This window comes from Scylla paramamosain, chromosome 22 (genome assembly GCF_035594125.1).
Source record: "Scylla paramamosain isolate STU-SP2022 chromosome 22, ASM3559412v1, whole genome shotgun sequence".
NCBI lineage: Eukaryota > Metazoa > Arthropoda > Malacostraca > Decapoda > Portunidae > Scylla > Scylla paramamosain.
In genome coordinates, this window is record NC_087172.1 from 5,003,365 (window position 1) to 5,075,000 (window position 71,636).

Consider the following 71,636-nt stretch of genomic DNA (forward strand, 5'->3'; position numbering starts at 1 on the left):
TCCCAAAGCCTGGTAGACCTGCATCAACCAGAAAACCAGAGTCCTCCACCTTCTTTCTCCAGGCAGCAGCACAACTCACCAAGTGTAAGAGGTTATGCATTTGCACCAAAAGGAAAAAGAAGCATGTCTAACTTCTTGAGAGCATATACAAGGCAGAAGTCCCTTCATGATATTCATCAAATTGATGAGAAGGCTGAGGAAAATTTCAGCATTCAGGGAGCAGATGATGACTACATTCAGCAGAGGTTCCTAGATCAGAGAAAGGAGCCTGCATCACTGCCTACAACTCTCAGGAAAGCCAAGAGTGAGAAGACCCTTACAAGTATTGGTAATGATTCAAAGAATCCACTGGATTTAAACACTATTGCAAGTAGTAAGAAATCACAATCCCCAAAGAGAATGTATGAGCCAACAACAGTGAATGGCTCCACGAAGAAAGAAATCATGCACAAAAACACCAGCACAACCTCAGCACCTAAAGACTCTGTCCAGGCCAGTGTTGCATTAGTGACAACACCCAGCCAGGAGGCAAAAGCCAGTGTTGCAGTAGTGACAACGCCCAGCCAGGAGACAAAACCCAGTGTTGCAGTAGTGACAACACCTAGCCAGGAGACAAAAGCCAGTGTTGCAGTAGCAACAACACCCAACCAGGAGACAAAAGCCAGTGTTACAGTAGTGACAACACCCAGCCAGGAGATGAAAGCCAGTGTTGCAATAGTGACAATGCCCAGCCAGGAGACAAACAGTGTTGAAGAAAAGATTGCAGACATGGAAAAAAGTGTGCCAAAAGTGACTGGTCATTCCTCTGAAGGAAACAAGTCTCCTTTAGAATCTCGTGAGGATGACGAACATGTTGCTGCTACAATTGTCTATTGCTCTGGAGAGGATCCTTCTGAAATAATCTTAAATGAGGCTCATGTTTCTGCATTCCAGGAGCATCTCAAGAAGGAGGTTCAGCATTTCTCAGAGGAATCTTCCTCTAGTGATGGTGGGCAGGCTTCAAGTAGAGGTAACACAATGCGTCGACACAAGAGTGTAGAAGATTTACTGAAAGACTATTCTAATATAAAATCTCTTGACAGGAAGAAACATTCTGCACCCATTGTTTCACCAAAGAAAGAACCTAATGCTGAGAGTACAGAGCCTTACAAGACAGTTATTGCAGTTGAACACAATTCTACACAAGCTCCCTCAAAGATTCCTCACACCTCCCTAACTAAAACTTCTAGCCTCACCAGACCAAAGCCTAAACCTGAACCAATGCCCATGAAGAAGAGTTTGAGTCACTCCTACTTCAAGAATGTAAATGAAGAGACAAAGAACTCTCAGACAGGTATTAGTGTGTCAGGGAAAAAATTATCTGATGATAGCAGTGATGGCGATGTGTTCCATGCGAGCACCATCTATATTGGAGGTGGCAAAAGTGAATCTAATCCAGATTATTCTACTAAAATTACTGTCAGTGGCAGAGCCTCACCACCATTCAAAGGGGAGATTACTGTGAATGACAAACATGTCATTGCACCAGCAGAACCACAGCCTCTCTCTTCTGTTGGGCAACATGGTTCTATGGTACTTAAGGATGCTAAGAAAGGAGAAAGGAATAAAGATACCAGTGACATGCCTGATTCAGTGATAACAACAGTTGAGGTGAATGATACTTTCATCAAAAAGGAAAGGAAAGGAAAGGAAGCAAGTGACAGCTCCCATGTCAAAGTGGTAAATGTCACAAAGAAAGTGAATCATATAGATTACACAGCTGAGGATATTGAACAAGAAGATCCCAGGATCCTCAAGGAGTTGATCATGATGGAGTCTCGTACGGGTAAAAGTGGCATTAGTGCAAAGATTATAGCAAGAAAAGAAAAAATGAAGGATGCATCTGTTCCTCTCAATTCCCCATTTTCTCCTCTAAGATCTCAGTCCAGGAAAAAGTCTTCCTCCTCTTTGTCTCCCAGTGAGGAGATTCCACCCAAGCTGACCAACCAGGATTCCCAGGATGAAGGCGTGGACTTTCCCAGTGACACTGCTCCTTCAGCCAGTAGTCAGGACCCAGCAGGGCCTGAGGGGGACCAGCCCAGGGTATAGTGCTACAGATCCTCGTGCATGGTGCCCAGGATGAGGTACTGCACCTGAAGGTCACACAGAGCCTATCTTTCTGACAGATTCTCTCAGGAAATTCATCCATTGTTTAATTAATTTTTTATCCATTTATTTCTCTTAAAAAAAAAAAAAAGTTTTGAGAGAAACTGTCATTGAAACTGGCTGGTGTTTCAAGCTCTCGTGGATTCCTGAAGCTGATTCTTCCACTGATGATTCTTTTAGTAAATCCTAAGCCATCCATGGAAGCTACTCTTGTTTGGGTGTGACTGCAAAGGTGTCCAGGAAATGTTTTGTTTCCTTGTCTTGTGTGGTGTGACTATGACCTATACATTGGGTGCTGCCTTGACTGTTTTGGACTGTTACTCGTCTTCTTGTCTCTCACCTGTGTGGACTACTGCTAAGTTGCATCCAACTTTATTTGCCTTTTGGGAACAAACACTGGACTGACTTGTCAAATGAAAATTTTTGTACCAATGTGTTTCTTATCTGTTGTTAGAGTAATACATCAGTATATTTATGTTTTGAAGATTTTATTTTTTTCATTTGCTTCTTGTGCAGCTCATGCACTTGTAAGTATAAATGAATTTCATAATGTGTTTTCACATTTCTAGAAGTGTTCACTCTTCTTTATAGCAAAGCTTTTCTTGTTTGCTCACAGATATAAGGGATAACTTTTATTGCACCATTTCCATGGGAATTTATTTATTTATTTTTAAAGAATTCTGTTTGACTTCTGACACAAAATTAGCATGACCTTTTATTCTCTTATTCTTCTCATCAACCATGCCTTCAAAATGACTGCAGTGACTGGTCAAGACAAACATATGCAAAATGCATTGATCATAGACTAAATCTACAGATAATAGATTTATGCAGACCGCATACTTGCAGTTACAGATCATTTAATGAACCAATTCACCGATTAGGGCAAAAGACATGTAGTCCAAAACTATTTCCAGAGATAATACAAGTATACTCCACACCCACCAGCCCATCAAGGCTGCTTGGCTGTCATTCTGCTGCCTTGTTTGTGTCAATGATTTTTTTTCTTTTTTACATGCAGCTTCTATTTTTAAATAATGGACAGTGGTGTAGAAAGAAGTTTACACTGGAACTGTAAATATTGTAAGTTTTGTGTTTTTGTGATTCACTTTTCAGTGGTACTGATTTTTTCATTACAAGATCCTTTTTGCAAATAATGACCAAGATATTTAGCAGTTTTTAAAATGTATTTTAGCACTTGGGTAATGTAAATGATGATAATAGATCTAGTTATTGTCTCACTTTGCTTAGTAGTTTGCTGTAGAGCTACAATTATTACTTAGAAAATCCTTTTGCTTAATGTTTGTCTGTGTATGTGTGTGTGTGTGTATGTCAAGCAGGACAGCTTTGATTGCATTTTTTGCCCCCAGTCATTGCCCCTAAAAATATAATGATCCCCATTACTAAGCATGCCCTTGTGTGGCATCCTTAGCCCATCAAACTATTGTTCAAGTAAATTATTTAAGGTCCAGTGCTTCAAAAATCAGTGAGGATATCCCGGTGAATACATTGTTGTGCATCATTTGAGAGAGTCTAACAACCTTCCTCATCCTACAGGTGCACAGCCTCACTGCCCGCAGCATGCCACTCCGTATTAGGGAGGGTCTGCGTGCTGGCCCTGCTTGTGTCACTCTCCAGGGTCAGTCTTCTCCCAGCAGAGATGCCCCTTCTCCTGAGCACCTTGGCATTCCCTGGGGACCAGCAGCCATTCCTGCACGCCCCACCCAGATACCTGGAGACACCAGCGATGACTCTTCTGCCCCATCAGGCTCGCCTCGCCGGGTGCCACGTAGGAGGAGTGGGGGCCGGCGGGAACACCCAGGCTGGTGTGCACGCCCGGAGTGTGGTTCCCTTACTGATCCTGCTTTGCAGGTAGCCACAGACAGCTATTGCTGAATAAGTCTGTCTCATATTTGTAAGAACTAACTTGCTAAGCACTGGGGAGTCTTCAGGAGGAACAGATGTGTGGAAAAACAGTTGGTTGTGTGGGTTTAAAGAACTGCTGTGATAATGTGATGAAGACAGGCCTTTGATGCTTTACCTGCTGACACTTCAGCAGCCAGTGTGGTGTTGTCTTGAGGTAAATGTTTGCATCAAAATAGATAAGATAGTGAAATGAAAACTGCCTTATTGTAGCTCTACAGTAGGCCCTATAAGTGTGGTGATACTGATGCCTTAGAGAGCTTTTGTGAGGTTGATATTGGCAAGCTCCTGAGTACTTTTAAGTGTGTGAAAGTTTCCCTTGAATTTGGGATTATTACTGGATTAGGCATTCCACTGAAACTTCATGGTGCAGAATTAGTTGAAAACAAAGGTGCATATGTGGGTAATAATAATTAATGGAAAAGTGATGGGGCATAAACATACTCTTCCGCAGCTGGATGCTAATGACTTGAAATATTTCAGCATTGTTCCTTATCACTGGCCAGTCATTATGACATGTTCCATAACCTGGTACTGAGTAAGATCCATTGAAACATTGATTGGAGACCCTCAACTCTTACCTAAAAGTTACTGATGCAGTGATTAGTACAACAGTGATGAAAATATATGCTTTCACAAATGTGGGTGTCTGCCAGAATTCTGAATATAGTGTAATACTAGAATTCAAAAGAAGTGCCAGGCATCAGATTAAGTGTGCATAACAATATAGGAATTGTTTCATGCAGGCAAAAATGTATATCCAAAGAGAGAAATGTTCCAACCTGGAGAGATCATACATACCAAACCAATGCAGGCTTATAGACTACAGGTGTGAATTTTGGCAGTGATGGTCATGTTTCAAAGGATGCTTCAGTCACATAGTGACTGCAATCATTGGTGGTAGAGGTTACTTGAAATGTCATGAATCAGCAATATATTTGACTTTTTGATAATGAATTGTACATGTAGGTATATTGACTTTAAAAGATCAAAATTTTCTATAAACAAATTATTACTGCCACCCAAGTGACTGGCAGTGCAGTGGCATAGAAAGTGAGGTTGTCACATAACCCATTAGCATGCAAGTACTGTTATCATCACTGAAAGCAAGAGATGACATCTTAAAAAAGAGCTCTACTGGAGTAAATTTTAACAGTTAAGTTTATCAAAGAAAATGTGCACTATACCAATCAGAGGATTGTTACCCAGCATACCAGGTGTGTACATGGCTGGCTGTCTGATATTCAGACCACATTTAATTTCAGTCTCCTTGCTTGCTTCTTTCACAGACACTTATTTTCTTTCAGTATATTAATTTTTTGTCTCATCACTGAAGCACTCTTGGCCAAGACCCAGTCCTATATGGCATTTTGCCACTCCTGCATACTCACCTAAAGCAGGCTAGCCCCTATCCTGCATACACACTTAAGCAGGCCAGCCCCTAACATGCCAACAAGCACTCTTGGCACCACAAACAATTGTCAGTTTTTGGAATACACATGGCTTAATAATCTCTATAACTGTAGATTTTTTTTTACTCCAAGCAAATTTTTGACATAAAGGGTCTGGTTTGCAGGGGGAAAGGCAGTACATGAGTTAGCCTATATTACCGAGATATACCTGTATATTGAACATATCAAAGAACAAAACCCCTACTATTTTGTGCACAAACACAATAATGTTAGCATAAGCTTCTCTATTCCTGGAGTACCAGAAAATACTTTCAAGTTCAGTAATCTGTTTATAAGCAGACTTTAGGCTTGCACATGCTGAATCATTTAAGACCATGATCAGTATATATATACATATATAGAGTTACTTATTGTCATGCTATTTTCCTCCCAGGATCCAGCTAGGATTTGTAGTTTTTTTTTTTTTTTTTTTTTTTTGTAAATTATGCATTTTACTATCACTATGCTTTAAACAGACTACTGTTTGTGAATGTTATTTAAGGAGATATTGGTTATGTTTATTTAAGGAGATATTGGTTATGTTGCTTGTGTCTTAAGATACTCTGTAGCACACAGAAGTAAGGCAACTGTCAGATTACATTTGAGTTAATACTGCTGAGGCATCAGGCAGTCTGCAGGTCTGCATGTACAGGTGCCTTTCATGAGTTATATGTAAACAAACTGCCTTAAGTATAGATGAATCTTGATATTCATAGCTGTGTGTAAAATGTATATTATATTGGAAGTGAAGTACTGTAGAAAGGAGTTAGCAGTAGAGTTCTAAGGTTTTTGGAGTGGAATAGGAATGGCTTAATCTCCCATACTTGAATTGTAGGTGTGGGGTTAGGAAATGTGTGGTAACAGAATATGGGAATATCAGGAGATAAGTATAGTCATGCACTCCTGCTACTGAAAATTGCATGCTGAACTATGTGCTGCAAATGGAAGAGTCCTGCTCCCAAAGTGTGTCAGTACCTCCTATGTGCTGTAGTCCTGTTAGTGGATTAAGATGTTCCCTGTTACTGGCTTGTAGCTGTTTTTACATTTTGTATATTTGTACATACCAGAATGTTTAGTATAATCATAAAACAGCTCAGTTTTAGGCTCACACTTCAGTGCTGCCAAGTGGAAAAATTTAGTGTTGTGGGACCTATATGTGAGTATAGTATTCCTTCAAATGTAATTATTACTTGTACATGTGTAGATATGTTTTGAAATGATGGTCTATTGGTGTGGATTGCCAAAACATTATATGCAACTTCCTACATAATAAAACTGTTAGTGTCGAAATAGGATTGAAAACATCTTGTTTCTTACTTTTCAAGTAAATTTTCTCATTTCATTTATACAAAAGATGACGATGCCAACACACCCCACACATTACAAGGGGCATGTTGGTAAATAACCCTCATTGACCAAGTATCCTATTAGAGATAATTTAGATCAAAGCATCTGTGATTCTTATCCTCGAGAAATTCTCTACCCATCCATGAGGATTTTATAGTTCATTCAATCATAGCTTGCAACTGGAGCCTAAATCACTTTTGTAGTAACCTTGTTGCTGATTGTGTGGCTTTGTCAGCCTGTCTCCCACTTACAGTAAACACCAGCTTCTCCACAGTGCAAGTTCTACTTCTCTTCCCTCATCTCCCTCACTTTGAACAAGACGATTTTTTACCAAAAATAATTCATATAATGCAAGTCAAGGATAGAGTTAAAATATTTATACCACTTTGTTCAATTGCCTTTTTTTCATGGATGTAATTATCATAATGTTGTAAATAAACACAAGTGGTATGTGGAGCAAAGTTTGCATAAACATTATATTATTATTGGATTTTAGGTAAGGCAGAAAAAAAAAGTGGCAAGTAGCTTTATCTTCAGTTGCTGACTCAAGATAACAGCTGTGTGCACATGTTTGTCCTCATGATGCCAAGCCACTTTTGTCTTGCATCTACAGCTAGGGATAAAAAGTTGCTTACCATCCTTCTTTTCTGCCTTTTGTCTTGCATCTACAGCTAGGGATAAAAAGTTGCTTACCATCCTTCTTTTCTGCCTTATCTGAAATCTAATGCTACTAACAGCAGCATTAGATTGAGAACTTTATCACACACACAGTACCTCTATTTTTTTAAATTTTGGTATGGTAATTTAAAAAAGCAGCTTTCAAGTTCATTTTTAACGTACATGATTATTTTTTCCCTGTATCTTTTAACATTAAATGAGTGTTTATGCTAAGCAGAGCACTGACTAACTGAGCTACAGATCAATGAGCAACAAGGTTAAAAAAGCAGCTCAGGGTCCAGCTGTGTGCTACAAGGAAATGGACTACAGTAGTCCTACATTTTGCCCTGAAGTACAAGGTCTGTCACAAAGTATCTGACCTTACATTAATGAACTAACAGTAACTTGTATTTTGTAGGTTATACCTATGATTTTCTTTAGCGTGCCCTTAGTGGCTCCATTGCTGGGAGCATTTCTGTAAAATTCTGTATCAGGAGCATAGTTACATTCTGTTTGATAGCTCCTTAGCTCTGAATTAGAATATTTTTAGTACCATTGCTTATGGAACAGCTAGATATCACAGGGAGTCATATCTAGAAAGTAAGGAATCTGATGAACTAAGCCTGGATCAGATGTAAAGGAGGCAATTGGCAGCTGCCTCATGACAATGCTCTGGCCCATTCTTTGTACCTGATCTAGGTTTTCTTGGCCAAGCACTGAACTTGCCAGGGTTCCTACTCTTCAAACATGGCTTCCTGGTTGTTCCATAAGCTGAAGATGTCATTGAAAGGGTCCCAATTTGAGATCTGAGAAATGTCTGCAGAGCACAACACCTGGTAGCCATTATGTAAAAGGGGTTTCAGAAACATTTCCAACAATGGACAAGTGTGGAGACCAAAAGCCACTTCAAGAACATAATGTAGTTTGAACCTATAAAGTATACACCAAGGCGTGATACTTTTTGCCAGACCATCAATTACTGATGAGTGAAATGCCATATGGTTTCCTACTTTTATAATCTATTGTATACTTCCCTTGATTAACTTTAAATGTAATTTTAACAAATCATATTGTTTGCAAAGTACTTGTGAAAAGTAATCCTACTGACATAATTACAACCACAGAAATGATCAAGTTTTTTCTTGCCATGTGCAGTACATCCCTTCTCCCACTTCAGCACTGAGTGAAGGGTAAAGCTTAATGCTCCACCAGTGGATTCAAAATAATAGATGCCTCCTCTTATTTCTCATTATTAAGGAAGATAATGTTCATGGCTACCATTTCCTAATATTTAATAAGAGTATAGGAAGCAAATGAACAACTTTCATTTGCTTCAGTACCTGTGGATGGCTTGGCAAGCTTGCCGAGGGATGCGGTGGCTTTAGACCTGTTAAAATGTGTGGGAATTCCTGCCTCCACATAATGATTCTTTCCTCTTATTCCTTTATTCTGGTGTTGAGTGCCATAACTTGTCATTCTGGTTGTTTTCTTTCATTAACCTTAGTCTAATTCTGACATCCTGTAAGAACATGAAGCTTCATTAATCAACAATAAATATACTATACATATATACAGCTTTGTTGTGGTATTTTTTTTATCCTTTCAGCCTCAGAGATGCTTAGGGTTAGTAATATGAATCATTAAACCAAGATTTGAGCTGAACACTACTTGAATAATATGGTTGAATCTGGAATTGGTTCACAGAATAAATGTATCATCTAAAAATAACTACACTCCACCATGCAAAGTCTGCCATTGTACTTTCACCACTTAAGACATGAAAACATGGTATCACTGCTGCAATGTTCTCACACACTGACTGGCAGAGTACCCACTTCAAATGTGCAACAAACTGCTTTGGTCCTCTACAAATATCCTTGGTTATTTGCAAGACACTTACACATGTATAATCAAATACATTTTAAGTAAATTAAGATTATGGCAAAAAACACGGTTTGTTGCATATTCTGAAACAGACCACAATATGTTACCCACCCATCAGCCAACCAGAGAGTGCAAGCATCACCCAGTGACCATGTTACCACATGCATGTTTTTAGGAGGCAAAATTGTCAAAGCAGACTTGGTGTAATACAGTAAAGCAACCAATGGAAACAGAGTATGGAATGAATAATATGCAAATTATTTTAGACCTGACATGATACAATAGGATGAAAACAAAGCAGTGTGTCCTGCATAACAACCCTAAAGTACTACTCTTGTCTGCACAGGGACTTCCAGAGTTTTCTCTATCAGTACAGCAAACCAATCTCGCACCCTTTTATGGGGAGCAGGTGGCTCTCCAGTAAGGCATTGGACTTGCTGCTGAAAACCTGCAAGGTCAATCTGCACATATGGCTCTTGATTTGACCAGAAAAGTCTCACCATCGCAACCCCAGGCCATCACTGTCACAATGCTGTATGCTTTACCTTAGTGCTGGTCTAGCACATAATAACACTCCTCAATGACTTGATTTTTATACTTATTTATGCCATATTTTCCTCTTGAATTCCCTGAAAATTTATATATAAATGTACATTGATTGACAAAGAGCCTTCGATCAAACAATGGAATACAATAACAATGAAATTGAAGATCTTATCGACAACTAAATGGATCACAAGTCATACCAATTCTCTGAGACTGAAGCAGTAATTACAGACAACAGATGGAGTGGAGGAATCAATGCAAGACAGTAGTACTATAGGTAGTAACAGTACCAGATCAGACATTGCTGAAGCCTGGGCGCTCAGCTTGCTCCAGGGCAGTCTTGAGGTGCTCATCAAACAGCTCACATCTGATGGGCATCTCAAGGGAGTAGAAAGGATTCTTCAAGGCAAAGTCGGCATACAGCTCATACACTCGGTGAAGCAGTGCGTCAACACCACTTTGTTTGGGGTCCGAGATCACCATAAACTTTACTCCTGAAAAATTAAAGCATTTAGAATATAGACACTACTTATAACAATAGGGTTAATTAAGAGTGAGAATGATGTGTGGTGCTTTGTCTGGGTCAGTAAATAACATATATCTAACAGATCTGAAAATTCATCTTTCTAGGCAGAGTAACAAAAAAAAAAATGGATTCATGAATGTACACAACAGATTCTATCCTTTCTTGATGCAGCAGACCAATATTCACTGTGGCTTCCTAGACACTCAGTGTTTAATGTGCTTTAAGTAATATGCATACAGAAGGCTGCTTTTCAATATTCCTAACCTTTCTCCCATCCCATAGGTAGTAAGATATTGCTAATAAATGGCAATAAGTTAAGAAGAGGTAGGAAGAAAATAAGACCACACAATAAGAGAGAGAGAGAGAGAGAGAGAGAGAGAGAGAGAGAGAGAGAGAGAGAGAGAGAGAGAGAGAGAGAGAGAGAGATATTAACAAGTATACATATATAGAGAAGAGAAAGGAGTGTACAATAAGAGACTATGGCCACAGAGATAGATGCAAAAAAAATCTGAAAAGAATATATACATACAAAGACACGTAGTGACATACTGACAGCACCACAACATAGAAATATGATATGCACAATGAGGAAATTAAACAAGTGATCACCTGTGAGGGTCTGGAAGCAATTCATCCTGAAGTTGTCAGCCTCAAGCACCTCAATGCCAGAACTCCTTGGCTCTGGACTCAACTGACAGGCCAAGGCATACAGCGGGTAGAACATGGATGCCTGCCATGGGGTACAAAGTGTTGTAAGGTAATTTTTTTTTATGTAAGGTAGTAATGAGGAATGATGATTAGTTTGAAAGGACAGGAAGGGGCCACCAAACTACTGATAGCATACTGTAGTGTAAAACTGTACTGATCTGATGACATGAAAATGAAGAGTAATGATTGACAAAGAAAAGTAAATGGGGTATCAGTCATATCAATAACCCAAAGTTACAAAATTTGCTATGAATGAAAGCAGGCAATTAAATAACAAATATACAACATGATATGATATGAACCTGAATGTTCTCCAGGGTTTGGTTGTGAACAGGTTAGCTCCACACCTGGAAAATCTTCTCATTGGTGGTGAGTCTGGGCCGGGCAAACTTGAGGTTGATAGGGTAGTTGGCCTCATCCTGCAGTACCTGTAGGGCATCCCGGCCATCATCCAGCTGCTGGCCTGTCACCTTCATTCCATTGATGGCCACCAACATGTGACCAACTGCAGAGAGAAAAAGGGACAATACAATGACACTGGCTTGCAAATAGGTAGTCACTTGGCTTACTACAAAAGCTGTTCACATGTAACACAGGTAGTATTTTTGACACAAACTGAAGAAGGGACAACATAACGACACTGGCATTCAAATAATGGTGCTGACAACACAGACTGGTATATAGTGGTTAGCAATCTTTACTTTAAAAAAAAAGGTCAACCCGTGATAAGGTCTGTCTTTAGCTGCTGCATTGTTACCTTTGATGCCATCCCGCTGGCCGAAAGAGACCATGACATTCCTGTTCTGCACGTCAAGTTTGAGCTCCAGGGGGAAGCTGAAGGTCTTCTCATTCTCAATGGTAGGCAAGTTGTGGTCATGTTGGTAGATGAGGCCACCTGACTTACTAAGGATGTACAGGCTGAAGATGGTCATGGTGGCTGCTGTGGATGATACAATGACAAAGAATTAACACTAGATCTTTATTACATCCTATATCATATGCTTCATACACTGCAGACACTTATATGATGAACCTATTGTTGCTTGAAATTCATTCCTTGTCTAACAAATTAACTTATGCAAACTTTTTACAAGAGGTCAGTGAAGCAGAGCTTCACTGGCTTCAGTTAAATTTAAAAAATTAACTAAAGATGCAGTTATTGATTACGGCAGGCAACGATAGCTTACAAAATACTCTGAATAATGAAATCTTAAACATGGGGACATCCATAACTACTGTGTGTGCCTTCTTGTACAACAATAGCGATGTTCAATTTCATCTGACCACTTATGTCATGCCATACATTTTTCCAGTAATACATGCCTTTTGTCATGATGATGGCCCACAGTTCATGATGCCATTGCTTCAATTAACAATCATTCACTACAAATTCAAGTATTTTCAAGGCCTTGCATTTGTTTTTGACACCATACTATCAGTTTTTCAGTGGCTGCCACTGAATAAAGCTATTCCTCACATTTAGTTTGCATGATTTGGGGCATATAACATTTGGTTTAATTTAGTTTTGACAGCTGTGATGCTAGACACACATTTTTCACAATAAGAATTAAGACTGCAGTCATCTCCCACAATGTTGCCTCTTTGGATTCTTCCAAAAATGGCCTGTGTAACTTCTTAGGTGAAGTTTTGCAAATTTTTGCAACAGATTATTATGTCAAGAAGCTGCACACTGTTGTAGTTATTGGTTCCTGAATGTTTGGATTTGTTATTGTTTATGGGCATATAACACACTTTCTAGCCCTTGGGCTGGTGTGCTAGCCATTGTAAGGTTCCCTACTTGGGAGCCCAACTAGGTAATAAACAGGCAATAACAAGGAACCAAACCTGTCAAAACATTCACCTCATATTCACAGTTGGGTTTTATGGGAATAACCTTTGCAAACTGATTTTGAGACCTTGACTGTGTATTTATTTCTAGGGGGATTTTTTTTATAAGGATCTACACAATGAAGGGATTAGCAATGAAATTAATGAACTATATTAATTTAAACCTACCCTAGCACTCAGATGGAAATACTAATATTTCAATAATACCCACAGATCCAAAGAACCACATCCACCAAGGCAATATTCATCTCACATCAAAAGGCAAAATATGAATATGAAAAATGAGTGTCAAATGATTCAAAGGAAAATTTCAAACATTTCTGGTCATATATTTACTCAAAAGGCATCTAACAAGGAATCAGTTTACAGACTAATGAATATCAATAGGAACGTCACAAAGGGTGACACAAATGGCACAACTAATGAACCAGGCTTTTAACAGGGTATTTGTGAGGAAGGACACATCACACCCAGCTTATTTATAAAACTAGAATATGCAGCAAATGCAGACACACTTACTGCCCTCTCGAATACCTTTTGTGAGATGATAGCAGTGCAGGTGAGGAATTTAGAATTACTGATAATAAATATCTATAGACCCCCAAACAGCCCAAATTTAAGGAAGTAATGGATAGCGTCACTCGGCTTCTGAATGAATTACTCATGCCTGAAAGAGAAGTGAAGGTAACAGGGGACTTCAACTTCCTGAGCACATGCTAGGATAGTCTTCAGCTTAACAGAGGTATGGCTGGAGATAAACATCAGGCAGAGGCTCTCATATATGACAACTATCTAAAACAAATAACAGAACAACCAACCAGAAGGGATAACATACTTGATCTAATTACCTGCAATCCAAGCACCATATACATCTACACAATGCATGATGCAACATTATCAGGTAATAGACTAATTACAGCAAGTATGCACAATATCACAAATTTATCAAATGATATTCACCTGAAAACTAGTCTCATTCAAGGATCCTTGGGAAACTTACATTTCTACAGCCAGGAAATAAACTGGGAACTGGTTAAAAAAGATCTTGGCCAAGTGGACTGGGGAAAACAGCCACAGAGGGAGAGGGAGTGACTATGCTCCAACAACTATTAGACATAAGATTCAAGATTTGTGTTAAATACATCCCCTTGAAGTCAAGTCAAACAAAGAATAGGAGACACATCAAGGGATAGAAAAATCTTAATGAGGAGGAGGTTCTCTCTCCAACAGAGGGTGGTCAAGGCTACTAGGCAACAAACAAAAGATAAACTAATTGAAGAGATCAAGAATATTGAGGCTAAACTAAAGCAGTCACATGCATACCAACTTAGGGACAAATTAAAGGCAATTTCCAACATCAAAGAAAACAAAGTTCTTCTCATATGCAAATGAGAAAAGGAAGACCCAGTCATCTGTCAGACCACTGGAAAATGAATATGGGAAACTTGAAGATGATCCCCAGGAGATTACTCCACTTCTTAAACACCAGTATGAAAAAGTATTTACCACTCCAGATGCAAACATGACAACTAGAGATCCAGTTTTATTCTTTCAAGAGTGTAGAAACCAGATTGATCAGTGGCTCACCAACATTGACATAACTGTGGAAGAAGTTATAGCAGCAATAAATAAGATCACCCCCAATGTGGCTGCAGAACCCAACAGATTCCACCCCGAGTTCCTCAAAAATTGCAAGTATGAACTGGCCTTGCCCTTAATGATGCTATGGAGAGAATCACTCATTAATGGAACTATCCCCTCAGCAATTAAGACAGGTATGCATAATAACTCCAATATTCAAAGGAGGCCATATGGGCCTTCCCCAGAACTACAACCTGGTGACTCTGACATCACACATAATTAAAATCATAGAACAAATAATAAAAACCAAAATAGTAAATCACAAGGAAAGGAATAATCCCTTTAACCCAGGACAACAGGGCTCTAGACAGGGACACTCCTGCCTATCACAACCACTAACCCATTACAAGCGCATTTTTAAATGACATGCAGAAGGGCCAAAGTACAGATGCAATATATCTGAACTTTCCCAAGGCCTTTGACAAGGTGGATCACGACACTGTCCTCCACAAACTACACAAACTAAAGACACTGCATATAGGTGGTAACCTTGGCTTATGGCTCTATAGTTTTCTTACTAGAAGGATGAAAATAGTGTCTGTACAAGGATATCTGTCTCCTCCAAGTGAAGTAGTCAGTGATGTCTCACAGGAATCAGTTCTAGGCCCCTTACTCTTCCTCATAATAATTGGAGATATTGACACCAATGTTCAGCATTCAAGAGTGATCTCCTTTGCAGATGATACACGCATAGGGAGACTATCATAACTCAACAAGATGCATCAGTTCTGCAAGGAATCTGAACAATGTCATAGATTGGGTTCAACAAAATAACATGGCTCTGAACAGCAAAAGATTTGAACTTATAAGGTATAGCTGGTTAGACCACATTATAAATTCAACTGAATACAAGTCCCAAAACAACCTCATTACAGCCAAGAATCATGTTAAGGACCTGGGCATATATATATATGAGCAACACATCATATAGACAAGGCACTTGATTCAGCCAGGCAGCTGTCTGGCTGGATCTTAAGAACTTTTCACACAAGAAGCCCTGAATGCATGGTCACCTTGTGGATGGCTCTGGTACTGCCACAGCTGGAATACTGTTGCCAGCTGTGGTAGCCTAACAAAGTGGGGAAAATTGCCAAACCTGAAGCAGGCCAGAGATCATTCACAACCAGAATCCAAGGAGTCCAGAACCTGAACTACTGGGAAAGGCTGAAACAACTGAAGCTATATTCACTCCAGTAATGTCTGGAAAGATATGTTATAATATATACTTGGAAAACTTTGGAAAACCTAGTTCCTAATGTCAGCCTCAAAGAACATCACCATCCCTAAAGAGGATGCCTCAGCTATGTGAGGAGGGCTGAAGGAGTATCCCAGAGAGTGATCACTCCATCAAAGGGCATACTCCTTTTCAGCTCCCTGCCAATATATCTCCTGACAACTTCAAGCTCAAGCTGGATAATTGGCTGGTATTAGTTCCTGACCAGTCCTCCATACCAGGTTCCTCCATCTCAACAACAACTCTTTATGTGAATACTCAAGATTCACTGAGCTGCCTGGTACCAATGGAGGTCCACCTCAACTGCGTTTGTAGAGGACGAGATTCAACAAAGTAAACAAAAGAAAGCAAGTATGTAAACATGATTTTAAAGATCAATAGGAACAACCTGCGAGGCCATTCAATTAAGCTTGCCAACCTGAACCACTGGAAAACAACAATGTAAGGAAACTATTTCCCAATAAGAATCATATATGAATGGAATGAACTCCCACAGTGTAGTAAATGCGCGAACAATTGCCACTTTCAAAGCCCGATACGGCAGAAATATTAACCAATATAGTACTGACTGACTAGACCATGGAGGTGGGGGGGCAACAAAAGAAGCAGATTCTTATTTCCCCACCATCTGTTCATAGGTAAGCATTCATAGATAAGCCATGGCACCACACCCGCGATTGGAGCAGCAGGCATTGTCACCATGTACTGTCACATTTAAAGATACCATACAGCAAAGAGTAGCTCACCGACTCATATCAAATATCATGATCTAAAACAGGTATCATACTAATTTAGAATAGAAAATTCTATATGAAATATTAAAGTTTTCTTGAAAGTATGAGGATGCGGTTTTCTGAAAATTTACGCGAGAGTATGGTTACACAAATACATACATCGGGGAAGTATACGTGATGTGACTGCCAATCATAACACATTTCCTGCTTACCTTTATCATAAACTTGACAATGTAAAATGCAAACACACAACAACAATACTCACAACAGCAGAGCCGTCAGTGAGTGCAAGGCTCCTCCCCCTCCGCCTCGACACAAACATCTGCTGGAGGGTTCGCCAGTCTTGTCCTCGGCTCCAACCAAACCATTCATACTTTTCATTGGTAGACTACCATTCCCATTTTTAATCCTTCTTGAATAATATTGAAATAATATTAACGTTTTTGTATTCTAGGTTAAGTTCCGTAATCCCTTTATTGTGCAGATCATTAAGAAAAAAATATTCTGGGTTAAGTTTCGTAATCCTTTCATTGTGTATATCATTAAGAAGTATTCTAGTTTAAGTTTCGTAATCCCTTTATTGTGTATATCATTGGGGAAAAAAGTGTCAACAGATTGTTGAGGTACTGAAGGGCGTCTTCACGAGTGTAACAAGTAGCCTGTACCTTCAACAGACTGCAGTGGGAGTTTCTGGTGCTTTTAAAAGATTATCATGATTATAACTGTACTGACCAACATAGCTTAAGGCAAATTAATCTCCCCATTACTAAGCTTACTGCCGATAACAAAACTAAAACTCCAAACAATTACTACCTAATTTTCAACCACGACTGCTTACAGCTCAACAAGATCCATAGATAGAATGTGGTAAAGATTGATTTTCACAGTATAATTTAATGTAGTGGCATTGTAGATTATTGATTAGCACTACTCCTTAAGTAACAATACCACTCTTCACTCATTCCATAATAACAACCTCTGCATCACCACCAACATTCACCCATCAATCACTTGCACTCCTCTCATTCATTCATCCTGTCCAGAAATGGGGCTATCGTGATTCACACCAACACTGACACATTCCCCTGTTTTCACTTGTTCCAGCCACCCATGGCAGAGAGCACAAGGGGCGAGTCTTTCTGCATATGAGTCGTTCATTCACTTTGAGGGGAAACTGATTATCATTTCTCCATATCGTCCAAACAGTGCGGCTATTGTGAACGGCGGGGGAGGGGGGGAGGAAGAAGCTTTTCGCCCTCCTGCCAGCACCAAACGCAAGTAGACACTGCAAGCGTGAGCCTTATGTTACGTCACTTCCTGGTTCCCTCTATACAAGTCAGCCGTCACTGCGTTCCACACCATGGACCCTGATAATCACAAAATAATCCTTATAATACCTACACACACGACCTAATACATTCCTTTCACCTCTCCCACAAGTGTCACTTTCATTCGATACCTCATTCCGAGGGATCAGATCCATGATAATCCTCTATGTAGATTAGAGGTCAGCAAGGCGCGTTAGTGTTGATAGCTCCACTGTGCTAGGTGGAATGATTTGTTTTTCACACTCATTCAGCTATGACTCATAGTTCTGTGAGTCAAATGAACCCCTTTCCGACACACCTTACACTCTCACCATGGTTCATGCACACCACAGTTTATATTATAATACTCTAACATATACATCAGCTTTCTTAGGTAACTAATAATATGCTTTAATCCTTTACTGCCTGAAATAATTTCCAGCTGTAAGAAAAAATATTTCATTTCATTTTCTTTCTCTTTAGGCCAAAATAAACATAATGGCACGTTTTTTTCATTTGTATTGGTCATTTACAAATAAGATCGAAAGCTGAAACGGGACTTGTATGTCCTGACCGGCGAGCGAACTCTAATACCTGATATCCGCAGAGTTAAAACCATGTATTCTAAGGAGGACATATATATTTTGTCCTCCAGGTTTCATATTTGTCCATCAGGTTTCATAGGTTCTTCACTGTAAAAAAAATGTACATCAATCAAGCAAGTATCCGTGTTACTACCTCGTTATGCTGTCTTCATTGACTGGAAAAGGGGATAGTAGTACCAAAAAAAAGTTATAATATTGAGAAAGAAAATACAGCCGGACTACATTCTATTACATAGACTGAATAAAAAAAAAGTTTTCCAGTTACGTAAAGCAGACACAAATTCCTTACCATATAAAGGAAATAATTTTTCAAACCCAGCAACGGAGTTACTGTAAATTTGAAAATACGAATTACTAGAATAGATTTTATTGGATATTATTACTTGATCTAAGTTTCTTATATTTTTAGGTCTTAAATTTAATACCAAAACGGTCCTAGGAGTGCTAATAAGAAAAAATGAAAAATAAAATGAAATTGTTATTTTATTGACAAACAAAAACAGATAGAGCAGATTTTATTATATATTATATCTTGCTATAGTTCACTAATAATAACTTAAATATCAAAATAATGCCAGCTTCATTAATAACGAAGAAAAAATAATAATATGGCGCAGAAATGTTTTTTCATCCTCTCCTCCGTAACTCCTCATCTTCCCTCCCTCTCATACTCCTTTCCCTTCCACCTCTTCCTCATCATTCTCTTAACGCCCGAACCTAGAAAACACCCGAAAAACGCTGAAAAATACATTAAATATTGACACGGAGTGACGGGAAATTGTTTCGTTAGCCGCGGCGGGACGGTGTGTGTGTGTGCGCGTGCGTGCGCCGCACCTCACTTCTCCAAGACACGTCATCTTTCTCCCTTCTCTCCCACTCCTGCACACTTAAATCCTCAATTTTGGCATCTTTTTATTGTGTTTGCCATTCAAAATACATGCCGCTTTTTTTTTTATGTAAACAAGAATCTGGTTCAAAAGATATGGTTTTGTTCATCTTTCTGGCACCAATTGGAATCTCGAAAACAGCCTGGCAACAGAGTTGTCAGACTGTTTAGGAGATGAGAACTGGCTTCAAAGGTAACTTTGCGTATTGGAAGAAAACAAAGCTGTATATATTATTCACTGATTAAAGCAAAGCCTACGATAGCGTGCCCTGTGATAAGCAAGCTCAGGTGCTGTGGGCATCTAGTCGTGCACCGGGAACGTGCTCCGCTCTGCTACCATCACCGCCACGGTGGGTATGCCAAGGGGTTCCATCGAGCTGCCAGTTATTTAATATAACTGGCATATATTTAATATATATATATATATATATATATATATATATATATATATATATATATATATATATATATATATATATATATATATATATATATATATATATATATATATATATATATATATATATATATATATATATATATATATAGGATGTAGCGGCGTGTCGGGCTGATCACCTCCTCACGGTTCCGCTGGATCTTCGGATCTGGGGTTCTCCGCCATCCCAGACTTTTCAGCCGGCCCGAAGAACAGAGTGCACTCTCCCCCATGGTCCCGGGCGGACCAGGGACTGCAGTTGTTAAGAGAAAGGCTCTATTCTAAGCCCTCTGTCCAAGTCAATGGACAGAGGGTACAACTGCACCAGGCGTGCCCAAGCACGACTCGCCCACGTGCCCGACCTGCCGTGCCACGTTCGCCTCTTATAGGGGCAGACGTGTGCATGAGCGTGCCCAACACTCTGAAAGTTTCCATGGTGCTGAGGCCGCTCACTTGGACGCTCGTCCAAAGGTCCGATGGGACCTGGAGGAAGTCCACCTTATGGCGGCCTTCGAAAGGGACCATCTGGGTGAGCGGGAGCTTAATGAGCGGATTCACACTCTGGTGTTACCTCACAGGTCAGCCGAGGCTATAAAGGGAAAGAGGAGGCAGCCGGCGTACAGAGCTCTGCTTGCAGAGTTTGTCGCCGCGCCTTCCATCCTAACGCCAGAGGGGGAACCGGACTCTGGACTGGTATCCCCACCTCAGCAACCACTCTCTCCTCCAGTGGCCTCCACGCTGGCCGAAAGGGAGGGAGAAACATCGGTTGTGGAACTACCTCCACCAGTGGAGGACCCTACTCAATCCATATGGCGAGAGTTAGAGGCCCTCAGCTCCATCTTCGAGGTTGAGGTTCCAAGAGACACCACTAGCGTCCAGAGACAGCTTGATGACTGGTCTCCGCCTCCTCCCTCGGTTCGCCCAAGACCCGATAAGAGCCTACGGGTTCCGAGGGATGCAAGGGGGAGGAGACGGATTGAGTATGCCCGATTCCAGTCCGCCTGGAAGAGGGATGGAGGTCTTGCAATTAGGACGGTAGTCACAGGACAGAGGGGGTTAGTGAATGAGGGGCCAAAGCCGGAGGGCACTTTTGACTATTAGCAATCCCTCTTTGCTAAACCTAGCTCATCCCTAGTCCCGGGGAACATACCCCCTGCAAGAGAGTTAATGGAAAAGAGAAATCTGGAAGCCAATCTCGGAGGGGGATGTGAAGGCAGCGCTCCAGGCCACCGATGCCAGAACAGCTAGGGGTTTAGACAGACGGTCCAAAGCCGACGTCGAGGCCCTTGGCCTAGTAAAGCTAAGGTGGCTATTTAACGCTGTCTTGTGTCTAGGTAGGACACCAACCAGCTGGACCCAGGGCCGGTCAGTACTCCTTCCGAAGGTTGACTAGCCTGCCAGTCTGTCAGACTTTCGTCCCCTAACAATCACTCCAATTCTGATGAGAAGAGTGGCAACCCACGCTCCCCTTCTCCAGAGCCAGAGGGGCTTTAAGACAGAGGAGGGCTGCGCTGCCAACATCTTGTTGGTTCGTGAAGCTATCCATCAAGCCAAGGTCGGGCTCAAGCTATTTGGCCTTCTTGGACTTCAGGAAGACCTTTGACTCTGTGGGGCACCCCGCTCTCAGGACGGCTTGTCTGAGGTGGGGTTTGGGGGAGAAGTTCACTGCCTATGTGGGGAATATGCTTGACCAAGCCAATACTGATTTAGATGGCATCAGAGTGCCAATTACCAGAGGTTTCATGCAGGATGACCCACTGTCACCACTGCTATTTAATGTGACCATTGACTGGGCACTGTCTGCTGCCCCCGAGGAAGTCGGCGTCAACCTGGGTGGGACTCGTTTCCGCTATCTGGCCTTCATTGACGCTGTGGTTCTGCTGTCATCCAGCCCAGTTGGGCTGAGGAGGAGTGTTGAGGCAGTAGCTTCTTTGGCACAATCCCTCGGCCTGGAAGTAGGGCACAGCAAATGTGCCACCCTCGGGATCGCAATAGACAGAAAGGGGAAGAAATGGTCCAGTCAAATATAAGGCTCCACATTGTTGGTTAGCTTATTCAAGCCTTGGTCCCGGGGAAGTTGTACTGCTACCTCGGGGTTCAGGTGGGGTCTACTCACTGGGTGGAGGGGCCCTCACTCCTGTTGGTGAGATTGGTCACGGGGGTTGCGGCGCCTGCAAAGGTGCCCAGCCAAGCTCCAGTAAAAGATGTGGATGCTTGTCAATGTGTTGCTTCCGCAGTTGCTCTACCCTACACTTCACTATGAGGTGAAAAGTCCACCCTGCAAAGAATAGATTGGGAAACGTGAAAGTTCACCCGATCGGACCTCCATCTCCCCGCTGATACGCCCGCTGGGTATTTTTATGCCGGGATCAAAGATGGTGTTACTTTATTCCTTACGCGAATCCCACGCCTCAGGCATGACCTGATGGCGAGACTGTCTGGTGCTGGAGACCAGGCAGTTAGAAGTGATGCTAGGGAGCACTGCTCCGAATCCCATGGGTCTTCCCCATCATCCCAGAGGGAGGAGGAAAGCGCACATTGGCGAAACCGACAGTGGTCGTCCCACGATGGCAAGGGACTGGAAGGCTGCACGTAGACCCCAATCTCATCATCGTGGGTAAGGGATGGTAGTGCTCTCATGCGTGAAGGAGCCTACATGCAGGCAATAAAGTCGAGCTGTAACTTGTTGCCGATGCAGGTCCGAAGCGCAAGAGGGCGCCAGAAGGACGCAGTCAGCTGCGACCTATGCTATGGCAGCAGGCCGGAAAGCCTGGGGCACATTCTCCAGCAGTGCCTAGCCACCGCAGGGGTGAGGTTGGCTAGACATAACGGTCTTTTGGTCAAGTACATCTCCGCCCTCCAGCGGGCAAGGTACCAGACCCATCGTGAGCCGGCAGTCCCGACTGTCGCTGGCGTCTGGTACCCCGACATAGTCTGCTGGAAGGGAAATCAAGCCCATGTGATCGACGTTCAGGTTGTGGCAGATGCGGCGGCTGGCAGCCTGGATGCGGCACCTGGCCGTAAGGTTGAGTATTACAACTCACTGTGTGTTCGAGCCTTTGTGGAGGCTCTGACTGGTAGTCCCCCTATCATCTCGTCGTTTACGATGAGTTGGAGGGGGGTCCTCGCCCACCCTTCCATGCACACCTGGGCCAGCCTAGGATTGCTTAAGTCAGTCCTCAAGCTGATAGTAGTCCATGGGCTGGAGGGTGGGGTGAGGATTTACCAGTGTCACCACCAGACATCAGGGGCGAGAGTGAGGCGAGCATGATGGGCGTTCGCCCGGTGAGGGGTAAGAGGGCTGCGCCCTCGTAAAGCACTCGAAGCTAGTGTTCTGCCAACAAACGCAAAGAAGACTGCCGGTGCGACTCCAGTCTTCCCACCCCCGACCTGTTGTGGAGATGCAGAGCCCAGACGATCACCATCCCAGTCTCCTGTTGGGTTCTTCTATCAAGACGGCCCATGACGATCACCACCTTGTTTGCTGGGCCAGAGACATGCACGATCACCACCCAAAATTTTCTTGTATGTATGTTTGTTTGCCATGATATATGTACCTGCGTGTACATAAGTATTACAACTGTTTCATGTTGTAACTTTTTAGATGACTGTGTTGTTTGGCTATGTGTGTGTGTCTTACGATCACCGCAATAAAGCTTACTTTATGTAGCTTGTTGGTTGGGTAAGGAAGACTAGCGCCCTGTGAGGTCTGTACAGGAACTGGGTGGAAACCCTTTCCCACTCGGCCTATACAGCTCACGGGCGCATGGGGTAGTAAGGAGGTCTGGGCATAGCCAAATGCCTCGTCATCTAATTAATTAATTAATTAAGAAATTTACATGCAGTGTTATTAATGGTAATCCTGGCCACATCCATTCCTGACTATTGTCAGGAATATGGTTTGGTGTTGAGCGAAAACAAAACGACACCGTGGCGCTCACAACATGGTTCATTATATTATCGTATAGTAGTAACTATCTGTACCTGGAGGTGTCGTTTAGTGACAATGCAAAAATAAGTACTGTATCGAGATTACATGAACCTTCTATATTTCGTGTCGCTAACAACTTCTTGTACAACATGCCAACAAGCGCACGGTATTTCACGCCGCTATGACGTCCACAGAGACTGAATCACCCAACACCCCAAGGAGGTAATTGTACAATATAAGGAAGCGGTGAAATGTTTGCTAGGAGTCAGGAAACACACAGGTTCTGAGCTGTGCCTGGCAGAAGCCAGAATCCCACCCATGCAGATGTAATTACGAGGAAGGGACTGCAGTTATATAGAAACCAAACTGCATCAAATGATGAGGACAGACCTTTGCACCTGGTATATGAAATGCGTAGGAGAGCAGATACTACAGGCTATGAATTTTTTTCACAGTCACTGCAGTGTGATTATAATGTAGATCCACCACACGAAACCATCAGGATAAGACTCTACTAAAGGTTTGAGGGGTCGTGTCATGTCGGTTTTATGTGTGTGTGTGTGTGTGTGTGTGTGTGATTATTCTTAGGTCATGGTTGAACGTCACGTAGACGTCACGAAAGGATGAGTGGGTGGAGCATCTATCATGACGACACCTAGTCTCACTATCAGTGCCTGTAAATTCTAGCTAAGTTTACCCTAAATTTACTGCTCTATTAATTGCTTTGATTATCGACATATGACACCAAACCATATTTTGGTATTATTGGAGTTTCAACCAATACACCGTACGTAACTACAGAGCTTCGCTGGATCTGCATCTCACTGTTTGCAACATTTCTAGCTTCATTTTACCCTCTCGGAAATAAATAATAACTCCAGATGAGAATTTCGAGGTTTATGTCAATTTTAGCTTAGATCCATCTCCAGTCGTCTCTCGTAGAATACGAAGTGTCTTTGTGTTTGTTATCAATGTTGCGCATGCGCGACGGCGACGTGACGTTGAGTCATGTTAAGACCTATGAAGACGTGGGGTTATTTGCTGTGAATCAGGTCACACAGAAATTTGTCGGCCAATCACATATAGGCACGTGTGTTTAGAGGAAGGAGGAGCACCCGGGCCTGTCTGTGCTGCGTCAGCTAGACCATGGCTACGGAAGAAAGACGTATGCTGACTGTGAATACTAGTATGCGAACTACCACTATACTATGCAGTTCGTATACTAGTATACTAACTGGCAGTTTACTGCCAGATCCCTCAACTTCTTCTTAAGGCATTTTTTCGTTAAGTAATTACTGTTGGTATGCAGTGATGAGTGACAATGTGGGAGGTTACAAAATGTTATGTTACGTTAGTTTACCTTATGGGGGGGTTAGGAGGTTAGGTCAGGTAATGATAGGTTAGTGACCTTAAGAGGAGTTCCAGGGGGAGATGCCCACCACTCTGGTTAGGATCTGTTAGACTGGTTACGTTAGGTTAGAATAGCGTAGAAATTTCCCGTTTTCGAAATATGTTGTTTGTCATCCTTAGATTTTTTCATGTAAAAAAAAAAAACCTCAATTTGGCTTCCCCACCCAATAAAAAATCCGCATTCCCAACAGGCCCCTATGCTTGTTGGGTTTAGTGAAAGAGATAAAGAGGATGGGAGCATTGGTTGAAGCTACAAATTTATCTATATTTTTGCCAATTAGATCGGGATCTTAAACATTCACTGCCAAAACAGCATCCTTCTCCGACGCTTTGTTAAGATTTTATTTGCGAAAAACGATGGGACACGGCACCTCAGACCTTCAGTACTTTAAGCTTACCGGCAGCAGCAGCGACGCCGATGACGACGACGACATTGGTGGTTGTTTGACGAGGAGGTGGAAGGAGGAGACGGGAAGAGAAAGAATGGGGAAGATGAGAGACGAAAAAATCTGGATAAGTTAGAAAAATAAAGAATACAAAAAAAAAAACTTTCTATACGAACAGAGTAGAAACGAATAGGCAGAAAAAAAAGACCTAAAATAAAGTATGAGGAAAAGGATAAATGAAAGCAGCAGCACCTCCACCTCACCAACACCGGACACGCACTGAATGCCCTTCCCTCTCACTTTCGTCTCATTCTCGTGCTTCGAAACACAAACGAACCAACGAACGAACAACGAAATCTAAATAAAAAAAAAAAAATAAAAAAGGCTGGAGAAATAATATAAAGATACGTGAAGAGATGTATGAGAGACAAAGAATTGGAAAAGAAGGTAAAATGATCGATTTACTCATATTACAAGTCAAGCCATGAACTGAAACTTAAGGAGGCAATTATACATAGTAATCCTCCTCCGCCATCCTGCCTGGCAAAAGAAACAGGACAAAGTAACAGGGCTTCTTGATAATCTACCTTTACAAACAGTAAAAGGTGTCTTAACTACGCAAGTCACATCTCAGTACTACACATCTTCCAAATTTCATGAAATCTTATACCAGTAATAGTAATAATAATAACAGTAATAATAACAATAATAATAATAATAATAATAATAATAATAATAATAATAATAATAATAATAATAATAATAATAATAATAATGTCACAAAAATCATAGTAAAGTAAATAAGCTAGTTATGTTGAAATGGGTAATCCAATGACTCATGATCCCTTGAACATAAAAAAAATAAATAAATAAATAAGTGAAAATGAGGAAAGCTGCAAGAAGCCGTCACGTAAGCAGTGATGCAGACACGTGTCATTCTTAACTCGACAAAATAAAAAAAAAACGAAATCTAAAAAAACAATTACACCAATGACGTGGTATGACTGTACTGAATGAGTTATCATTTGGTAAATCATCCCTTTATAACTAAAAAATATCATCCTTAATACACTTTTTTCTGCGACTTGGTATAGTTTTCCCTGCTGAGATCTTTCATCTTGCTCCACAGCCACCTCTAAACATTATACTGGCTAAAAATAGCCAAATATATTCTTTTAATTCCTTGTTTTTTTTTTTCCTTTCTTTCTTTTTTGTCGATGTTTATTAAGATTCCGTTGCTTCTAGTGCTATGAGGTGTTGCATGTCACAGTGAAAGGTTTAAACAACCACCACCGCACCTCTTCCTCCTCCTCCAACTTAATAAAACTTTCCAATAACATCCATAACACAATACAACCAGTGCCGTGGAATATCAATGCTCGAAGTGCCTTTGGCGGATCAAATTCTACTTACAACTCTCCCGCAACAGACAACAAGACCTAAACACAACACTTGTACGGCTGTGCTTCGGCTGGATGCACCGCCTCCATGCACTGGTGACTTATGGGAACTTTGCCTCTGCTTTCGACATTTTCAAGTGTCTGTCTGTCTGTCTGTCTGTCTGTCTGTCTGTCACCCTGTTTGTTTTGTTCTCTATCAGTCATCTTCGTCTTTCTTTCATTTTTTTTTTTTTTTGTTCCTTACCACTCCTTCCTCCTCCTCTTCCTCCTCCTCCCTATGGTACTGACAGAGATAACAGAGATAAGAAGAGCCACCTATCCCCTTCCCTCACTCACAACTCAGAAGAGAATGGCGAAGAGGCTACCAGTGAGTGAGGCAGTGCGCGCGTGACTCATGAGTGCTGATTTCTGCTTCCCCCGGCCTAGACCCCCACCTTCCGTCTGGACCCCCATGTTTTCCCCTCCGTGCCTCCTCCTCCTCCTCCTCCTCCCCCTGCTAATCCCCGAACTTTCCTCCACCTTTCCTTTCATCCCCAGTCTCCACTTCTGAGCGACAAGCAGCCACTCCCACACGTCAGCCACACAAGCCAGCCAGTCCTCAGGTGGTGGGCGTAGGCAACGGCAGCAGCTCCCCCCTTGATTCTTCCCGTCAGTGGCTCAAGGTATAACTCCAGCTACAGCTTCTTTGCCCCCATTCCTTCAGCTCTCCTGCCTCCTCTTGGTTCATAGAATGGGTTGGTTTTATTAGTTTCTTCGCTCGGTTCATGGTCTTTTATTTAACTGTATGGTTCTTTCGGTTCATTGTACTTAATTCTATCGTGTACTTTACTTTACTTGGTTCATGGTACGTACACCATTCCATTGTCTCCTTCTCTTGGGTCTTAGCCTTTTATTTCGTATCTTTCCTTGGTTGACATTTTTTTTTTTTCATTGCACCTACTTCGTTCGGTTCATGGTCGTTTATTCCACGTCTCCTCTCGGTTCTTGACATTTTATTTCGTCTCTTCCCTCGGTTCACGGTACTTTTTTTTTTATTACTTCCCTTTCTCGGTTCATGGTATTTTGTTTTATTAACTTCTCTTGGTTCTTGGTACTTGATTGAATTTATCGTCTCGGTTCACGGTCTTTATCATAACTTCCATCTCTCGGTTCTTGGTACTTCAGTGTCTCCTTCTCTCGGTTCTAATCATCTCATTTCTTATGTTCCCTTAGTTCACAGCGTTTCTGTTGCTTCCTTCGTCCGGTTCATAGTACTCCATTGCATTGTCTCCTCTCGGTTCTTGACACGTTTTTATTTCTTCCTTCGGCTCACTGTACCTTTTTTCATTATTTTCCTCTCGGTTCACATCACTTTTATAAACTCCACTCGGCTCTTGGTATTCTATTCCATTTAGTTCTCCTCCCTTGATTCACAACACTATTCCAACACCTTTACTCGGTTCACGGCACTTTATTGCAGCCTACAGGGATTGCCACGTGTGGGTCTGACGGCTCCTTGCAGTTTCTTTCGTTTCCTTATGTTTTTATGTCTCAGTTCACGGCATTTTACTCCATTACTTCCTTCTCTTTGGTATCTTTTTCCCAAGCATCATCGCGGATGTACTTCAAGTCATTCTCTTTGCTATCGTGATGCGTCGCTACTTTACCACGCCCGCACGTCGATTAGATACAATAGGCTATGGCGGTGGCGGGTCAAGGTTCCGTTGAGATTGATATCATGGGTGTAAAGTACTTGCTTCTGTCGTAATGTGACACTAAACCTGAACTTATATTAATTTTTTATTTATTTATTTATTTATTTATTTATTTTTTTTTTTTACGCAAAATATTAACATAGATTTATTTCTTAATTTTTCGTGTACTGATTTGCAGTTTTATGTTCTTCTTATTATTGATCTATGTATTTATTTTCTAAAAAAGTAAGCAACACTAAACCTGAATTTACATTACCTTTGTTATTTTTTTCCCACATATAAGACATCAGCATGCATTTATTTATCAATTTTGCGTGTACTGATTTACAATGTTATTCTTATCACTATGTATCTATTTATTTCTAATGTAAGATGGAGTTATTATCAAAGGCAACAAAAATAGGAAAAAAAATAGTCTCCCTGAAGGTATTACTAGTCCCCAAAGAGTAGTCAAAAGCACTATCCAATTGAGTGAAGATCGTTTCCGTGAGCCAATATCTGCGGGTAAATCATCACTCACTGAACGTCCCTTCACGGACACATCAGCACAAAGGAACCTGCCTCGTGTACTGCCGCCTCTTGTCTTAGGTCTCAATCTGCACGTCACCGTCAGATATGTTGTGGTGGCTACTGGCGAGAGTGACGGAGCGGGAGTGTGTGGAAAGTGGTAGTTTTGTGGGCTGACGCAATTAAGATATTGCTATGTTCAGTTGTCTCTCTCTCTCTCTCTCTCTCTCTCTCTCTCTCTCTCTCTCTCTCTCTCTCTCTCTCTCTCTCTCTCTCTCTCCGGTCTAGGAACAACGCACTTTCACCGTTTGGTTTAACGGTGTTTGTGTGTACATCGTTTAAATGATAAGAAACACGCTTCACCGTCTGCTGCACCTGTGGTCTTCCTTTCCTAAATGAATGGCATTTACAGAAGCACGTCTTGTTACGGTCAGGCAGAGGAAACTACAATGCAGCTCAGGGAAGGAGGCGGCGGCGCATCAAGATCCGTGAGATCTTGGTGCAGCAGCAGAACAGAAAAAAAATAAAATAAAAAAATAACACTGGTGGAATGAAGGACCGCGCCCCTGCAGGACTTAAATAGGTTGTGTAATCCGAGGAAAGCACTATCTCTCTCGCCATCTTTTTTTTTTTCTTGTTTTTGTCACTTTTTATGTTTTCTGCGGCTGCTTTTTTTTTTTTTTTCTTGCTGCTTGCTTTTTCCTTTACCTATTCATCAGAACATTAGAACAAAAAAAGAAAGGAAGTTGCAACGCCAAGAGACCGTCAGACCTACACGTGTCAGTTCCGGTTAAAACGATACAAGTGGGCTGAAAAGTTTCAAAGACTGCAAGAAGCGACACATAAAACCTTCATGTTACAGAACTTCTTGGATTGCTATTTACACCCACCGTAAGAATCTCTAAGCTCTCTCCTTAAAATAAATAAAAAATAAATAAATAAATAAAATAATAGTAATAATGATAATTCACAGACATACTTCCTTTTACGAGTACATTACCTCTTCAGTACCAGACCAACACTGTGATCACGTGCCATTACAATACTGACGGAAAGCAGACAGGCTCTCCTTCGGGCTGCATTCGCTTTCGGCATCTAGCAACTCTAAGCACTCTGTTTCTGTCTCTCTCTGCCTGTCTCTGTGTATATGTGCCTCCTGAACAGTATGGTACTATGATTCAACGCTCATCACACCTGTTCTGTTCCCGCAGGTAAGGTTAAGGTCAATTAGCGGCGTTCCTCTTGCTTGTGGAAAAGTGCTACTCGTTGTCTGTTGAATATCAATAATTCATGATGTAAAGGACGACTTATAATGACATCCGCATCCATCATCGCACCACCCGGTATTGTGCCTCAGTGAAATAGACATTACTCAGGCAGTGTTTTCTCCTCACCGCTGCAGTCCTTTCCACGCAGATCTGGCAGAAAGATATTAGTCGATAAAGATTACTGACGACAAACTCGACAAAATTATTGGGAATTTACGAATTCGGGAAGTTATAGGGTAGATAGTAGCACCTCTTGCATGGTCGGAATCGAACCCTAGCGGGAAGGTGTCGGAACTACCTCGCCACACGAGGGTGAGGCATCAAGGTTCTTAAGACAGTTTCTCATTTTAATAGTGTGGGAATCTTGTTAATCTGTCGCTAAAGCAGTAAAAACATCCTTAAAAAAACGTATAGCTTCAACCGGAGCCATTTGAAAGTAGTGGAGGTGCGGTCAGAAGTGTTTCAGAATATGGTCTTGACCTGATGGCGGCCTCAGCATCACACCAGTCACGCTAAACAAACTCAGCCTGTCGTGCCCCCCATCCAGGTGGACACGTGCGGTAGTCTCCTGGAGGTACTGACCTGACTTCCTGACGGGGCGTGACAGTCACCCATACCTGCTGGGATTAAGGGTTGTTGCTCTCCTCAGAGGGAAGGGAGATGGAAGCCATAGTAAATGATGACTAGCACTTTAATCATCATCGTCGTCATAATTATCATAGTCATCATCATCATCATCATCATAATCATCACAGGATTCCATGGCAGGACAAAAACGTCTCCCCTCTGTCAGCTACCTGTCCATTACAGGTCATGCAAGCGAAATTTCTTGTATCTTTTCATCCAGCTCTTCCTCTTCCTTGCCTTCCTTCACGCCACACTGCGTTGCCACTCAGTTACTCTTGTCCACTTATTTATCTAATTTTGGATGATCCTTTTGACCTTTTTTATGTGACTGGCACATCTGTGGGCCCCTTTTTTTTCTTTCGTTTTTTTTTTTTTGTTGCCCTTGGTCAGTATCCCCCTCACATTATAAAAAAAAAAAGGAAGAAATAAAGCTTCAGTGGGTGATATGTCGTGGCCATATCTACTTATTTATTTAAATGTTTATTATTTTCTTACTGTAAGTCAAAATGTCTGCAAATTTCTTCTCCTTTTGCCCCGATGATCAGATTACATCTACTAACCCTGAGCTCTAAGGACAGGTGGTGTGTAGGCAAGCACGTCCCTCACCCCATTCAGCATACTTTTCCTCTTTGGTCTTCCGTGCCGCGGCCGCCTCCCTTGGGGATTAATTAAGCAAGGTGTGCTGGGAAGCATTAAGGTGAAGCTGATAATCCCCGTGACGCGACACAATTAGGCCAAGCGATGGCAGTGAGCAGGAGTTAATCCCTGTGTGTGTGTGTGTGTGTGTGTGTGTGTGTGTGTGTGTGTGTGTGTGTGTGTGTGTGCCAGGGTGTGTGTGTGTGTGTGTGTGTGTGTGTGTGTGTGTGTGTGTGTGTGTGTGTGTGTGTGTGTGTGTGCGTGCGTGTGTGTGTGTGTGTGTGTGTGTGTGTGTGTGTGTGTGTGTGTGTGTGTGTGTGTGTGTGTGTGTGTGTGTGTGCGTGTGTGCGTGTGTGTGTGTTTGTGTGTGTAAATGACTGACAAATGAAGGGTAATTACTATTAGGATGATTAAAATGCTATCCCTACTTACAGAGAGGGTAATCATTTGAATGCTACGTATGCTCACGGGGTGGGAATAAAATAAAGATAATAGTAATGAAGAGGACTCAGTACCTGCACCATTACTGCTGGTCAAGATATGTGCCACCTCAATCATAACAAGACAAACAAATGATACGGTGATCCAGCAAATGAATTAAACGTACATTACTCAACAACTGAATATATCAAGCCTTCCCTCTGCTATTAAGAAACTCAGTGTTTGGAATTATTACGTGAGACGAAGAGAGAGCGTGATAAAAAAAACGAACAAAAAAAAAACATGCAGAGTATTAAGCAAAGACTCAACCAACTATTTGCAGAGTCCTTGGTGTTACGTCCATCAGATCCTGCACCTTACACAACAAGGACACCCTGCGTCTTTGAGTTAAGTTTCATCTTGGCGTTTTAATAAAAAGGTGAGGAGTTAGGGGTGAAAGAGACCGTGGGGAGCGCATCACGGTACATGTCTTTACGAGGCTCGACCACTGCTAAGCTAAGGTCACTCTATACCATCCTAAACTAGGATGATTTATAAATTTTGTTTATCTTCACGTTATACCTCGTTAAACTAAGATTTTTTTTTATATCAATCTTCTCTTACTTTGCTGTACTAAGGTAAATTATCTGTTTATATTTATGTTCACGTTGTACTTTGCTAAACACTAATGTTAATTTTTTTTTTTTTTATGTTCATCTTCACGTTATACTACCTTGCTAAACTAAGGTAATTTTTTTTTTATTTCCACGTTATACAACCTTGCTAAGCTAAGGTAAATTATCTTTTATAATATGCTTTCATGTCATACCTTGGTAAACTAAAGTAAGTTGTCTCTTTTATTTATCTTCACGTTATGCCGTGCAGTGGTTCATACCTAAACAACTCTCGACAGCTGTGCCTCATAACTTATTTCTTGCATCACAGTGGTAAACCTTTCAAACTTGAGTGGTGCTACACTACAACCAGGACCAATTAATTTAGAACTAGTAAAACAGTAAATGTCACTTTTAAACTTAAACTTAACAATCTCAGTATTACATAGAATGTGGAGGCGCCTATCGAAAGTGACGGCAACTTTTCAGAGAGTGATTTTTCAAGATGCGATCATTTTTCCTAGTGTGTGTGTGTGTGTGTGTGTGTGTCAGAGAGAGAGAGAGAGAGAGAGAGAGAGAGAGAGAGAGAGAGAGAGAGAGAGAGAGAGAGAGAGAGAGAGAGAGAGAGAGAGAAGCATAAAAATCATTGGTAAGCATGGCCAAAGATTTTTCAGGGCTGTCAGGGGCGGCACCACCTACGTAGTCAATGTGGCAAGGTCTCGCGTCAGGGATTACCGCACCGCCTCCATTCCCTTTCTTCCAGTCAGCCCAGGAACGTGTGCAGGCGGCCTAGAAATGTATTAAATTTCTCAAAGCTACTGAACGCTATGTGGGGGGAGGGGGAGGGATGAGTATGATAAGTTATAAATCGTGTCATGTATTGAATGAAAACGTCCGACTGAAGGATTTGCTGCTTGTCACCTTTCCTGGGCTTTCAATAAGTAATGAAAAGCGAAGCGAAAAATGTTGTTGGTAGAATTTACTGAAGAGAAATTGATAATTTCCGATGTTTAATAATTTGTCTGCTACGAATTTTCCTATGTTAGATAGAGTATTCCAAAAGAGACCATTGACAGCAAGGGCAAGAGTGACTGACGACGCAGTTCATATCTTGTAATAACGGTTGTTCTTAGTATTTCGGTGCTGTAAAGTTGCTTACGTCTACTGAAAGGAAGCAAGGAGTCCGTCATTGGTGATGTAAAGGTTGAAAAATGTTTGGAAAAGTGACACAGAGAGTAAGATGGTAATCCAGTTTTGATAATACTATTATTTTGAAACTTTCCACTCATGACAGACATTGGGGTAGTACAGGAACCTTGAAAAATGTAATATAAAGAAGGAAAAAAAATGCTGTAGACAAAGCTGCTTCCCTTACCAAGCCACAGGCTGCGAACAGAATACCCTCGTGGTGCACCGATATCTCCCGATCTTACCAGATTCATTGCCTTCCTTCTGTGAGGACTGTGGGGCTGTTGATGTGGCGTGGCCAGGCTGATGGGATAGCAATGGAAGCGTAAATAATGTATGATAAGCGGCGCCACAACTGGGACCATGTCCAGTATTTTAAAATGTTTAAGATTCTCATACGATCCATTTTCAAAGGCCACAGAGATCATTAGTAGGATCTTTATGGATTTTCTTGCCATTAATGATACAGAGTTATTGTTAATCACTAGAATCATTAAATTACCCTAAAAAATTCCAATAGTTCTCAGCAAAGACGCCAAAACGTTTGAAAATACGATCCCAGATTTACAATGCTCGTTAGTTTTTGAAAGGTCATGTTAACTTTTTTTTCAGGAAGTTATGGTGAAAGCACATTTCTCCTCGCCACGACACGCCTCCCTAGGGCTTTAAGACGACTTGCTAAGACTTACCGGGAAGGTTTCCGCTCCTACGTGTCCATGAGATGAGATCATTAACGCATCACGCGGAGGTGACTAGTCAGGCTGCGCGACTGCCGAGAGCTTGGGGGAGGGAAGAGTCACGAAATGGAGGAAGGAGTATAAAAAGTCGTCTGGCGCTGGCTAGGATTATGAGAGCGCTACCTTTTCCACTGATAAGAGCGCCGTGAACAAGAACAGAACCTGCAACGCGAGGATAATTGTACCATAACCAGCTGGTTCCTTTTGTAACGGTCCAATCTTCACTGAAATAATAACGAATGCTACTTGACCTTCATGTGTATGTGCGTGGCATTCTACAGTGTATCGTAACACACACATGAGATTCCCAGAGCGTCGGCATAATTACGATAACCGTGACGTGGAAGTGATATCCAATTGAACACAAATAAATGGCAAACAGTAGCATTTCTATTAGTTCTCAGGTGGCTGTCTACACAATCTGAAGTAAAGAGAGATAAGATGTACAGTAGGATATGTATTGCAAAGGCAGAGGAAGAGGACCAACTGTCTGTATTACGAGTGTCTCCCAAAAATGCATTTATACAATCTGAACCAACACGAATCAAAGTAGCTTTCTGACCACCACGACTTTTTCAAGCTCACCAGAATAATATTATCTGCTGCAAGTTTAGAGTCCAAGGCATCACTGACAGCAAAAGGAACGATTGAGGCCAAAACTTTTCTTGTTCGTAGTTTTGTTTTCGATTCGTAGAGTCACCTATGTTTACTTAAACGAAGAAACAAGTCTGTCTGAAGTCAAACGGTTAAGGGGAAGGAAGCGTCGTGAGTCAATTAAAGGTGACAGTTATTTTTTTCTTTTTTTTTATAGACACGTATGAAATTTGGTGTGCAGATGTGTTTGTATCTTAAACATAAAATCTCTAAGTTTCCTTAAGGATGCCGACATCCCGAGACCTCTACGGCGGCACCACGGGGCGGCCTTCTTTCGGAGCACACTTGGAAAAAGGAGATTTACGAGGAACGCTGATTTTTTTTTTTTTTTTTTTTTTATCTTAATTTCATGGATGCTGACTATACATTTTTTCCGCCTTAATTCACTACCGGCCTCCAAATTTCTGCAAGCACATAATCCCCAGACACCTCAAGGTAAACGTTAACGCCACGGCAAGGATACCAACTTTCACGCCCAGAAAGACTAATCCTCCATACTTCCATCTCGTCTCTATCTTGCTCCCTCATCATTTTTATTTATCTATTTATTTATCTATTTTTTTTTTATGTCTGTTTGTTGGAGAGGAAATATGTAGAATATGTCCTTCAACTTTTTCTTTTTTTCTATAGCTTAAATATTTAGGGTGCTATGAGGAATCTTTTCAGCAGAGCAGTATTTAGCTAGCTATTCATTCAATCCTGTTTGTTTCTAGTGCAGTGAATTGTGATTTTCTCTGCCCTCAAAACGTGGCACAGTTTTCATTCTGAGAAACGTGAAGGGAAAGGTCAAGATAGCAATTCCCCTAACTGGATGTATCCGTCCCCTCCTCTGCCCTCATGAAGGCACGAGTCTCTCTCTCTCTCTCTCTCTCTCTCTCTCTCTCTCTCTCTCTCTCTCGGTGTGTTCCTTTCCTCCGTCTCTGCCTCAATAAGTAACTTCTTGCTATCTGTCATTGTGAATGTTGTGTCACTGTAAAGATGCAAAAAAGCTATATATTATGTATGTATAACACTACAAAATGAGAGATCGCGCCGCTCACTCACAGAAGTAGTATACTTTCTGAGCAACATAGACACAACCTGAAAAGACTGTCTCCACGCCAGCCACGCGCTACCTTTTGAAAGGTACTAATTTCGATGACGAATTTTGGTATAACTGGATTGCTGTTTTCACGAGTATGATATCGGCCACTTCGGCCTGGATGGCTTTAGTTTTATCCACACTCTGAGTTCCACTGCCATGGAAGCATGAGACAGACAGACGGACAGCAAGAGCTAGCGCGCTCAGCAATATGGTCCATTTTTTTTTTTTTTTTTATGTAGGAGGGACACTGGCCGAGGGCAACAAAAATCCAATAAAAAAATCCCCAATGAAATGCCAGTCCCATAAAAGGGTCAAAGCAGTAGTCAAAAATTAATGAATAAGTGTCGTGAAACCTCCCTCTTGAAGGAATTCGAGTCATAGGAAGGTGGAAATACAGAAGCAGGCAGGGAGTTCCAGAGTTTACCAGAGAAAGGGATGAATGATTGAGAATACTGGTTAACTCTTGCGTTAGAGAGGTGGACAGAATAGGCGTGAGAGAAAGAAGAAAGTCTTGTGCAGCGAGGACGCGGGAGGAGGGGAGGCATGCAGTTAGCAAGATCAGAAGAGTAGTTAGCATGAAAATAGCGGTAGAAGACGGCTAGAGATGCAACATTGCGGCGGTGAGAGAGAGGCTGAAGACAGTCAGTTAGAGAAGAGAAGTTGATGAGACGAAAAGCTTTTGATTCCACCCTGTCTAGAAGAGCAGTGTGAGTGGAACCCCCCCCCAAGACATGTGAAGCATACTCCATACATGGACAGATAAGGCCCTTGTACAGAGTTAGCAGCTGGGGGGGATGAGAAAAACCTAACACCTAACTTCATAGAAGCTGTTTTAGCTAGAGATGAGATGTGAAGTTTCCAGTTCAGATTATAAGTAAAGGACAGACCGAGGATGTTCAATGTAGAAGAGGGGGACAGTTGAGTGTCATTGAAGAAGAGGGGATAGTTGTCTGGAAGGTTGTGTCGAGTTGATAGATGGAGGAATTGAGTTTTTGAGGCATTGAACAATAGCAAATTTGCTCTGCCCCAATCAGAAATTTTAAAAAGATCAGAAATCAAGCGTTCTGTGGCTTCCCTACGTGAAATGTTTACTTCCTGAAGGGTTGGACGTCTATGAAAAGACGTGGAAAAGTGCAGGGTGGTATCATCAGCGTAGGAGTGGATAGCACAAGAAGTTTGGTTTAGAAGATCATTAATGAATAATAAGAAGAGAGTGGGTGACAGGACAGAACCCTGAGGAACACCACTGTTAATAGATTTAGGAGAAGAACAGTGACCGTCTACCACAGCAGTAATAGAACGGTCAGAAAGGAAACTTGAGATGAAGGTACAGAGAGAAGGATAGAAGTCGTAGGAAGGTAGTTTGGAAATCAAAGCTTTGTGCCAGACTCTATCAAAAGCTTTTGATATGTCCAAGGCAACAGCAAAAGTTTCACCAAAATCTCTAAAAGAGGATGACCAAGACTCAGTAAGGAAAGCCAGAAGATCACCAGTAGAGCGGCCTTGACGGAACCCATACTGCCGATCAGATAGAAGGTTGTGAAGTGATAGATGTTTAAGAATTTTCCTGTTGAGGATAGATTCAAAAACTTTAGATAGACAGGAAATTAAAGCAATAGGACGGTAGTTTGTGGGATTAGAACGGTCACCCTTTTTAGGATCAGGCTGAATGTAAGCAAACTTCTAGCAAGAAGGATAGGTAGATGTTGACAGACAGAGCTGAAAGAGTTTGACTAAGCAAGGTGCAAGCACGGAGGCACAGTTTCGGAGAACAATAGGAGGGACCCCATCAGTTCCATAAGCCTTTCCGAGGGTTTAGGCCAGCAAGGGCATGGAAAACATCACTGCGAAGAATTGTAATAGGTGGCATGAAGTAGTCAGAGGGTGGAGGAGAGGGAGGAACAAGTCCAGAATCGTCCAAGATAGAGTTTTTAGCAAAGGTTTGAGCAAAGAGTTCAGCTTTAGAAATAGATGTGATAGCAGTGGTGCCATCTGGTTGAAATAAAGGAGGGAAAGAAGAAGCAAAGTTACTGGAGATATTTTTGGCTAGATGCCAGAAGTCACGAAAGGAGTTTGATCTTGAAAGGTTTTGACACTTTCTGTTAATGAAGGAGTTTTTGGCTAGTTGGAGAACAGACTTGGCATGGTTCCGAGCAGAAATATAAAGTGCATGAGATTCTGGTGATGGAAGGCTTAAGTACTTTTTGTGGGCCACCTCTCTATCATGTATAGCACGAGAACAAGTTGTGTTAAACCAAGGTTTAGAAGGTTTAGGTCGAGAAAAAGAGTGAGGAATGTACGCCTCCATGCCAGACACTATCACCTCTGTTGTGCGCTCAGCACACAAAGACGGGTCTCTGACACGGAAGCAGTAGTCATTCCAAGGAAAATCAGCAAAATACCTCATCAGGTCCCCCCAACTAGCAGAGGCAAAACTCCAGAGGCACCTTCGCTTAGGGGGATCCTAAGGAGGGACTGGAGCGATAGGACAAGATACAGAAATGAGATTTTGATCGGAGCTCAATGGAGAAGAAAGGGTGACAGCATAAGCAGAAGGATTAGAGTTCAGGAAAAGGTCATGAATGTTGGGCGTATCTCCAAGACGGTCAGGAATACGAGTAGGGTGTTGCACCAATTGCTCTAGGTCGTGGAGGATAGCAAAGTTGAAGGCTAGTTCACCTGGATGGTCAGTGAAGGGAGAGGAAAGACAAAGCTGGTGGTGAACATTGAAGTCTCCAAGAATGGAGTTACGGGGCGTGTTTGTTTCCTTTGCCTGTGTCTTAGTATGAGTCATTCCTCTCTGTCTCAGTGTCAGAGGTGAATCATTCATTCTCATGTGTACACCTAGTCACAAGTCACCTTCTTATTAGTTATGGGTGAGTATGACTCATCTTTTCATGAGACTGGCATGAGTAAGCTAACCAATCTATCCAATTACTTCACCGAGCTTCAGTGGGATTCAGGGATTAACTTTTTTCCCCATTTCTTTTAACGTGTCAAAAGCCAAATACATTCTGGTATCGGCTTCCACGTAAGCGAGGCGCACAGTCATGCATGCAGCGGTGTGTATTAATCCCAATAGCCGTACTTGTGAGTGTGAGAGTGAACACTACGGTTAGGCAACACTCACCCTGACTGGCCGGGGCACGCAGCTCACGCTTTGAGGCACGCCGCTGCTGGGGACTTGAGGGACGCGGTATAAAAGAAAAACACACACACACACACACACACACACACACACACACACACACACACACACACATATATATATATATATATATATATATATATATATATATATATATATATATATATATATATATATATATATATATATATATATATATATATAATAACAGAGAGAGAGAGAGAGAGAGAGAGAGAGAGAGAGAGAGAGAGAGAGAGAGAGAGAGAGAGAGAGAGAGAGAGAGAGAGAGAGAGAGAGAGAGAGAGAGAGAGAGAGAGAGTCGAACAATTAACCCTTTCATTGCTCTTTAATAAGACTGAATATAAGCCACTATTACAGAATGTTTCAATAACCATTAAATGTGCAACTTCTCACTACTGCATGGAAATACCATACTCTCCAAACTTGCACAGGTACTGAATAAGAAACATAAAAAATAAATAAATAAAAAAAAAAAATACAATCCCCAGAACACGAGAGTCTGTTTATATTTCCACCGAAAGTCTTCATCAGAGTAACACCGCTCTGGGCCATCTAGAGATTAAAACATAGTGTAACCCTTCCACTGCGATATGCAGCAATTCACAACACGACACGTAATACACGAAATCTTCATAAGTATTGACAAAAAGGAAGAAGATTAAAAGAATGGATTTTACAATGTCTAGCCATTATAATGTTTTAGGACGACTGTACAACAGAAGAAATGCTTCAGATTGCTTAGTGAAATATTTATAAGCATGTACAATAAAGATGAGATTAAAAGAATGGATTTTGACATTTCTAGCCAGTATAATACATGGGTGTGGCTGTACAACGAGAAGAAATGTCCCAGAGTGGAAAGATATACCAATTAGCAAAGATTAACATGACAGACGTGGTGTCCCAGGAGGAAATTACAAAACATACCGTCACTCACTGTCCTCTGTTACTTAAGGTGCCAGATTCTATGTAGTTATTCTGGAGTTTGGACAACATAAGGCGAAAGATATGTAAGGAATGTCCAGAGGATGTCCAGCGTTAGCCACCACAGCCTGCCCGCATTGCTCTCTGCCTCTCCACCACCACTGAAGACAGGGAATTGTCATCGTAAGACATTTTCGATCTTAAATGTTGAAAGTTTTTTTTTTATGTAAGTTATATTTTTTTCCCTGAAAAACGCACACACACACACACACACACACACACACACACACACACACACACACACACACACACACACACACACACACACACACACAGATAGATAGATATATTTTATTGACCACAAACATTACTAACATTATATGGTATAAACGTTCACACACACACACACACACACACACACACATCAAAAGTAATCTCTCTCTCTCTCTCTCTCTCTCTCTCTCTCTCTCTCTCTCTCTCTCTCTCTCTCTCTCTCTCTCTCTCTCTTATCTGTTTACGTATCTATCTGTTTATCTATCTATCAATCTATCTATCTCTCTACTTATCTGTCTATCTTTATATCAGCCTATCTATCAACCTATCTGTCTAACTCTCCTTACCTAACCACCTCCCAGCAGGATGGTGTGGGTAGCATTGGCGGTGATGGCGGTGGTGGCGGCGGTGGTGCTGGTGGTCCGGAGCCGCGTGGACGACAGGGACATGCCGCCGGGCCCCAAGGGACTCCCGCTCATCGGCAACGTCCTCGACCTGCTGAAGGAGGACTCGGTAATTTATTTCACGAGGTAAGGGTTAACTAATATTGCGGAAACCCGGAGCTGTGTGTGTGGTTCCTGTGGTTTTCTGTTCTGCTGGATGTATCGTTTGAATGAGCAGATGGATCAATAACTTAAGTAATATTGTCATTACGGAACCATGTTTAAAGCTGCAAATTATTCATGTATGTGTTATCCCTTGCGTTTCTTCATTTCCCTGGTTTTACTTTAATTAACCCTTCCAATGCCATATACAACAATTCACAGGACTATAAGCAATTCATTAGATTTTTATAAGCATCTACAATAATGGAGATAAAAAAGAGAATGCATATTTTGTAATTTCTGGCCAGTACAATGTTTAGAGGTGGTTGTAGAACAAGAAGAGATGTATCATAGTGGTCAGTAATTAAGGAAAGATATGCCAAATACCTTTCACTCTGTAAATTCTTAGTTTCTACAACATCAGTAACGCATGGATAACACCACACCCCTCTGCACTATTCATTAAATAGTTCGACGGTACCTATACACAACGCACGCACAACAACACAATAGGAGGATCAGAAACACTTGAATAGCAGCGCGTCCCTCTACTCAGTCTAGCTCAACAGTAATCAAACACAACGCATCCTCAACAACACAAAAGAGGGATGATCAGAAACATTTGGATAACAGCATGACCCTCCACTTGGTCTAGTTCAACAATAATCAAGCACAATACACCCGCAACACAAAACCGATTGGTAACACTTGGTTGAAACAGCACTTCCCTCTACTCAGTCTACTTCAACAGTAACCAGACACAAAATACCCTCAGTTAGACCAACACGGATCAGCAACACTCGAGTAACACTACGCCTCTCCATCCTGTGCACCGGCAGACTGGCAGAGCAATACGGACCCTTCTACAGCGTGCAGCTCGGCGGGCGACGGGTGGTGGTGCTCAGTTCTTCCCATTGGTTGAACCAGGCCTTCGTCAGGCAGGGGGACATGTTCAACCATCGGCCCCGCGGCACCGTGCTCAGCTTCATCATGGGCGGAAAGGGTGAGCGAGGGTGGTAACTGCAATAGACGCAACGAGAGTCCCTGTTCCCTGCAATTGACAGGCTTCCTCTCATGCAAAGAGGGCGCGCGAGAAGGACCAAAGGGTATATATAACTAACGGGAGTAAGGAAGGTGGCAGATTATGGGCGAAGGACGAGAGACTGCAGAAATAGTGAAAAAAAAGCGCGTGTTCTTACGCTAAATCTCTAAACCGGTAGTTCTCAAACTCTGCAGCCTACTGAACCACTGAAAGTGCATCTTGGACTTTGGCAGCGCGCCAACCCTGTAGTTAGTGTAGTGCAGGCCTACTAAAAGGCACAGATACATACCTATCTGAGAGAATTAAGTGACGTAGTTTGGTGATAGTAATGGAGCACAGTTTACGAAACACTGCTCTACTCGTGAACTGTTCCTCATTCGCGTCACAACAAAATGAGCAAGGTTCACCCACACGCCACACTGACCAGCCTCCTACCGCAGGTATTGCCGACGCTGAGGACACGGTGTGGCGCGACAGTCGCCGCTTCACCCTGCACGTTCTGAGGGACTTCGGCATGGGTAAGCGTTCCGTGGAAAACTACGTCAACAGGGAGCTGCAGGACTTCATGGAGGTGACGCAGGTTGGTGAAGTCATACACTGAAGAGCTTGTGCTACCTTATTATTTTTACTGGGGGATCAGGAGAGACGTTTGAGGGGAAGGCATCCACCCATGGCCGCCTTGTACTGATCCTAGACACTGTTGTGGTTGTCCCTTGCTAGCATTCACAGCCTCAGATCACTGTAAAATCTTGCTTGCATGGACATACAAACCCACATAAAGAGATAAAAGAAGGTAAATTTTGTCTTTTCTAAGCTACAGAATTATCCAAAAGACCATAGTGCAAGGATAAGCGTCTAAAAGCTTGTTTTTAGCAGTGAGTCAAAATCTATCGCACTGGCATTGCTAGGTGGTGGAAGAGTGTAGAGCTAATTTGTGTTCCCTGGTGTCGGGGACCTGCAGAAGAGCGTTGGTCGTGCCTACAACCCACACTACGACCTTGCCACCTCCGTGCTGAACATCGTGTGGCACATGTTTGTGGGCGAGCGGTTCCAGATGGGAGACAATACCCTGCGGTGGATCGTGGACTCTTTGGAGCTGTCCCTCACGCTGGTGGAGCAGGGCGGTTTCCTCAACTACATGCCGCTGCTGCAGTAAGTGATGTGCGCCGCCAAACGCCAAACCCTGCTTGGCTGCCCCCTCTCTTCTTCAGTATTCTTCCCGCAGTGGTGCCGCGGACTGAATGTCGCCACGAACGGATCCTTCTCACAACAAGCGCTGCCCACAGTTTAAATTATTACTGTCTATTAGTTTTAATGTTTAATTTGCAACTCCTGTTCCGTAACTCACTAATCGATGTGGTCGAGTAGCTAAGGCGTTCAAGTCTAATTTCTACTCACTGTGAGTGCAGATACAAAATATTCGATGTGCCTCAAGGACCACTACTGGAACTGGCATTCTTTACAGGTAAATTATCTAGAAAGTAATCTTATATCATAATTCGAGGACGATGCAAAATTAAGTGATAAGGCATCATGCCCTGAAGGCTATTACATCTATTACTACCTCAGTCTTTAAGTATTAGTAAAGTTTGAGAGACGTCGAGTGTCCTTTACCACAGATAAATGAGTGTTAAGCAAACTGGTGATAAAAACAACCTTAATCTTTGAATGGCAAATGCCAAACCCACTGCACTCAGGAAACATCCAGCAGCAGTGACACGACCCACTGGCTTCCTTCAAGTTTGTTCCTCTCTAGATCACTTTACTATAGTGTACTGAGTGCTCCTGAGACACCTCCTTTGTTCCACACTTGCTGCCTTGTTCCCCCTCTGGTCTCCCTCGCTCTCCTCACCGCGGCGCCTCTCCCGTCAGGTTCATCGGCACCTTCATGAAGCCCCGGGCTGTGAAAGTTGGCAGGAATGTCCTCCACCGACTCACCTACATCTCAGAACTGATCGCCAAGCACAAGGCCACGCTGGACGACCCGGACCGAGACTTCGACCTCATGTACGAATTCCTCCTGCAGCAGCGCAAGGAGCTCCGCCAGGGCAAGACGGACACGATTTTCACGGGTATGAGGGGAGTCGTGGCTGATTAGGTTAGGTTATCTGTAAATCAATATTTAACCTTTTTACAGCTACAGTCGTCCTTTCTTTCCTTCGGGACATTCAGAAAAACTGTTTGCATAGACACAGGAATTTGTAGGAGATTAATTTTTTTTTCTTCTTCTTCTTGGTTAGAAAATATCTAAGATTATACAGTACAAGAATAAGTTTGTAAGAAGTTGTAAATGATTATGGAAAAAAAAAATTCACGAGTGAAAGGGTTAAGAAACAGAGACAAACCAGCTCTCATCTCAGTCCCTCCCCACTATATAGTACAATGCGTTCATTACATTTGAATGTTGACAATAATCACATTCATCCCTTCAACGCTATCCACCTTACTAAACCTCAATCCATCAGTCCATCCACACATTCCTCGGAGAATATTATCTATTGTCCACCGGTCACCAACCAGTCTTTCTTTTATCAAACATGGACGCCTCAAGACTCAATCGCTACCAAATGTCACCTCTTTCCGTCACCGTGTTAGCTTCCCAGTCACGTGTCGCCTCGCCTGACCCTGCTCACACACCCTGCCTGACTGTGCTTGCCTCTCGCCGCAGACAACCAGCTCAAGTGGCTGCTGAGTGATCTGTTCATTGTGGGCCTGGACACCACGGTCACCACGCTGCGATGGTGCTTCCTCTTCCTCGTGCGCCAACAGGACGTGCAGCGGAGAGTCTTCAAGGAGGTGGAGGCGACGATTGGCCTCGACCGCCAACCCACGTGAGTCCCACCGCGGTGATGGTGGTGGTATTCAGGCGTTAATGGTGTGTGTGTGTGTGTGTGTGTGTGTGTGTGTGTGTGTGTAAGTTCGAGTGGTCCTCTATCCATGCATGTATCAATTATTATTTCTTTAATTACGATGACACTTTTTTTGCTTTTACCATGATTTCCTTCAGTCCATTTTACTTATAAATACATGAATACTGTAATGTTTTTTTTTTTTTTCAAAATGTGAATAGTACCTGGTAGTGTAATATTTTTCCGACCTTGCTGACACACACACACCACCACCACCACCACCCTCATTAACCACGCCCCTCGGCTACCCCGCCAGGTACGAGGACCGCCTCAAGATGCCCTACACTGAAGCCTTCATCAACGAGGTGTTCCGCTTCGGTTCCATCACCCCCCTGGCAGTGCACGCTAGCCCCGAGGAGACCACTCTGGGGGGCTACCGTATCCCCAAGAGGACCTGGGTGATTGGAAACCTGTACGGCATCCACTGGGACAAGAAGGTGAGGAAGGGCAGCAGTCGAGAAGGAAGGGAACAATGGCATCACGTGTAGGTCAGCCACGCCGGTCCATTCTTGGCTAGGTAAAGTCAGACTAGATTAGTTAGGTCCGGTTTCGAGAGGCAATACTGGGCAACCGTGCGTGTAAGTACAGAGACGCGTGTGGATTAGCTAAGCATCATTAGTTACACTAATTCCCCCTTCGCCATTTAGTGAGTCCTACCTTAACTTCCTGCAGGTGTGGGGTGACCCGGAGAACTTCAGGCCGGAGAGGTTCCTGAACGAGGCCGGCGAGTTTGTCCGCTCTGAGCATGTGCTACCGTTTTCTGTGGGTAAGAGAGAGAGAGAGAGAGAGAGAGAGAGAGAGACGTTTTAGAAGCCACCAATCATCACAATTAACCACCGACATCACAAGAGCGATTTTTTGCCATTTCATGCATAGTTCACTTGTATGATTTACTTATAAGTATTACGTATATTCACTGTATAACCTTCAATAGCTCATCACTAATCACACAAGCAAACTCATCATCCATCACCACCACCACCACCGATATTCCATCCTGCCTTCCCCCACCAGGTCGACGAAACTGCTTGGGCGAGTCGCTGGCGAGGATTGAAATTTTCCTCTTCCTCACTTCGATGCTCCAGAAATACGAGTTTGGGGTTGCGGAGGGATTCGAGAAGCCCTCCACGAACTTCAGATGCGGCGTGACCCTGAACCCTTGCGAGTACCACATCCTGCTTACTGAAAGGAACCCTATTATTATGCCCTGAGGGAAGTGATGTAGGAGGGGCAGCCAGAGGGAGGCGCCCGTAATTTTTTTTTTTTTTTTGGTGTTTGTACTGACGACTCCTTCTGGGATCGTATTAAAAAACGCTTTGCTTTCTCACCACGATAATTTTTAACGGCCAAAGAGAGGATTAGTCCGGTTCTTAAGAGTGTTTTTTTTTTTTTTAATAATGTAGAAATCTTGTTAATATTTAACGTCACTAGAACCATAAAAAAAAAAAAAAAATTAAAAACTCGTGTAACTTCAACTGAAGCCTTTTGAGAACAGTTGAGGTGCGACCAGAATGTTTCAGAATGTGATCCCTTCTCAACTTCCGGAAGATAAAGGCTTGAGTCTATCCTCCTTTTGGGTAAACTTGACTGATGAATGTTACTGAGATGTTACGGAATGTAATTGCCATTTTATTATATATGTTCAAGAAAATGATTGTGCTTTCACTAATAATAAAGCTATAGCCTAGTCAATATTATAATAGTGTAGTGTAATTATGTAGTGTTGTTAAGATGAATTGTGAATAAAACGTCCAATAGTAGCAAAGAAACATGTCATTCGTTATCATCCTTGAAAGAAGCGTGAAAATAGTGGCAAAAGGTAGCAAGAGATGCAATATTGCAGCAATGAGAGAGAGAGAGAGAGAGAGAGAGAGAGAGAGAGAGAGAGAGAGAGAGAGAGAGAGAGAGAGAGAGAGAGAGAGAGAGAGAGAGAGAGAGAATGCTGAAGACAGTTGGTTAAAAGGAGTTGAGAGGAAGAGAGAAAGGCTGTAGACCAAGGAATGTATAAGTGTAGAATCCTTGGTTGTACATTATACCTTCAAGACTTATTCATTCTTCCCACTGGTCTCCTTCCAGCTACTACTTCAAACTCCAATGCTTTTCAGTCTACGGTCCTCCTAACATACTGTACCATTACCACCTCAGCACATTCATTACTTTACACTTTGCCTTCCAGCCTCACCTCTCATGTGATAAAAGAGTAAGGATAAGAAAACCACAGTGTGTCGTAAGTGTTTGCAATATTGGCTGCTTGTTGGCATCAATACATACTTATACAGTCACAAGGATAGTAGTAATTTAGTAGTAATTCTTTAAGCTCTATCTTAGAATTTCATATCAAGGCTGAGCAAAACACACCCGTGTTTATGTTCCTGCAGGTAACATACACAGAGGAATATGTAGCCTTGGTCAAATTTGCACTCAAGGATAAAACAGTAGATATCAACACTAAATATAGGATAATAGTTTTTTTTTTTTTTTGGTATCACAAATATGGGTAGGTAAGTATATAATGTTCAGGTCATCTAAAGCAGGAGGAGGAGGAGTGAGGGCCCAACATCCCATCATTGCATTAATAAAACACACACACTCCCCACATCCATTCTTCCTCCTTCCCATGACCTTTCTATCATCGTGTCAACAAGGAAAGTAACCACTGTCATCTCTCTAACTGTAATTTGGTTTGAACTTTCCCTCTTCCTTCTCAGTACAGCAATAAAAGCATTTTATTGTATTTTATATAAATCAAAAACAAAATAAAGCTCGCATATTGCACAGTCACCACTCCCAAAACACCAAACCCTGAAACCGATGCTGAGGACCCTGAGAAGGTTCATGCATTAAGGTTCAATGCTTAAATTTTTATGATTGGATTTTGAATACAGACAAGATAAATCTAACTACAGGATAAATTAATAAAGTATATGTAATGTATTTAAAATATTGGACAAATAAATACTAAATAAATATATCAAACATACATAAATATTAGACACAAACAACCTCCATAAAATCACAGCATGTATATCATCCACAGTATCTGCTGGGTACAACAACTCAAGCTAAGGGCACAAAATACATACACAATAATCAAAATACCAGTTTTGTCAACACAGAAAGTAAACTGTACCATGCACCAACATAAGCAACCTTGGAATGATGACAAGAAACACACCACAAGCTGGGCAAGTCCCACCACCCATGAGGCATGTGGCAGTTTGCTGGCCAAGCAGAGACAATGATCAACATTCCCTTCCCAGGATAATAATACTGTCTCCCATTGACAACTCAAATTGGGTCTTTTCTCCTTTGTAATTCTCAAGTCTGTTTAACCCACCCACCTTCCTTCTTGTGGAAAATGGGGCCACTAATAATGAAAAAGATTCTGTAGCATCCCAGCTCATATAGTAAAATGGCACATGTAAAATACTGTCTCAATAATTCCAATCAAGATACTTCACTTTGACAGAATCAAATGAGACAAATGCCCTCTGGTTTAAAATGCTATGATAGAAAATGGACAAGAAACTGAATGAATACGGAGATTGAGTTTTTACAGGAGAAAAAAATCTTGATTCTCCTTGCAACAGTACAGAAACTAGTCATGAAATTTAATCTAAGTAAACCAGGGAAGAAAAACTTACATGATGACTACACAGTTGAGTGAGAGGAAAGAGGTAACCACATGGAAAACAAAGAATGGGTTGCCAGCATCAAACACCCAGCTGGACTCTGCTGCTCTTGTCACTACACTGAGAATGTTCCCAGTCATGGCACAATAAGTGGCATTCAAGCACAAAAGAAGCACAATTGTTGCATCCTGTCTTCTGTAAACACACTTGAGCTCAATGTCATGATGTCCCATGTAGGGCATCACAGAAACACTGAAAAATTTATATAAAGGCAGGATAAATTTTGGGCCATGAGAGGCACCCTTACTGGGGACTGAACCATCATCAATTGTCACATTCCACAATAATTTCTGGGGCATTTATATCTCCAGTCACAACATCATAAAAAGTGGCAGTGGCAGTGCATTTCACAGGCATAACTGACTGACAGTATAATGTTTTGCACTGGTGATGGTGGTTGTGTGGGTCTTGCATGCAGCCTGACTATATTCTGGTGTGAAGCAGTGATCAACTTCTTATATGTGTGGGAGTTTCCTTTGCAATCACGAGTCAGCCTATCTCATTCACATCAACATGCATAGCTGAGTCAAGCTACCAATCACTTCTGGGTCCCTCAGGTGCCTGGCATGAAGTTGGCTGGTGTGGATGAGCAGGTGGGTCTTAGGGTGAGTCTGGTGCTCTCATTACACCAAGATGAACCCGGCTTAAAAATGTAGTAAGAGCTGGTGCAGAAATATCCAATCATACCAACTATGAGTATGTAATAAGAGCACAACCTTGCTGTAAAACCCAATATGGCAAATTATACTACTCCATGTCTACAGATAAAATTGATTCCTTATATTCCCTCTTATTGGGGGTGAATGATGTGTGACACTAACACTACTGGAGACATACAAAAAGCTGTGGCAGCAATCCATGCAGCACCTTCCTCCAGCTGATACAGGTGGTGCATGAAGCTACCAAATGCCGTAATAACAAATACCAGTCTTAACTTTCCACCCAAACTAAGACTTTGCATTACATCACACTATAAATACTGGTGAGAAGTGCATGTCAGCCCATCAGCCAGTAGGGCCATGAAAATTGTGTTGATGCAGGATTTACAAAACCTTCTGAGTCACCGAGGTCTACACACTGCAGTCCAGTAAGATCTATCCTTCTGTTTGGTATGGTCATGGTCAGGAGTGAATTAATACACTGCATTTACTTCCCCTATGTTTTGAGATTTCCTTCAATTTTAAGCCTTCTAATCAGCTAGAAATCTATTGATAGTCAAGTTTTATAAGATTACCAGTAGATCAGGAGACTTAAGAATGATGTGGGGGGGGGGTGGCAACAAAACACAGTGGGAGTATGAGCGGCAGGTCACACGACCTGACCACACCCTGTCAGCCTAACAAGAGGGGCCAGACCCCTGCCGTGGCTGATGGGCTGACTGCACACTGCCTCACTCTCAGGGTCTGGCTGCTGCAGGTGCCGAGGACAGATAAGAAAACATGACAACCCTAAGAGTGAGTTCACTGTCTTCCTCACTGAAGGACCTGGAAAGCGTGCTGACAGCCGTGACAGTTCTGAATGTCAGTCAGTGGAAGATGTATTGCATAACTGCAGCTCATTAAAAATAGCTGTATGAATCTAAATAGTAAGGTAGTATACACATTGTGATAGCACATGAAAGAGCTTGATGGCTATTTTTCAGTGTTTGCAGTAAAGCAAGTTAAGTATAAATATATTTTTCTGTTATCCGTTTACATCTGCAAAAGATATTATCAAACTAGTTTTTTATCTCTAATCATCACATATTAATCATAAAAAATATGAACCTATTTCTAAGCAGTTAATACACTGACTTGCATCAACATCCAAGATGGATTATGTGAAAAGCTGAAAACACCACAATTATGAATAATCTTCTTGTAGACATGATAACTAAACAGAGTATTGCTGAATGTAGCACAATAAGATAACACCAATGTAGTACCTTGAGGCACTGTGTTTGTCTCCCTTTATGCTACCCAGGAAATGGAATGATTGTGAATAGGTAGGCTCTCTCTCTTTGGTTTCTTCATGGTGTGTGTGTTGAATTCGTAAAGGTGCTTCCTCCTGTCCCCTGTGCCAGCCATGGTAGGATAAGGAAATACAGACATACACAGACAAACACAGGACAAAAGACAGAGAACAAAGGATGTGAAGGTTGCTTGGGCCCTGCATACATAAAACAACCACTCTATAACCCTTCACTGTTCTGAATAAAACCCTTCACACAGCAGAATAGCCAAATAAGTACTTGTCGTAAGTCAGTCCCACTAGGGGGCATTGCTACCAAGGGCATAAGCACCACTATGAGAGGACAATTCATGCTATGATGGCTCAGCAGCAGAATACACCATAACCCACTCCAACCCTGTGTATTGCTGAAACCATACATATGGCAGTGAGAATGAGATACTGAAGGTTGGCAAGGCAATGAAAGATACATGCCTGCACAGAGAGGTTTGAACAGTTCCTGAAGGGCAAGAGCATCATGGAGAAGCAGAACTGACACTTCTTGATGATGAGCAGACCTGCAGTGTATCAGCTACTAAAAACTTGTGTGCCACAGAAAACCAGCAGAGAAGACTAAAGAAACAAATTTTTCTCGCTGTACAGCATTATGTACCAAAAGTTTTAGTGGTGGTGGAGAGATACAAGCTCAAATCTGAATATCAAGAAGCAAATCAAACTCTTAGCAGCTACGTAACAAAACTCATGAGAAAAACATCAAGCTGTAACTTTGTAGGAAACTCCAAGGAGTAGAGTATCTTCAAGTCAAGTTCATCTGTGGAGTTTAAAGAAACAGAATCTAACAATCTACCACAGGAGGACAACTGCTTTATCCATGGAGATGGCATTAATGTAAGTGAAGCTGCTGGCTGGTGAACACTGAGACAACCTGGTGAACAGATCAGAGCCACCACAGACAACACCTTGTTATCAAGAAGTGCCACTGGAGAGCAGATGGCCCAGCAGTCAGAACAGGAGTCAAAACACTAAGTATCCAGAAGTGGAGCACAGAACAAGGGTATGTACAGCTGGTGTGGCAAGTCACTATAAAGGAACACACTGCCGATTTGAAGACAAGGAGTGTTGTAAATGCAACTGAAATGATCACGTTAGCTGAATGTGTCAAGCCCAAGGGAAAGCAAATAATGTGGAGGATGAGAAGGATGACAGGAAGGAAGAGAACAGAGAATTGTTTGGTATTCTACAACTTTCCCAATGGATGAAAAAACCCCACAAGACACCGCCACTCACAGCAAATGGCAGTGAAATGTGTGTGGAGGTGGACACAGGAGCAACACCATTACCTACGAGAAGTGGAACAAGCTACTCAACAAACTGAGACTTCAAGCTTCAAATAAACAGTTAACCATGAAGGCTGAAGGGATTAATTCAGTAAAAATGGTAAGGGGTGAAGTGTAATACAGTCAATTAAGCAGTTGTCGTAAGTCAGCCCCTTGCCACTGTGGAGCATCACTGCTGAGTGCAAAAGAGCAATTCAGACAGTGCTAGCTCAACAAAACACCACAACCCTACTCCAACCCTGTGTATTACTCAGACCCTACACACACCGCACAACCCAATGAGGCCCAAGCAAGCTTCACACATGAGCATTTGAAATAAAAACAACATTCACCTGTGGCTGGAGGGTGTCTTTGACTTAATTGTTTTGGGAGGTGGGGAGCTTCACCACAAGAGGCACTCTCTCACCTACCGCCTCTGGAGTGCTGCGAGACCCCTCAGACCTGGCCTCCTGCTCCTGTGTGCCTTGAGTGGCAGTGTCTGTGTTGGGAGTGGCTGCCTCTGGAGTGCCTACCTCTGGAGTGGCTGCCTCTGGGGTGGTGGGGCTTGAGGTGCCAGAGGAAGGGTTGGCAGGGGAGGGAACACGCAGGGTTGGGTTAGAGTGAGATTCCTCCTGTGTGCTGCCAGAACTGGATGGCACCAGCGGGTCCATGCTCTGGTAAGGGGGAGGCATGGAGCTGCCGCGGGTGGTGGTGACAGTGGTGTCATAGGGTGGTGGGTACATTGCCTCAACAGGGACGTAGCATGAGTGGTAGGGTGGAGGGGGGTCATCCTTCAGTGGGGAGGGGAAGGAGACTGTCATATCAGAGCGGCGGCGAGCCATGGCAATGACAGTCACTCGTGAAGGGTTTCGTTCTTGCTGCAACAACTGTCAACAGAGAGGGCACACATCAGCACCCTACACAGTAATCCCCCCAAACCTCAGCATGAAAAGCAGACGTGGACTTTCACAAGGACTAATGCACTCATAAGGCATACTTTAATAAAAAAAATCCATTCATTACATCAGAGGAAATCATGCTTGCCAGGGTGAGGTTTGGGGAGGGAAATTCCTTTCTCATTCAGACCTCTGTTGGTGGCAAGGATGCAAAAGACAGTGGCTCTATGGTGGCCAACACAGGCAGCACTCTCATTGATCTCGACTTATTCTTGACCTCAGTGCAATGACACAGGCCCTCTCCAGCCTGCCTGAGATGGCTCTGACTACTTTTGTCCTTTTAATGATAAATGGTGGACCTTTATGCTCCACAACACAAAAATGGACAGGTGGGTGAATTTTGGGGATAAAAGTTTAATCCTGCAGCTTTGTGTGTGTAGCCTTGAAGTACTAAGGCATCATGGTCATCACGTGATCACAATATCATTGGGGAGTTCACCACACTCACTATTTGGAGCTGGACAAGAACATGTAAGTTTCATACCAGATGAAGTTAAGAGATAGTTATCAACAATCTTACTGTGGGTTGCAACTTCATCTGCCAACACAGCACTCCTTGTGACCCAACACTCATAATAATTCACAAACCTGAGGCCTAACTAAAAAGAGAGAGAGAGAGAGAGAGAGAGAGAGAGAGAGAGAGAGAGAGAGAGAGAGAGAGAGAGAGAGAGAGAGAGAGAGAGAGAGAGAGAGAGAGAGAGAGAGAGAGAGAGAGAGAGAGAGAGAGAGAGAGAGAGAGAGAGAGAGAGAGAGAGAGAGAGAGAGAGAGAGAGAGAGAGAGAGAGAGAGAGAGAGAGAGAGTCTATATAACAATAAGTAAAATATCATACCTTAAGGTAAAAGGAGTTGACCACCATGAAGAGGTACATGTTCACCAGGAGCAAAGTGATGTTGAGGAAGAAGTCCTCGTGGCTCTGCAGGCCAATGATGCTCAGCAGACTCACCACCAGCAGGAACAGTTGCCACCACAGCCATGGGGCAATCAGCTTGGGCCGCTCCTGTTGGCACACCCACTTGTCAAAACTCAGCATGGATACAGCACTTTAGGGACACTGCATTATGAATACACACATACATATACATATAACAACTCCTAACCTCCAAAGGATTAACACGTGTGTGTCGGCACTCCTTGAAGCAGTCACATGTCGGAATGTGACCCAACCCCTCTCCCAGTCCCTACCCACCCCATCCTTTAGTGACAAGTGGAAGTGCAACAAAATTACAGAACAATTATAAACAATATCTGGATATTGCATAAAAAAAATACAGTGAATTTGTATTTGTTAGAGAACTTTGATATACCTAGATGGTGAGTGGAGTGGTTGTGCAGGCCGGATGTGATGCATGAGGGTGGATGCAACTCACAGCTATCAAGTGCTGATCTTCACAGGGCAGGAGCCACCCTACACCACCACCACCACCTCCCAGTGACCCAGGATATGACCTGATCCTTGCCTAAATCCACCACCCTTATTAGTTGCCTGAACCATTACGTTCCTCCTTGCAGCCACCTGACACAACATGCAGGATGCCCTACATCTGAGGCTGTGACTCCTGCTTGTGCCTTGCTGCCCCCCCCACTGCCGCCCACAGTGCTGCCCAGGCACAGGTGCTCCCCCAGCCTCCAGGGTTTTCCTCCTGGTGCTATGTGCAATCACCCTCACCCAAAGGACCAAGCCTTGCCTGGGGGGACACACACACCACCAAACTCATATAATTTCTTTTAATTTTAATTATAAAACACTTTCACTTGTCACTGTAGCCACTTAAACATCTTAATATTAATACCAAGATCTCATCATAAGTGAGGATTACACTTCAAGAAAACTTAATATGGTGTGAATCTGTATATAATGAATACTTAACACAAATAAAAAGGAATCATTACACACAACCTTAAGCCAGCCTGTGGTCCTAATCTATCTACATCTTACCAAAGATCCATACAACACCACAAAGCATATAAAGACATAATAAATATGAGGTATATCATATTTTAATACAATTCATATACACACATGACAACTTTCTCAATAAACACTGCTTTTTATTTTGTTGGTAAATGGCTTTAGTCACATTTTTGCCTTGTGCCAGTTGAAGCTGGCATTGTTTGGTTCACAAGACACTTATTCTTGGCCACAAACTTTTTAACACACATGTGTCCTTGTAGGCTTGTGTTAAGCCAGAACCAAGCTACATTCAGAGTCTGCTCACAAGTTGCTAAAGTGATATTTCATAATGAGCAAGATTACATTCAAGTATTCCTTCTCTGTCTTTGCTTATCATTCATCATTGTAAGCAACATGGACATTTTACAATAACACTCATTAAACACAACACATCACATAAGCATGTGTGTGTGTGTGTGTGTGTGTGTGTGTGTGTGTGTGTGTGTGTGTGTGTGTGTGTGTGTGTGTGTGTGTGTGTGTGTTGCAAGTGTGGAAATACTATGAAGCTAGATTGGGAATAAGGATGGTTTATAATTTGTGAAGTAGTCAGTAGCTAAATGACTTAGAGAACACACAGCATCAGAGAAAAAGGAATGAGATCTGCTGCAAGAGTTAGTTCTCTGTTCCTTTACATGCCTTGTCACTTGTGTGTGGATGCAACAAAATACTCACATGTTCTCAAGTTCCATTATAAATAATGCTAGAGTAAAATCTTGCTAAGTCACATTAATTGGAGGGAAGACCACTCCAACTTATCTGAACCATCCAGCACTGCATTTAAATTCCTTGACCATGAGGTGCTCAGCAAACCTCACTGCAGCATGCTGGATGTCCAGGCTGTGCACTGTTAATCCCTTCAGCTATTTCTTGTGAATACTATTTGTAGATTCAGTGAGGTTTTTGTGTTGCACCTTCCTCACTCTAAACAGGTCCTTCCCTTTCCCTTAAAAGTAACTAACTTAACAAATATTCAACTTAAAGGGTTCAACTTAGCAAGGGCACCAAACTAGCTCACCACCTCAGACTGCTCTAGGATAATGTAGCTTTGGAAAAAGACTGACATACTCGTATATCATTTGAAAATCCGTGGCCCCTGAAAAATTCAGTGAATAACAAGAAGAAAGAGGAACTAGAAGTGATCATATAATCATAACAACAGTCTATAATTTTATATTTATTATCACTGCACCCCTCCTGGATCTCTCTCACCAGTGGAGGCAACACAGATCTTGGTCTTACCTGGCGAGTGCCGTGGATCATGAGAGCCGTCAGGATGAAGTAGATGAACATGATGAAGATTGGGATGACAATATACATGCGTGCTGTATAAAGAAAAATAATGTCAGTGCATTGATCTTTTAGGAATGTCACACACTTCCAAGCAAGGATAAAATCACCCTACAAATAATGATGAATTTCCTTTTTTAAAGTAACACATGAGCAATGTTAGGCAAACCCTCAGCTAACATGACATCCTACCAATCAGACTGTCATGATCACTGTGTCAATCTTGCAAGCTTTTCTCACAAACTGCTTCCTAACCAGATATAATACCATCAAAGTAAACTCTGCATTCATCTTCTGTCACAATGATTGTCTGGCCATGACTCACCCAGGGCAAGCACCCTTCCCTTGGGACACGCTCTGAGCTCATCCCTGGCAGTCTCATAGAAGTCATACTTTGATTCATTATGAATGGTGAATGCTGGGGATCGCATTGGCCTGGCATCCTCACACTCCTTCACCTTCAGCTCGAATTCTATCAATATTCTGATGTACTTGAAGGTCTTCAGCATTGAACTAAACTGCAAACATCAAAGGAAGGATTAGAATGGAGATCAACCACAATGTAGACTGACTCATTACTACAAGCAGCCTGCCTGGAACACAGTATTTGCATGCTCTAGTTTTCAGGATTTTTTTTTCATGAGTCTTCAACTTTCCAGCCAACTTCAGGTGTATTAACATTTGATCATCTGTCAATAATCACAAGGAAGTTCATGCTGCCATGATATCTAAGTCTGAGTTACCAAAATTGGTGTATAAGTAAGAATGTCAACCTGAATTTTTTGTCATAGTACTAAAGAAATGGTAAGGAATAAGGAAACAAGGGAAGAGGATATGTATAAATGTGGATTCATACTGTGTGAGTATAACACAGAAAGGCAGGCAAGGAAGCCAGCTGTGCCTTAGGGAGCCCAGCAGCTTGGGGTTCAACATACCAAGTTGAGGAAGCCGATGATGACGGCTCCCCGCTGGAGGGGAATGCACCCCATGCAGGACTCAACCCGACAATTGCAGAGCGCCATGAGGCATCAGCGTGTGTGTGGCAAGCTGACCTGACGGAGAGCTGCTCTTCACTTCACTGAAACAAAACAAAGATATGGACTTACCTTAAAATAAATAAGTAAAATAAATAAAACTACATTCCATCACATCTTAGGGTTATGACACTGACAAGGGAGATGTGAGCTGGCTCTGTACTGTACCTAAGTTCATGCAGTCAGTGTTCACCTGACCCAACACCGACAGGGGAGATGCAGACAGGATCCTTAAGGTCAGAAACAAGGCAGGACAAGTAGTAACAGACACAAGCTAAATACAGTTAAATTTACAAGACAAATGGGAAAAAATGGGCTCCTAGAGAGTTAAAAGACTGGAGTTGATGGAGTTGTGAACTTGTTGGAGCAAAGTTAAAGGGGAACTGTAAGAGAACACAAGAGGATTATTGAAATAACTTTGGCCCAATAATTTTAAGGTTATTTCTGGACAATTTATTTATTTATTTATTTATTCCAAATCATGACCTGCACAATGAAGGAATCAGTTATGAAAATTAATGAACTGAATTAATCTGAACCTGACTTGACCTAACCTACCCTGACTTAACTTAATCTAACCTACCTAGCTTAACTAATCTAAAACAAAGGTAACCTAGCCCTTAAATGAGAATGCTCCTGTCATTTCAATATCATCAAAACAGACTCATCAGATTGTTAGTTACTATTACATACATGAATAGTGATAATACATAAGCAGGCATAATTATACATCAGTTACACAAGAACAGCCATGTGTAGGCCTACTGATTCTTTACAAACAGGGAGGATAATATTAAAATAACGCAGCATTTTTATCTGAAGCATAGGTTTGGTTAGGTATAGATCAGATTAATTTCACTGCCAATCCTTTCACTTTATAACACAATCTAAAAAGAATACGTAAATAAAAAAAAATAAAAACAATAATTTTACCTAGAAATAAGTAGTCACTGTCTCAAAATTAATGGGCGAGAGGTTCTTTCCATAAAACCCAATAGATGACACATAAATAAGTTTAATTAGTCTATTACACAAGAACAGCCGTGTGTAGGCCTACTGGCTCTTTACAAACAATCCTTCTACTCCAGAATGGACCACGCAACACTCGTTACCAAACACCAAACAGCAACCTGAAGGACACACAAGTATGCTGACAAATTACTCAGCTACCGCCATCAGTACTTCAATAGTATTCATAAGTAAGCCACTCCCCAGCGTTAGCGAGTGTTGCATCAGTATTGCAGGAGCGGCAACACTTACGTGGGGGCCCTGCAGCGCCGCGACACAACACCCTCAGCTCCTGACGCAGGGTTCCTCTCGGCTGAGTTGCTTTATTTACAACAGCAGCTGACATGCGCGGCGGCCTGCCCTTCTATAGCGCGGCTGGCATGAAGCACCCCTACCGCCATCTTGACCTGCTATACTCCTAATTTCGACTATATTCTCTTTTATTCACCCAGTTACAGGGGGAATCAAAAACTATAATCTGACGCAAAGTTCCTCTCTCTCTTGCTTTGCTCTATTTACAACACCAGATTATATGCGCGATGGTGCTGCGTTTCCAAACGCTTGGTCTGAAGTACATCTGCCGCCATCTTGATCAACCCAGCTCTTCGGCTCTACTAATGCCTATCAACATCAGCATCAGCATCATTGCCTATTGATGACAGGAAACTAGAATATTCAAGTAGCCCGTATTCTGTAACTAGTTGTGCTTTCATAAGGACTGTGTGTGTGTGTGGGGGGGGGTGGTTAGAGAGTGGGGTGGGTGGGTGTGGGTGCAGGTCAGGAATCGGCGCGGACCTCAGCTTCGAGGATTTTATGAAGTACAAACAACGCAATGAATAAATAAATAGATAACTAACTAACTAAATAATAATAATAATAATAATAATAATAATAATAATAATAATAATAATAATAATAATAATAAACATGGAATGAAAGACGCCAAATGACCGATGACCCTTTGACACGTCGTCAGCACGGTACGCAGTGGTAACTGTTCCGCAAGTCGAGTATATGAACACAAATTTAAAACTCCTAGATAGAGTGGAAAAAGACATGACTGAGTGAATACTACAAAATATCTCATCACGTCGAGTAATATATCGAGAAATGAATGCTCAACAACAAGTGTCACATGTCTACACACTAACACACTATAAATGAACACTACCGAACAGCCTTCACTCGTTCCAGATGAAGTGGTCTTTCACTGGCGAGCGGGGCAGGTCAATGGAACGGACAAGGGTGGGGTCGTCTCCCACCTGAGGAGCGTCTGTGCGTATGTGGTCAGATTTAAACAGAGGTCAGAGGCCCATGTTGTTACCTGGTGCCCATCGCCCCAACAACTGAGCGATGGTTGTGGTTTCACTGATATACGTACGTACAGTCGGTGCTAACAAACTTTTATCTTAAAACAACATGTGAAATAATCTTTGATATACTCTTTATGTATGAATCTTTTTTTTTTTTTAATGCTCATTTCATATTTTCATTTTGATGATTACTGAAATTTCGTCTCCCGGCGTAACATGTTTGTGTTTCATGCTTAGGTCTCGTTTCTACATTATATTTGCCAGGCTATAAGAATAATGTTCATTTATTTATTTATTTATTTATTTATTTATTTTTTGTAGTGTTTAAAAATGTGGTTTGTTTGTATTTTATAATGTCCATTTTTTACACACACACACACACACACACACACACACACACACACACACACTACCTTGCCCAATACCTCATTAAGCGTTATCTCTGCACAGGTGTGGGGAAGTAACCTGCAGATCAGATCAACTGATATCTGCATGACAGGACCAGTAGATCCTCTCAGACCACCGCTTGCATCATTCAGGGAACCATTGTCGTGGCGGAGGACTCCCTTCCTCTGGGGGATTAATAGTCTTTGATGCCTTCGACACCTCGTTCAGACCCTCTCCTCACCTGTCCCTGTAAGACAATAAGTAGTTCAGTCTCATTTGGTATAACTATCGGTTAAGTAAACTTATGTATAGCTTGATATACTACGTTTATCTGCAACTTTTGGGTGTTCCTGCGACACTTGTATAGGATGGCCCTTAGCTCAAAGTGCGTGACGATACACACACACACACACACACACACAATAGATAGGTAGATGACTGAGTGGGTAGTTGGATGGGTAAGTGGGTGAAGTGGTGTGTGGCTGAGTGGGCGGATGGGTAGGTAGATGAATGAGTGGGTGAATTGGTCTGTCGATGCGTGGATGGATGGGTAAGTGAATGAATGGGTGGGTGGATGGGTGAGTGGATAGTTGAATGGGTGGGTGGATGAAGGGAGAGTGTAGGTGATGAGGTGTGAATGGTGGGTTTGGTGTAGGTGAGTGGATGGGTGGATGGATGGGGAAGTGGTTGGATGGATGAGTGTGAATAAGTGAGTAGGTTGGGGGAGGGTCGGTGGACAATGGATGGATGGGTGGGTGGAGTAGTGAGTGGGTGTGGTTGAGGATAGGTAGGGCAGCCACTTCCCATGGAATGAAGAAAAAAAAAAAAAACTCCACGAAATTCCACAGATATAAATAAAAATCTCATGATAATTCTCACAAAACTATAAACACAGTTTTTACTGCTCAATACCAAAGCACTCCCACAGAAGAGAGAGAAAAAAAAAATAACAACAAATAAATAAATAAATAAATAAATAAAAAGGTAATTTGTATTTTAATATTTTGGCAGTAAAACTGATAGAAATAAATAATAATAATAATGGAACTTCATATTCCTTTTACAGGCCATACTACTGTAACTCTCTCTCTCTCTCTCTCTCTCTCTATGGTAATTGAGATTTCTTGGAAATAAAGACAAAAACTCCTGATATAAAATTGTAATGGCAGGACAGTTTCTTGTATCTTTCATTTTTCCCTGGCTCTCCGGTAACTAATCCGTAAGCCCAAGGGAATGCTGTTTTCTCACCACCACCCTTCTGCTCCAAGCTCCAAGTTACGCGTGGTGTGTGTGTGTGTGTGTGTGTGTGTGTGTGTGTGTGTGTGTTATATTATCCTGAATCTGCAGGTTAAAAGAGAGAGAGAGAGAGAGAGAGAGAGAGAGAGAGAGAGAGAGAGAGAGAGAGAGAGAGATCCCCCTGCTCATCCTCCTCCCTACTTCCTTCTCCTCCTCTATCCCTCATTTTCTCCTCCTCCTCCTCCTCCTCCCCCTCCATTCCTCATTTATTTCTCCTCTTACTACTACTACTACTATTACCACCATTCTCCACCCATCCTCCACCTTAATTTCTCCTTCCCCTTCCTTCTCTCCATTCATTCCTCATTTCTTCCTCTTCCTCCCACTACTACAACAAAAGTCTACACATCTTATTCTGGAGAATACTTGGAAATACCTGGAAAACGTTGGAAAATGAGGGAAATATTGACGAACAGACGCGGGCAGGAAGGAGGGAAGGTCTCGGTCTGGGTCCTGATATTTTCACGATGAACGGGGCTGCAGCATGCATTTTATTTAAACCTTATTTGAGGCATTTTTGGGCTTATTTGTCTATTTTCGTGGTTAGTTCTGGTTTTCCTTCACGTCTGAGTCTGGAAACACACGTAGGTTTAACTAAATATTGATGTACAGGCAGGGAGGGAGGCAGAAAAAATTACCGTCTCGGCCCTTACTTTTACGTACGGCAATTCATTTTGAAACTTGCGAGATATAAGACGCCCAGACTGGACTGCACTATATATTCTGACCTGCCATATACTTCAACTAACACACTGAACATTGATGGAGAGAGACTGGAATGGAGGGATGTCTCAGGTCTCGGTACCCTGATGACGTCACTGATGACGTCACGCTTCTAAATACGTACGTTAATCTATTTTGAAATTGACCCCTCGAAAACAGAAAACTAGATTGGAATGCTTTATATATTCTGACTTGCCATGTACTTTAATTAATACCTGGAATGTAAAAACATTTCCAGCCTGACTAATAATAAAGAAAATTCAAAACTCAATCTGTAATTTTTACGAACGGGGGCACAAAAAGCTTATAATGTCGAGAAGGAAAACACAGCCAGACTAGATAATGTTACATATTCTGAATACAAAAAATCTTTACTTTTCAGAAAAATAAAGATAACACAAATTTCTTGTATTATAAAGAAAATATTTTTTTAAATCTAGCAACGGACTTATTTTAAATTTGAAAATACGAATTGTTACACTAGGTTCTATTGGATATTATTACTTGGGATACATTTCTTAAGTTTTTTAAGTCTTAAGTCAAACACTAAAACAATCCTAAGCGCGCTAATAAAAAAAAATAATGATTTATAAAATGGTGAAACTATTATTTTAACCGAAAACAAAAAAAAAAAAAAAAAGCAGCTAGACAAGATTTTATTACATACTACAACTTTTTATAATTTTCTAATAATAAATAAAATATGAAAACAATGCAAACTCCACTAATAGAAAAAATAAAATGATGATCTAGAGCCGAAGTAGTTTTTTTGCACCTCTCCTCAATACTTCCTTCTCCTTTCCCCTCCCCCTCACACTCTTTCTCTTCCCTCCACTTCCACCTCCTTCACCTACTCCTACACAGCGAGCTTTTAAATCTCCTGGAAACATCTGCAAAACCCTCGAAATTGCGCTAAATACGTGACGGGAAAATGATACCTTAGCCGCGGCGGGAGGGGACGGTGGTCGGATGGCTTGGCGATACTTGGTGGGGCTGGGTAGGTCAGGATACTGTTGTGTGGTGGTGTAGTTTGGTGTGGTGCTGTGTGGTATGTTATGGCATGTGATATTGGTAGTGGTATGTGGTGGTGGTGTGTGGTGATGGTGGTGGTGGTGTCATGTGGTGTGGAATGGTATGGTGTGATGGTGTGGTGTGGTGGGGTGGTGTTAACACTACACTCCCACAAGTTTAACTACCCTGTGTGTGTGTGTGTGTGTGTGTTTGTGCGTGTGGTGCCGATCAGAGGAAAGTCACAAAAGCTGTATAATTGGTACTTAACCTTAAACTGCCACTTGGTGTGTGTGTGTGTGTGAGTGTGTGTGTGTGTGTGTGTGTGTGTGTGTGTGTGTGTGTGTGTGTGTGTGTGTGTGTGTACTTTGTTGTTTAAGTTACCTTAAATGTACAGTAAGTTATTTATTTTTTACCTGTGTATGTGTGTGTGTGTGTGTGTGTGTGTGTGTGTGTGTGTGTGTGTGTGTGTGTGTGTGTGTGTGTGTGTGTGTGTGTGTGTTCAAGCCGATCTGTGTGTATAAATCAGAACTTCATCAACGTGTTTGTTCGTTTGTCTATTTGTTTGCTTGTGATCCTGTGTGTGTGTGTGTGTGTGTGTGTGTGTGTATTAATTCAGTTGTTTCTATGTATGTATATAAGAATGTATGTATGTATTTATGTATGTATGTGCGCTTAGATTAGTGTTTGTACTCCTACGGTTCCCTACTTGATGAAGCAGCCTTCCTGCCCCCTCTCCCCCTTTTTTTTTTTTTTTAGCTAAAGCGACATGTCAACTCAAGGGATTTTAATAGGTAAATATCATAGGCCAGAAGTCGTGACGTGTCAATTAAGCCACACCTCTTTTGTCAACTCCACTCCATGTCCGCCTCCCCATCCCCACTCCTTCCTCGTTTCTATATTTCTCACACCCCATCCCTATCACCTCCATCTAAGGCGGTTTACACGGAGCTGTAAACCCGGCTGGTTTTAGCCGGGAATGTGTAGCGGGGAGTGAAATGCAGCGGGGCGCGGCTGAATTGCCGCGCAATTACTCTAGATTCAGCCGCCTTCCCGCAATGGGCGGCAATTTTCCAAAGTCAAATGAGAACAGCTTGTAACATTACATTGAAAACAAAAGAAATAGTGTTGGAAAACGTTTTAGTAATAACCATTGACTGTACCATTATATACGATAAATTTATTTTAACGGCAAAGCTCTGGGGAAGAAGAGGAAGAAAATAACATTGTTGCTCTTGAGGTAAAATGAATTTGGCGAGTTCACGCTTGTCATTTGCTGCTGAATTGCCAGCCACCGCAAGCCGGGTTGACCAACCTGCTGGACCTTTGGCGCCTAGCGGCTGGAAATCCCAGCCGCGCCAACAAGACCGACAGGTTGGTCTTGTCCAGCTGCCCGCTACTTTATTTATATCGTGTCTTCAGGAAGAGTTGTGAAAGATGTGGTGTCAGGAGGCAGAAAAGTTAATGTCGGAGCTAGTGAGGGACGAACGTCATCTTTGGAACCCGAGACACTCAATATGACAAGCAAAGCCTTCGGAAAAGGTCAAAGCACATCAAGATCTACCAGAAAAATTTAATTTCATCCGAAAATGTTAGGTAGGTGCACTTATATAAATTTACCCAAATTATAACCTTTGAAGTTATGATATGGTGTGGAGTAGGACAGAACCTCACCAGACATAAACTCACCGATTAAATGGAAAGGAGGACAAAAGCTCGCTGGAGAGAAAGACTGAAGTGAAATGGGGTAGAGTTGCACACTGTATTAATTAGCTTTTTATTTATTTATTTTTTAATCATACAGGCTGCAAAAGACCATGGTACTGCTCCCTGTTAAGGCGTATCACTGTCTCGTGGCGTCTGGGTCTTCCACGCTCAGCTCAAGCAAAAGTGTGGTAGACACTCTTTTCTGCTCTTCCACTCAGCCTGGGACGTTTCCAGAGGCGTTTCCTTTTTCTATTTTAGCTTCCGGTACGCCAAAAAAAAAAAAAAAAATGTATCTATCACTTCGGCATCGTCTCAGGAGGAAGACATCTTGCTGAGTTGCTGTTTGTTTATATTCATTTCCCACTAGCTAGCCACCCCTTCCCAGCCGCCTGCGTGAACGTACTCGTACAGACGGCTCTCCCTACTTGATGAAGCAGTTTTCCTTCCTATATTTCTAACAAAAGTGACATCTATTATCGTTTTTTCATGACAGGTGTCATTGGGTAGAGCTGCCTCTGACATGTATCGCCTTCTTCCTCTATCCCTCCACATTCCCTTTCCAGTCCCTCTTCTCCACCCCCATGCTTCCCATTTCTCCTTCACTACCCTCTCTCTCTCTCTCTCTCTCTCTCTCTCTCTCTCTCTCTCTCTCTCTCTCTCTCTCTCTCTCTCTCTCTCCCCCTCTCTCTTGACCTGCACATTCAGGACAGTATATAATACACACACACACACACACACCACGCGTGGCTTAGAGCTCGGAGCACGGGAAGGTTGGTGGTGAGAGGACAGCATTTCCTTAGGCTTACGGATTAGTTACTAGAGACCCAAGGAGAGATGGAAAATACAAGAAGCTGTCTTGCCATTACAATTTTAACAAAGCAATAGTAAATATCAGGATTTTTAGTCTTTACTTCCAAGAAATCGCAATTACCAGAGAGAGAGAGAGAGAGAGAGAGAGAGAGAGAGAGAGAGAGAGAGAGAGAGAGAGAGAGAGAGAGAGAGAGTTACATAGAGTTACATAGATATCTAGGTGACAACAGACCTTGCGGTCCTCATGAGGTGACCTGACCAAGGATTACTTTGGTGATACTAGAAAGAAAGGACAGCAAAGCAGGCTCTCTTCCCACCCTCCACTCCTTCCGGCATAAGCCGTACAGGAAATAGGTCTGAAATGAATACTCTTCTGGGTTAGAGGAAGAAAAAACCGAAGGAAATCTTATAGGAAAGAATGAAAATAGATGAAATGAGGTGCCTATGGGGGCACCTCATTTCATCTATTTTCCTGGAGGCAAGGAAGTTAATCTCTGACAAACAAACACTGTTAGCCGCGGATCTGAGGCAAAATATTTGTCAAGACGGCGTTTAAAAGTCTCAGCGGTGTTGCAGTCTATCACGTCTCGAGGAACCCCATCCCATAGATTGACTACACGGTGCGAAAAGAAAAAAAAAAAAAATAAAAATTCATGAGCGTTTAAGGATTTCCTAACAATTTTGCAACCGTTTCCTCGCGTGTAATTTGAAAAATCTATCTTGAAATACTTTCTGCAGCCCATGTTATCAATGCCTTTGATGATTTTAAACACCTGTATTAAGTCGCCTCCTAGTCTTCTTTCTGTTAATGGGAATAGGTTTAATTCTCTAAGACGCTCTTCGTATGATTTGTTTCTTAGGCTTGGTATAATTTTTTGTTACTCTACGCTGAACTCGTTCGAAATTATCAATGTCTTTTCGAAAGCAATATTCATAAAGGGGACGGATTAAAGAGTTATACAAAGTGAGGATTATATCCTTAGATTTATATTCAAAAGATCTATCGTCATCCGTCTGCCTGCCAGCATCTTGGAAACAAAGGAACAATAAGGCTGCGCAGCCCCTGGTGGAACACGCCTCTCACTAGTGGAATATGCTCATGTTTTGCCGCAGCAGCATCCGTTTGCTGACATCGTATCTAAAGGTATGGTGATTTTCACGCATCAATACCTCCACCGTAGCCACCAGCCGGAATCTGTGCCTGGCCCTCAGTCGAAAAAAAGAACAGCAACAAGAAGACATCTTCGATATGGGACGAGGCAAAGTGAGTGGCTCCACGCACCCACTCATCCAGGCAAGAGGAAAGGAGCGCATCGTTGGGAAGGAAGGGAAATATCTCCTGCCACTTTGCTGACAGATGCTGGCGGCACCCCTCCGTAGGCTGTGTGATGGCGGTTTTCGCCCACCGCAGGGTCGGGACGCGGATCCTCGACAGGTACAAAGAGTCAGATTTCCTTTATGAGCCACTTCCTTTAGAGTCAGACTCAATGCATTACACGCTCGAGACCGTCACTCTCTTGGTCTTCAAAGGCGTCACAACAATTCTGTACCGTCTGATGAGAAAAATGTTAGGCATAAATCTTAGAGGAACTTTCTTCACATGGTGTTCAAGTAGGCTGTTCACCGAGACATGAAGGGCTTCTCGAGCTTATTGAGGTATTAGGAAAGCTCAAGGAACCATAGGAATTTCCTCCCACGCAGGTATGTACATGTACGTACAAGTCTCCTTTCGCTTTTTCCCTAGACTCGGGGATTGGCGCTATGTACGAGTCTCCTCCAATTGTTTCTGCCCCTTGCATCCTCCTCTGTGACTCCCATCCTTTGCAATTCTACTACAGTTCCATCCCTCTATCTCACTCTCCGTCTTTCCCTCGGTTTTCTTGCCTCAGTTGGTTTTCTCGTAGGTGTGTACAAGTGGCGCCAAACAAAGGAGATGTGTGCTCTACTGTGGAACAGAAAGAAGTAGCCGGAAATCTCGCGGTCAAAATTATGAAAAGAAAAATTTGTGCAGTAAAATCCAAGTACAGCAGCAAAAACTTGGGCGCGAGTGGTATGGAAAAGCATTCATTCCTATTCTTGTTTCTTTCCTCCCCGCACCGTCGCCAAACAACATCTACCCCTTCCCTCTTCCCTCCCTTTGCCCTTTACATCCCTCTGACATTTACTCCTAAGAAAACACCCTTCTCTTACCCTTCACCTTCCCTGTACTCCCTTCATATATTTACCTTGTTAAATTGGCTGGCTGACACTCGCGGTAGGCTGACACTTCTTAGAGTTCAGTGGTAAGCTAACATTTCCTTATTTTCTCTCCGTGACGGGCATGTCCAGCTCTATATAACTAATTTCCTACAAGCATTCTTCACGGGGCTGTCTGTTACTTCTCTGCAAGGTGCTAAGAACAATATAACAGGGAAGGACATCAAAGTGAAAGATCGCGCAAACTGACGTCACGTGGTGTGTGTGTTTGTATGTGTTGACAGTCCGTGGTGGTGCGTGGCGGTCAAGATATGGGTCTCACTCAGCCTTGCGGTGCAGCCTAACATACCTCTAGCCTACTCTGCCCTACATGTTTGGTGCTCTGCTAGACGAATATCTTAACTAGCAATATCTAATTCTTACCCAGCCATCCTGCGTAGTTTAAATTTGACAAGTATACTAGCTTATACTGAAAGAAATGCATTGTTCTATACATTATTAGTCTCTATGGATAAACACGCCTGTTTTTGTTCTATGTTCGTTATTGGATTATGCGCTTATTAAAAACTATGATTTACTAGACAAGCTTCACATAGTGAAAGATGAAGCTAACCCAAAGCTTACTCCCAAAATCATTACAGCTGGTTCCTGCGAGGGCGACACGGCACCGGCAGTCAGGCTATATTTAGATCATGCACCGGCCTAGTAGGTTGAATTGTACGTGTGTAGCCTGTTCAACTTGCAATGTGACGCAACGCTCAGTGCATACCCTACAAATACCTCCTTATCCAACTTAAATAGGAGTACAAATAATTGCACACACGCTACGCTATTGTACGATACTGCAGACAATAACTATGACACACACACACACACACACACACACACGTTGCATAGTACAGCACCATATGAGGACAGTTCATCAGCAGAGTTCCCACAGACAGACTTTCCAACAGGCCCAGTGAAAACTTCCTCACTTAAACTTCTCTCTGCACCTGTCTAGTCTTCTCGATGTCTCGTTATATACACCGCTAAACACATCTGTATACTTTACATTTACTCTTGTCCCTGTCAGGCGTTCTCTGTTGTTCTTCATTTCCTCTATCTGTCAAAACGTGAGGAATTTGTGGGAATGAAGTAAAGGAATAAGATTGATTACCTTCAGTAGACATCAGACAAAAACTAGTCGACTTTTCTCCTCTATGACTTCCTTATTTTAGCCGTCTGGTCCTCGTCCCGTGGTATCAATAACCTTAGAGTATGAAATATTGAAGCGGGAGAAAGTGTGTTTTTGGAACAGGCTCGCTCTGCTACTACTAGGAAGAGCTTAGGGAAGATGGTGCGTGTAGAAATAAGTATAAAAACAGGTTATCCCACTTGATCTCTCGTTAACCAGTACGTATATTAATAAACATTTGAGTGTTGTGGTGTGTTCCAGGTTAAAATATTCCTCTTCACTATGGATTCATCTTGCATTGCGTACTGGTTTATCCTCTTACATTTTCCCCCCTCCCTGCACTCGTCCTGGTGCCCACATGCCTGGTCATGAGTGTGGTGTAATCAGCAGAGGTCAGAAATAACCTGTGACCATTCATCGCGTTCAATGGAGAAGGTGGCTCGACTTTGCGCCGCCCTGCCAGACGCTTAACTCCCAAACACAACTCCTGGGAACATTATACAGCTTGACACCTTACTAAATTAATAAATGGATGAATAAATGAATAAATGAGATTATAGGTTCATGGTATGGCTTTGTGAGATAGGAGGAATGGTAGGTTTGTGTATAGTGTAAACGATAACTTTTGTTTTGGGTCTCACGCCGGCAGCATCTCAGTCTCAGAGAGTGTTCAGGGAGCGGAGTGAGAGGTGTAGTGGCGCGGCCCGGCGGGAGTGATACAATGTGACTTCAATGTTCCCAAGCACAGTCTTACAGCGACCTGGTGTGTGCGTGGAGGTGTTCCGTGTGAAGTGCAGTGAGACGGTTCTTGCCACGGCGGGAGACACAAGGTGGAAAGACCGTCACTTAGGACACTTAACAAGCGGAAGACCTATTGGGTGGTTTGGTTGTTCAGCACGAGGGTGAGTAACGGCCCCTTGTTATCCTCCTTTTCCCCCTTCGTTCCTTCATTTCTTCATTCGTTTATTTATTTTCTTTTGTCTGTTTATCTGTTTATATGTGTGCATAATTTTGTTAATTTCTATTGGTATATTGACGTTTATTTATTTAATGGTTTTTATCTTTTCGCGAATCATTCTCTTTCTCTCTCTCTCTCTCTCTCTCTCTCTCTCTCTCTCTCTCTCTCTCTCTCTCTCTCTCTCTCTCTCTGTGTGTGTGTGTGTGTGTGTGTGTGTGTGTTATGGATTGCTGCGAACACCGATGTGTGTGTGTGTACGTATCAAGATATATGTGATGATACACGTGTCATGAATTCTTGTATATTTGTGTGTGTGTGTGTGTGTGTGTGTGTGGACAGCATGTCATCGCAGACCCTTACACAAACACTTACTTTCACGACGCAGCCTTCATCTGGAGTACCCGCCTAACATTTCACTCCACTGCCACACGTCACCTCCAGCGGCTCAGTACACTGTCACATCACTGCACACTTCATAACAAGATCCACAGTAACCTCGCGCATCAAGTGTCCGTTTACCTCTCCTAGTAACAAGATAGCACGAGTCTGGATACGCGAGACCGGCCGGGGCATGATTTAAAGTAACACTGCTTTTGATTAGAACACAAGAACATAAGAAAATAAGGGAAGCTGCAGATCTACACATGGCAGTCCTTACATGAAACATACCTACCTATTTTCAACTATTGCCCTTATGATACTAGACGCTATCTGGAATATCTCTCCCCTCTACCCAGCTGTCTGACCAGAGATTAGTGGTTGTCAGTATGCATAAGAAAAAAAAAAAAAAAAAAGAGAAAAGGAAAAGGGAAGCTGCAAGAAGCCATCAGGTCTACACGTGGTACTCCCGGTATGAAACGTGCCTAACTATTTTCACGTATCATCCTTAACTATAAATTTGTCTCATCTTCTTTTAAAAGCTTCACAGTGACTCGGCACTAACAACCTGGTTATAAAGTCTTATTTTATTCATCTACTAATTACTCCATTTGAGAATCTTTTCCTTCCTGTCTAGTTGTCTGGAAAGCAGTTGTGATTTTTAATGCGTTTCATGACGAAGTTGCATGTAAATTAGCACCTGAGAGCGAAGTCTTTTCCTGTCCAGAATCTCATTTTTCTGTTTTCTGTCTTGGAGTTTTATTAGTGAGCTGTGATTTAATTTATCTGCAGGACGTCTTGACAGAATGAGCATGACTAAATAAATAAATAAATAAATAAATAAATACAAATACAAATACAAATAATAGAAAATAAATAAATAAAAAAAATAAATAAATAAAACTAACTAAATAAATAAATAAAAAGTTAACGAATGAATAATAAAAAATCATAGCATCCCCTTTCACTCTACAACGTTTCCGTATTAGTGACCGGCAACTCGTAACCTCTCTCGCATTACAGATCTTAACAGTATCCTTTAGCATCAGATCCTCTTCATTATGTAACCTTCGTGATGGTAGAAACTGCACTTTTGTCCTGCCTTCTATCACTGAGGAACTGATAATATCTCCTGCGTCTGTGAAGTTAACATATCTTCTCCATTACGTTACTGTCACATTGGCTTATTATT

The 71,636-nt window shown here is 42.2% G+C and overlaps 5 protein-coding genes across 12 annotated transcripts in view; 3 read left to right on the top strand and 2 right to left on the bottom strand.

The window, feature by feature from the left end:
- Window positions 1-9,099, top strand: part of LOC135111899 (uncharacterized) — a 108,866-nt gene extending 99,767 nt beyond the window's left edge. Inside the window, exons 23-24 of the mRNA XM_064025595.1 lie at window positions 1-2,123; window positions 3,703-9,099. The exon at window positions 1-2,123 is cut by the window's left edge and continues 654 nt beyond it. Coding sequence (XP_063881665.1) covers window positions 1-2,088 — 2,088 coding nt within the window. The 3' untranslated portion in view covers window positions 2,089-2,123; window positions 3,703-9,099. The remainder of the gene's footprint in view (window positions 2,124-3,702) is intronic.
- LOC135111468 (trafficking protein particle complex subunit 4-like) overlaps window positions 1-25,887 on the bottom strand; it is a 30,731-nt gene extending 4,844 nt beyond the window's left edge. The window contains exons 1-6 of one of the 6 annotated variants that reach the window (XM_064024777.1): window positions 16,910-17,867; window positions 11,945-12,127; window positions 11,535-11,692; window positions 11,089-11,209; window positions 10,244-10,447; window positions 7,679-10,036 (exon numbers count right to left, since the gene is read on the bottom strand). In XM_064024777.1, coding sequence (XP_063880847.1) covers window positions 10,248-10,447; window positions 11,089-11,209; window positions 11,535-11,692; window positions 11,945-12,119 — 654 coding nt within the window. In that variant the 5' untranslated portion in view covers window positions 12,120-12,127; window positions 16,910-17,867 and the 3' untranslated portion in view covers window positions 7,679-10,036; window positions 10,244-10,247. Of the gene's footprint in view, window positions 1-7,678; window positions 10,448-11,088; window positions 11,210-11,534; window positions 11,693-11,944; window positions 12,128-16,909; window positions 17,874-18,103; window positions 18,241-25,617 lie in introns of those variants that run through there. The other 5 variants (XM_064024776.1, XM_064024778.1, XM_064024779.1 and 2 more) reach the window with 5 other exon arrangements.
- Window positions 25,888-27,273: 1,386 nt separating this feature from the next.
- Window positions 27,274-47,065, top strand: LOC135111469 (cytochrome P450 2U1-like). 2 transcript variants are annotated; one of them, XM_064024783.1, is made up of 10 exons: window positions 27,274-27,667; window positions 41,163-41,330; window positions 42,185-42,348; window positions 42,828-42,967; window positions 43,349-43,539; window positions 44,260-44,459; window positions 45,056-45,218; window positions 45,553-45,733; window positions 45,969-46,062; window positions 46,311-47,065. In XM_064024783.1, the coding sequence occupies exons 2-10, from the start codon at window positions 41,167-41,169 to the stop codon at window positions 46,505-46,507; spliced, it is 1,494 nt and encodes a 497-aa protein (XP_063880853.1). In that variant the 5' UTR covers window positions 27,274-27,667; window positions 41,163-41,166; the 3' UTR covers window positions 46,508-47,065. The 2 variants fall into 2 exon arrangements, with proteins under 2 accessions (XP_063880853.1, XP_063880854.1); XM_064024784.1 differs by having other exon boundaries at window positions 41,166-41,330.
- A 454-nt stretch (window positions 47,066-47,519) lies between these two features.
- Window positions 47,520-60,251, bottom strand: LOC135111470 (uncharacterized). Of its 2 annotated transcripts, none has more exons than XM_064024786.1 (6): window positions 60,230-60,251; window positions 57,385-57,527; window positions 56,775-56,967; window positions 56,402-56,484; window positions 54,041-54,208; window positions 47,520-53,141 (listed from the first exon to the last, which is right to left on the bottom strand). In XM_064024786.1, exons 2-6 carry the CDS (start codon window positions 57,469-57,471, stop codon window positions 52,632-52,634), a joined length of 1,041 nt encoding a protein of 346 aa, XP_063880856.1. In that variant the 5' UTR covers window positions 57,472-57,527; window positions 60,230-60,251; the 3' UTR covers window positions 47,520-52,631. The 2 variants fall into 2 exon arrangements, with proteins under 2 accessions (XP_063880856.1, XP_063880855.1); XM_064024785.1 differs by lacking the exon at window positions 60,230-60,251 and adding an exon at window positions 58,744-58,901.
- Window positions 60,252-69,757: 9,506 nt separating this feature from the next.
- LOC135111471 (nucleolar and coiled-body phosphoprotein 1-like) overlaps window positions 69,758-71,636 on the top strand; it is a 146,276-nt gene continuing 144,397 nt past the window's right edge. The window contains exon 1 of the mRNA XM_064024787.1: window positions 69,758-70,010. The gene's annotated coding sequence lies outside the window, so the exon portion shown is untranslated. The remainder of the gene's footprint in view (window positions 70,011-71,636) is intronic.

What these genes read in the sequence shown, in the direction of transcription:
- LOC135111470 (XM_064024786.1), bottom strand. Translation starts at nt 57,471, where the DNA reads ATGGCGCTCTGCAATTGTCGGGTTGAGTCCTGCATGGGGTGCATTCCC. An exon ending in TGATCCACGGCACTCGCCAG is followed by an intron (nt 54,209 to 56,401) that starts GTAAGACCAAGA and finishes GTGTGCCAACAG; the next exon opens with GAGCGGCCCAAGCTGATTGC. An exon ending in TCAACTCCTTTTACCTTAAG is followed by an intron (nt 53,142 to 54,040) that starts GTATGATATTTT and finishes CTCTGTTGACAG; the next exon opens with TTGTTGCAGCAAGAACGAAA.
- LOC135111469 (XM_064024783.1), top strand. Translation starts at nt 41,167, where the DNA reads ATGGTGTGGGTAGCATTGGCGGTGATGGCGGTGGTGGCGGCGGTGGTG. An exon ending in TCGGTAATTTATTTCACGAG is followed by an intron (nt 41,331 to 42,184) that starts GTAAGGGTTAAC and finishes GTGCACCGGCAG; the next exon opens with ACTGGCAGAGCAATACGGAC. An exon ending in CTTCATCATGGGCGGAAAGG is followed by an intron (nt 42,349 to 42,827) that starts GTGAGCGAGGGT and finishes CTCCTACCGCAG; the next exon opens with GTATTGCCGACGCTGAGGAC.